Source organism: Rana temporaria, chromosome 3 (assembly GCF_905171775.1).
Source record: "Rana temporaria chromosome 3, aRanTem1.1, whole genome shotgun sequence".
Taxonomy (NCBI): domain Eukaryota; kingdom Metazoa; phylum Chordata; class Amphibia; order Anura; family Ranidae; genus Rana; species Rana temporaria.
The window spans coordinates 469870588-469942676 of record NC_053491.1 but is presented as its reverse complement, the minus strand read 5'-3'; the positions used below and the strand labels follow the sequence as shown (position 1 = coordinate 469942676).

The window sequence follows — 72089 nt, the reverse complement described above, 5'->3', positions numbered from 1 at the left end:
GGAAAGGGACAGTGCTCAGTGGCTATTGGTCAATGTCCAGAAATATTTCAGTACTAACAAAAGCTAATTTACATTATTTTGTATTTTCGTTGTTTTCATTTCCGTTTTCCGAAGATTCGTAATTTATTTTTCGTTAGTTTTGATTTTCGTTTTTTATTTTTTGTTCGGCATTTCCGTTGTTTTCTTTTCGGTCATTCGAATATTAGTAAGTTTGCATTTTCGTTCATGTTGTTTTTAGTAATTTTTTTTTTTTTTGGGTTCGGTATTTTCGTTGTTTCTATGTTTTCGTTTCTTTCATCTTTCGTATCTTCCTTGTTTTTCATATTCGTTATTTTGAAAATATCGTTATTCGTTATTAATTGTGCTAAATTGTTCGTTCATTCGTATGTTAACGAATCAACTAAAATAACGAAAATTGACGGAAAACGTATTCGTAACTTAAAAAATTGCACATGCCTATTCTCCACTAAAGACCCCCTATGAAGGTACCATCTCCATGTTAAGAGCATGTGGACTTGTTAACAGCATGTGACCCTGCTTACAGGTGCTCATTTACCACTGCCACCATTTAAGGAACACCTTATACTGTATATTTTTCAGTGAATACAAGGCTTTCTCATGTTGAAGTAAAATGGAGGGTTAGTGACATCCGAAGCTCTCAAAACAGAGAACGGCTTGTGTTCACTCAAAATAAATGACAGTCAGAATAAGTGACCCCTGTGGTCAGTGTGCAGTGGGACAGCTGCCTACATAGAACCTGAGCAGGGCCTGAAACAATTTGACTACCACTGTAATAGCCCTGGCTACTTCCACAGTGGTCCATCAAGAATGAAATATGCATACTTACATTGTGCCAATATGGACCAAAATACATTGCCTTGAAAAAGTATTCATACCCCTTGACATTTTATACATATTGTCATGTTAGAACCAAAAACGTGTGGCGGAAAACTAGCATTGCACATAACCCTGAACACAACATCCATGACACATAGTGGTGGCCGCATCATGTTGTGGGGATGCTTTTCTTCAGCAGGGACAGGGAAGCTGGTCAGAGTTGATGGGAAGATGGATGGAGCCAAATACAGGACAATCTTAGAAGAAAACCTTTTAGAGTCTGCAAAAGACTTGAGATCAGGGAAGAGGTTCACCTTTCAGCAGGAAAACAACCATAAACATACAGCCAGAGCTACAATGGAATGGTTTAGATCAAAGCATATTCATGTGTTAGAATGGCCCAGTTAAAGTCCAGACCTAAATCCAATTGAAGGATGCTTGTGAGACCATGGTCCCTTTTATAGCGGACATTGTAAGCACATCTTTTTCATCTGGAGTGGTGCCAAGTATTCTAAAGCAGGCGGTGGTTATATCACTGCTGAAGAAATCTAACTTGCTACGCTCCGTGCACAGTAACAATTTGTAACAATAAACCGTTCCTTGCTAAGATCATGGAAAGAGCAGCGGTATGGCAGTATCAGCCTCACCTGGAATCTAACAACATCTTCGATGACCTCCAGTCAGGATTCCGACCTGGCAGAGGCCCTGAAATGGCCTTGGTTAAAGTCCAGGATGATCTCCTCTGGTCTTTGGATAGGAATGACACCTCGGCCTTAGTATTTCTGGATCTGTCTGCAGCTGTCGACATCATCGATCATACCAGACTGTTGGAAAGACTAGGGACTGTGGCTGGCACTGATGGTACTGCTTTGGCATGGATGGCCTCTTTTCAGCAGGAGAGAGTTCAGCGGGTAAGATTGAGACCGTATTACTCTGTTGATAGTTCTCTCTCCTGTGGGGTCCCTCAGGGTTCGGCATTATCGCCCATCCTGTTTAATATCTACATGAGACCATTGTTGTACATCATACGTCGCCATAACCTTCACTTCCATGTCTACACAGACGATACCCAGATATACTTTCGCCTCCCCAGGACCAACGAGAGGCAAGGGGATCTTGCCTCTTGTTTGGAGGAGATTAGAACCTGGATGGGAGCCAATTACCTCAAGCTTAATGGCTCCAAAACTGAAACTATGATCTTCAGTAACCATGATTGCCCTAGTAAGATGCCCGACTGGCCTGATTCCTTTAAACCGAGTCTCTAAGGTCAGGGACCTGGGGGTTATCCTTGATTCTAAGTTGGCATTGTGTAGCCAGGTGAATCAAGTGGTAAGTGTATGCCAATTCCACTTGAGACTCCTGAGATCTACATTTCGCTTTATCGAGGACTCTGACAAAATCTCTATGGTCAATGCAATGGTTGGTAGTCGACTTGATTACTACAATGCCCTGTATATGGGTGTGTCTAAGAACATCTTGCACAAGCTTCAGCTTGTGCAGAATGCCGCTGCCAGGCTACTTACGGGTGTGGGCCAGTATGATCACATCACTCCATCCCTACAGGCCTTGCACTGGCACAACAGGCTCAGTTCAAGACGGGGTGTCTTGTGCATAAGGCCATCCATGGTTTTGGACCGGGCTATCTCAGAGAAGAAAAATTTGTCAGACATGTGCCTACCAGATCGCTGCGGTCTGAGAATTTGGCTTTGTTGAACATCCCCAAATTTGCCAAAAACAAATGCGGTGGGAGGACCCTGGAAGTTCAAGGAGCTCAGTTCTGGAACTCCTTGCCCTTTCACATAAGACTTGATAATGATCTCCTAAAGTTTAGGAGGTTGTTAAAAACATGGCTATATATCCAGGCTTTCGGGGTGACTTAAATATTAAACATTCTAATAGCTCTAAATTTTATATTTTTAACTGTATTATAAATGTATTATATTTTCTTGTTTGCTGATTGTTATTGTTTTATTGTTACTTGTTTGGTCAATGTAGTTTTTTCCCTTTTTCTGTTCTGTTTTTATCCCGCCAGCGCATCGAGGCACATGTGTAAGACTGCGCTGTTGTTTTATAAGCATTTTAATAAAAAATTGAGAATCTGTGGCAAGACTTGAACATTTCTGTTCACAGACACTCTCCATCCAATCTGACAGAGCTTGAGCTATTTTGCAAAGAAGAATGGGCAAATATGTCTCTATCTAGAGGTTCAAAGCTGGTAGAGACATCCCCAAAAAGACTTGCAGCTGTAATTGCAGTGAAAGGCGGTTCTGCAAAGCATTAACTTTGTACACCACACTTTTTACATATTTATTTATTAAAACATTGGAAAACCATTTATCATTTTTCTTCTACTTCACAATTATGTGCCACTTTGTGTTGGTCTATCACATAAAATCCCAATAAAATTCAAAGATTTTTGTTGTAACATGACAAAATGTGGAAAATTTGAAGGGGTTTGAATACTTTTTCAAGGCACTGTACATGTCCCTCACTTGGAAGAGCCTGGTTGATATCATCAGGAGGCAATCAATGATCCCATGTGAGTAACTGACACCAGTACTGCAGAGTTAGTGACTGTGTGTAGCTTTTGAACTCCGATCCTGTCTGTCTTGCACCAGTCTATCCACATGCTGATCCAACTGATAAGGTTTGGGGGGGGGGGCATTTCAGTGGTACTATTTTTATTGTTCTAGTTAACACACATATGCTGAGGACTGAAGCTCAGATAGATTGATGCCCACATGCAGGGGACATTAAGGCCACGTACACACGATCAGTCCATCCGATGAGAACGGTCAGAAGGACCGTTGACATCGGTTAACTGATGAAGCTGACTGATGGTCTGATGTGCCTACACACAATCGGTTAAATAACCGATCGTGTCAGAACACGGTGACATAAAACACGACGACGTGCTGAAAAAAACAAAGTTCAATGCTTCCAAGCATGCGTCAACTTGATTCTGAGCATACGCGGGTTTTTAACCGATGCTTTTGCATACTAACGATCGGTTTTGACCTATCGGTTAGACGTCCATCGGTTCAATTTTAAAGCAAGTTCTAATTTTTTTGACCGAAGGTTAACTGACCGATGGGGCCCACACACGATCGGTTTGAAAAGATTAAAACGGTCCTTCAGTCCGTTTTCATCTGTTTTGACCGATCGTGTGTACGCGGCCTAAAAATGTGTATATGCTTCAGGCTGGGAGCTGAAGGAATAATGCACATGTGCTTGAGACTGGGGCTAACTGAAGTCACATGTGAACCAAAGTGACATTATCTGTTTTTTGACTGTGCCCCTGATGAGGGGACACACCCTCTCTATTTGTCCTAGTGACCACTCTCCAAAGTGATGTGAAATCCAAAATTTCGAGGTTGTCACCAGCAGGGCCATTTGAAGGAATTTGAGGGCCCCAAGCAAAATGGGGGCCCCCCAGCACCCCCCCCCCCCCCGCATGCAAAGCCTACGTTAATGCTACACTATTTTTTTTTCTATTCTTACCTCCCATTCTTCCCTGTAGGCTGCCACTGTAGCGTGGCCAAGCTCCTCTTTCCTCTGCCTCTTCCCCAGTCCCCTATCAGATAGTGCCGGGTACCGCACGTGGTACAGGAGATTCAGTTTCCTGTCTTCCCGACCGGACTGAAAGGAAGTGAGCACTCATAGGTAGATTCACGTAGGGGCGCCTAAAATTAAGGTCGGCGTAGCCTAGCCTGTTTAGGCTACACCGCGGTAAATTAGCTAGGCTAGTAATGATTCTAAATCAACTTACCTGCTAATCTACGGCGGCGTAGCCTCAAACGAGCGGGCGTAAGGGCGCCTGATTCAAATTGGTTGGAGGGGGGCGTGTTGTATGGAAATGAGGCTTGACCTCACGTTTTTTGACATTTTTTGACACTGCGCATGCGCCGGGCGACTACATTTCCCAGTGCGCATTGCGGCTAAGTATGCCATACAGGCCTATTGATTTTGACGTGGAAGTAAACGACGTAAATCCCGATTCGCGGACGACTTACTCAAACAACGTTACAATTTCGAATTTCACGGCGGGAAAGGCGGCCATACTTAACATTGGCTAGGCCACTAGAGCATAGCTCTAACTTTAGGCGGCCTATCCCTTACGGAAACTACGTAATTCGACGGCGTAGGCCTGGCGTACGTTCGTGAATCGGCGTATCCCCTCATTTACATAATCTACGCCGGCCGCAATGGAAGCGCCATCTAGCGGCCATCAGAAACATTGCAAGCTAAGATAGAACGGCGCAAGCCGGCCTATCTTAGCTTTATTTAAGCGTATCTCTGTTTGAGCATACGCTTAAACAAACGCCGGCGTAGATTCAGAGTTAGCCGGCCTAATTCTTTTTGAATCTACCTAACAGAGTGTATTTCCTGTCAGTCCGGCCGGGAACAGGAAACTGAATCTCCTGTACCACGCGCAGTACCCGGTCACACTGACAGGACTCCAGGTGGAAGGAATAGGAGCTCGGCCACGCTACAGCCTGGGAAGGGGAAGTTGGGGGCCCCAGGCCAGCTCAGGGCCCCAAGCAATTGTTTGTTTTGCCTGTCCTGTAGCGACGGGCCTGGTCACCAGAACAAGAATAGAGGGTCACTCTTTCAATGGCCACACATGATCTCATGACTGCAGCAGTTTTCCAGCAATAGTTTTTTTTTTTTTTTTCTAAACATCTGTTTTTTTTCCATAACAACCCTATTTAGTTCAAATATTAGTAATCTGTTTGACTAATTGATAATTGAGTAAAAACATAAATAACTATTGAGTCAGGAGTTAGACGTTAAAGCTGTTTTATTATTAATAAAAAAAAACACAATTAACTGGCATATTTCTCTCATTACTGGTTTACTTTAAATACAGCATATTGCAATTAGTACTGATGGGAGTCAATCACAAAACAAGAGAGGGTGTTAATAAACTCAATGAGTGTTGATGAGACCAAAAGTTGTTGTTGTTGTTGCTGTAATTGCCCCTGGGAAAACATGGATATGACATTCCTATTCTGAATCCATATGGACTTCTCCTCTCTATAAAAGCAGACAGGCTGTGATGTTGGAGACTACTGTATGAAAACTTACCATAGACATAACTTTGAAGACAAGCCCTATGGGATCTCCTGAAGTCTGGTGTAAGTATAATTCATTTCCATAATGAAGCATGGGACATTGTTATTTGTTATGTAAAATGGAACTATGAGCAAAAGAAAAATGATTCACATAAATCCACATTTGTCATCCTATGAACAGGATAGTGTTACAGGGATATGAAGGTTTAAACGCGCTTTAACTAAATGAAAACAAATATGTAAACACTTTTTAAGACCTTACCCAAAAAAGTTCCTTCCCATATGAAACATGGACCTGACAGATCCCCCGCACAGCCTACTTGACAGACTTCCAACCCCTGTGTCTCCACATACACGTTAATTTCTCACTGGTGCCTCTCTATACCCTTCCAGAGACCCACATACACACAACCTTCCAGACACCCACATAGTTACAACTTTCCAGACACCCAAAGACATCCAACCTTCCAGACACCCACATATATACAACTTTCCAGACACCCAAAGACATACAACCTTCCAGACACCCACATATGTACAACTTTCCAGACACCCACCAACATACAACCTTACAGACACCCACAGACACCAACTGCCAACACCCAAAGACATAAGATCTTACAGACAGCCACAGGCATACCACCTTCCAACACCCAAAGACATAAGACCTTTCAGACACTCACAGACACACAATCTTCCAACACCAACATACATACAACCTTCCAGAGACCCACAGACACACAACCTTCCAGACACCCACATATATACAACTTTCCAGACACCCACAGAAACACAACTTCCAACACCAACATACATACAACCTTCCAGACACCCAAAGACATACAACCTTCCAGACACCCATATATGTACAACTTTCTAGACACCCACAGACACTCAACCTTCTAGCACCCAACAACATACAACCTTACATACACCCACAGACACCACCTTCCAACACCCAAAGACATAAGACCTTCCAGACACCCACAGACACACCACCTACCAACACCCAAATACATAAGACCTTTCAGACACTCAGGCCCCGTACACACCATAGAATCCATCCGCAGATAAATCCCAGCAAATGGGTTTCAGCGGATAGATCCTATGGTGTGTACACGCCAGCGGATCAACTTTCCAGACACCCAAAGACATCCAACCTTCCAGACACCCACATATATACAACTTTCCAGACACCCAAAGACATACAACCTTCCAGACACCCACATATGTACAACTTTCCAGACACCCACCAACATACAACCTTACAGACACCCACAGACACCAACTGCCAACACCCAAAGACATAAGATCTTACAGACAGCCACAGGCATACCACCTTCCAACACCCAAAGACATAAGACCTTTCAGACACTCACAGACACACAATCTTCCAACACCAACATACATACAACCTTCCAGAGACCCACAGACACACAACCTTCCAGACACCCACATATATACAACTTTCCAGACACCCACATAAACACAACTTCCAACACCAACATACATACAACCTTCCAGACACCCAAAGACATACAACCTTCCAGACACCCATATATGTACAACTTTCTAGACACCCACAGACACTCAACCTTCTAGCACCCAACAACATACAACCTTACATACACCCACAGACACCACCTTCCAACACCCAAAGACATAAGACCTTCCAGACACCCACAGACACACCACCTACCAACACCCAAATACATAAGACCTTTCAGACACTCAGGCCCCGTACACACCATAGAATCCATCCGCAGATAAATCCCAGCAAATGGGTTTCAGCGGATAGATCCTATGGTGTGTACACGCCAGCGGATCTTTTTCCGCGGATATTTATCCCCTGGGATGGATTCCAGCAGATAGGATATTTGCTGACATGCAGAACATATCCATCTGCTGGAGTCCATCCCAACAGATGGATCCGCTGGTCTGTACAGACTCACCGGATCCATCCGTCCGAAGGGATCCCCCGCATGCGTCGTAATGATTCGACGCATGCGTGGAATTCCTTATATGACAGCGTCGCACGACACGTCATCGCCAGAGGATTTCGGCGCGGATTTCAATGCGATAGTGAGTACACTCCATCGCATTAAAATCTGCTGAAATCCTCGAGAGGATTTATCTGCGGAAACGGTCCGCTGGACCGTATCCGCGGATAAATTCTATCGTGTGTATGGGGCCTTACAGTTACACAATCTTCCAACACCAACAGACATACAACCTTCTAGACACCTACAAACATACAACCTTGCAGACACCCACAGACACACCACCTGCCAACACCCAAAGACATAAGACCTTTCAGACAACCACAATCTCCCAACATTAACATACATACAACCTTTCAGACACCCAAAGACATACAACCTCCCAGCCAATCACATATATACAACTTACCAGATGCCCAAAAACACACAACCTTTCTACACCAAAATACATGCAACCTTCCAGACACCCAGACATACAACCTTCCAACAACCTCAAACATACAACCTTCCAGACACCCACAGACATACAACCATCCAACACCCAAAGACATATAACGTCCCAGCCACCAACACATACAACCTTCCAACACCCAAATACATACAACCGTCCAGCCACCCACAGACATACAACCTTCCAGACACCCATAGACATTCCACTTTCCAACATCCAAAAGCATACAATTTTCCAGACACCTACAGACATTCAACCTAGTGGACACCCACAGACATACAACCTTTCAAACACCCACAGTCACGCAACCTTCCAACACCAACATACATGCAACCTTCCAGACACCCACACATACAATGTTTTAACACCCACAAACATACAACCTTCCAGACACCCACAGGCACACAACTTTCCAACAATTAAATACATACAACCTTACAGCCACCCACACATACAATCTTCCAACACCCAAAAAGACATACAACCTTCCAGCCACCCACAGACATACAACCTTCCAGACACCCATAGACATTCCACTTTCCAACATCCAAAAGCATACAACCTTCCAGACACCCACAGATATTCAACCTATTGGACACCCACAGACATACAACCTTTCAAACACCCACAATCACACAACCTTCCAACACCAACATACATGCAACCTTTCCAGACACCCAGACATACAACGTTCCAACACCCACAGACATACAACCTTCCAATACGAAAATAAATAACAATTTCCAGCATCCAAAGGCATACAACCTTCCAACACCCAAAGACATACAACCTTCCAGACACACACAGACATTCTACCTATTGGACACTCACAGACATTCAACCTATTGGACATCCACAAACATACAACCTTCCAGACACCAACAGTCACACTAGCTTCCAACATCTAAACATTAACAACCTCCCAGACACCAACAGTTACACAGCCTTTCAGACACCCACACCATAGCACACTGGAGAATTGTAATGTGAACACACTCCAAAATTTCCATGATGAAGACCCATAATACAACATGGGATAAGAAAAGGTTATACCCCAATGAGCTTATTTCTTCAATGACTTAGTAATAGGACCTGTTTTCCTTTTGAAAACTATTTGTTTATGACTGAACTGTGACCAAGGTAAAGTTTCCTTCTCCTAGGTGATATACCAACTACAAAATCCCCGCTTTGCCCCTCGACCACTATACTGAAACATTAGGGGCCAGGTTCTGATAGAGGAGTGCTACTTTACCACCCCCTATTGGCATCCCTGGTTGTTAGCACCCCAAGCAGTGTATTATGTTTTGTCCAAACTCCTGTAACTGCGACTTTTGTTAGACAGCTTGGTCTGGTACAGGAGTTGGAAAATTAATGAATCTACTTGCAGGGTCAACAATTCTGTTACGGGGGAACCCAGAAAGACAAAAGCTGCTGACATACTTTTATTTTTTGTTCCACTTTACAAGCTTACAGTTTAATCTTTATATACCATTTATGGGTGGTAAGATAATTTTCTGCATTATACCACTGATCATAATGAAATTTAAAATGTAAGGTCGCGCACACACGATCGGAAATTCCAACAAGAAAACCGTGGATTTTTTTCCGACGGACGTTTGTCTCAAACTTGTCTTGCATACACACGGTCACACAAAATTCTGACTGTCAAGAACGGGGTGATGTACAACACTATGATGAGCCTAGAAAAATTAAGTTCAATGTTTCCGAGCATGCGTTGACTTGATTCCGAGAATGCGTAGGATTTTTCTCCGTCAGAATTGCATACAGACAATTGGAATTTCCGACAAGAACTTTTCTCGTCGGAACATTTGAGAACCAGCTCTCAAATTTTTCTTGACAGAAATTCTGCTTCCATTGGAGCCTACACACGGTCGGAATTTCTGACCAAAAGCTCACATCAGACTTTTTTGTCAGAATTTCCGATCGTGTGTACACAGCATTAGTCCAAAGTTATTACAATTTCCTGATTTAATATTCAATATTCTTATAGATTATATAGTTCAAGCAATTTCCCACTTGGGACTCTGTCCATAGATAAATGTTCTTCCTGTATTTGTGTGGGTTTCCATGAGTAAACTGGCATTGGTGTCTTTATGTGTGATGGGGAACATTAGAACCTGAGCTGCTTTGAGGAAAAGGATTAACTTCAGTGGCTCTGTACATCGTGAACAGTGTACATTATGAATGTTCTAAGCCCATGCACTTAAAGTCCTAGAAACATTCATACGGGGCATGGTTCTTTCCTCGGGATGTATAAAATAATAGGCACCAGTCACTTTAGCAGATTGTGAAAGAGAACAAACGTTTATTGTCTATGCAATACAGGAAGGAGGATGAGGTTCAAATCAGGCTAACCCTGATTACATTGGACCTTAAAAACAAAGCTAAGCTTTAATATCTTGAGTAGTATGCACGCCTATGTACAGTTCCACTCATAATGCTTCAGCCTCGTCACACTCTCAGTCAACTACAGTAGGTCCTTTTTCACACTCATTTTGAGAGCACCTCTCACATAGAGACAGACACCACCACCACCCTTCAGTTTTACCCTGTCAGTCCAAAAGAGAGCATAGCGCCAGGAAAGTTAATAGCCCAGTCATGTGAAGAATGAAGCCAAGATTCAGCAATACCAATGAAATCATAGTTCTCCCTTATGTCCCAAAGCTTTCAACTCATCTATTTTGCTTGGCAGACTTCTGGCATTGATTAACAAACACTTTCATTCATTGTCACAGTTTACAGACTTATTTTGCATATCTTATTTTAGTACAAAAGGTACCATTTCCAATGGTTGTTTGTAACACGGAAACCTTCATACCACCTGCCATAACCCTCCTCCTATCTTTCCCCATTCCACCCACACAAAGGGACTGACCCTTGTCTCACCTATTATAATAGAATTAACCCTCCCCACAAACCTAGTTAAAATACTCCTCCAGCCTTCCCATAAACCTCTCCCCCAGCACAGCAGACCCCCTTCCATTTATGTGCAAACCATCTTTAGCATATACGTTGTACCCCAATGAAAAGTAAGCCCAGTGCTTCTCAAGGTTTTTTTTCTGATTCTCTTTCCACTCACAGGCTGTGCTGCCTGGGCCTCCTTAGAACTCTTTACCCACGTAAGGACCGCCTAGCGCCTATATACGTCAGCAGAATGGCACGGCTGGGCACAGGCACATACAGGTACGGTGCCCTTAAAGTGCCCAGCCGTGGGTCGCGTGCGCGCCATCGGCGGGGTGCTTGCGACCCGATCTGAAGCTCCATGACCGTGCCTGAGGGACCCGATTGCCGCCGGTGTCCCGCGATCAAGTCACAGGAGCTGAAGAATGGGGAGAGGTGAGTGTAAACAAACCTTCCCCGTTCTTCTCTGTGGCTTGTCACTGATCGTCTGTTCCCTGTTATAGGGAACGACAATCAGTGACGTCACACGTCCAGCCACACCCCCCTACAGTAAGAATCACTCCCTTAGGGCACACTTAACCCCTTAGTGCCCCCTAGTGGTTAACCCCATCTTTGCCATTTTCACAGTAAACAGTGCATTTTTATAGAACTTTTCGCTATGAAAATGACAATGGTCCCAAAAATGTGTCAAAAGTGTCCGATGTGTCCGCCATAATGTCGCAGTCACGAAAAAAAACGCTGATCGCCGCCATTACTAGTAAAAAAAAAATGATAAAAATGCCATAAAACTATCCCCTATAAGTTTTGCACAAACCAATCAATATACGCTTATTGCGATTTTTTTTACCAGCAATATGTAGAAGAATACGTATCGGCCTAAACTGAGGGAACAATTTTATATATTTTTTTCGGGATATTTATTATAGCAAAAAGTAGCTCTATTTTTGTTTATAGTGCAACAAATAAAAACCGCAGAGGTGATCAAATACCACCAAAAGAAAGCTCTATTTGTGGGAAAAAAAGGATGCCAATCTATGTTTGGGAGCCACGTCGCACAACCGCGCAATTGTCAGTTAAAGGGACACAGTGCTGTTATGCAAAAAGTGGCCAGGTCCTTTACTTGCATAATAGTCTGGGTCTTAAGTGGTTAAGAGGTAAGCTCACCTTTTCACAAAAAATGAAAAGGTGACCTAACTCCAAATATTCTGACCACCCCCCTGAGCTAAGTCACTGTAACTAGAGAAGAACTAGAGAAGAAAGAGCTCAGTGTCCATGCACTCTGTTTGAATGGCCCAGAGTGGCCTCTTAGGCCCTGTACACACGATGGAACATGTCTGCTGAACATGTCCGCAGACCAGTTTCAGCGGACAGATCAGACCGTGTGTACAGCCTAGCAGACAGGTTTCCAGCAGACAAAAGTTTTAAAGCATGCTTCAAAACGTATCTGCTGGAAACCCGTTCGTCCGACATGTCCGCTGGTTAGTACGCTTAACCAGCGGACCGAAATCTCCCGCATGCGCCAAATGGATTCGACGCATGCGTGGAAGCATTTTACTTCCTGGTTTGCAGACGTGGTGGCGTCAATGTCACTGCCACGTCACCGCGCTTTCTGTCCGCGGGGATTTTGATTTGATGGTGTGTACAACCATCAGACCAAAATCTCCTAGCAGACATGTCCAATGAAAACGGTCCGCGGACCATTTTTATCGGACATGTTCGAGCGTGTGTACAGGGCCTTAGGGACACACAATTGTAGCATCCTACAAATGGCAGGATGCTTAGGCATTGGGGGGGTAGCATTATTTACAAAGAGGCATGCCCACAGCTGTATGTGGTGTGGGAGTAGGTACAGCATTTGAAGAAGTTGGAGCACTGGTATGTTGTATTGTGTAAATATGGAATTGTATAGTTTTTGTTTGGGGAAAATGGGCACCAATGTTTATCATTTATTTTATCTATTTTAACCACTTCCTGTCTGTTGCCCATTTATAAGGGGTATTGGGTATACCAGGATCATGGCTGCAGCTACAGTCATGATCCTGGTATCCTTTTTCAGCTGGCAATTCTCTTTTATGTAAAAGTGGTCCTAGTGGCTATACAGTCACTGGGCCACTTTTAAAGGAGGTGGAAGGGGTTTGCCCAACTCCTGGTGCAGCCATTACCTGGCTCTCCCATCCCATCTGGGAACCTGGTAAGGATAAGACCAGAAACGTTGGATTCCCTAGACACAGTGAGAATAATTGATGTCATGCCTCCCACTGTGTGATGCAGAGACTGGAGGAAATTAGGATTTTATCATTTTTTGGTTTCAGTCAGATGTAAACAAGCCAATACTGGATTGTGAAAGCATCTGATCAAACCGATCTTGGTTTGATCAGATTCTTTGGAGACCAGACAATAGTTATTGGTCTAATAGATCCCAGATATCTCCATAAAGAAGATCTGTCATGGCCCATGCAATCATAAGTATGTATGGTAAAATATTTGATTAATTATGTCCATCTTTGTGTTTAGCTACTTTTAAAAATGTTTCTAATTAAAAATATTAAAATAATCCATATATTTATTTATTTGTCATTTTCAACAAACCTAGCTTGCATTGCTTTGCTTTTCATAATTGGTATCATAATGTTAATTAGCACAATAATAATTAATTGACAAAATAGTTCATATGTACCACAAACCATTTTTTTCATAAAGTTTATGGAAGTTTATTGCTATCCTTTGATCTTCTTCAGAGAATGTGTAAGGAGAATCAAACTGAAGTCACAGAATTCCTACTTCTTGGATTCCAAGGTTTATATGAAGTGAAAATTCTGTTCTTCATAGTGTTCTTCTTAGTCTATATTGTCATACTAAATGGAAATATCCTCATTATTATCTTGGTGGGCACTTTTGATCATCTCAAGATTCCGATGTTTGTCTTTCTTCAACATTTAGCTGCTGCAGATGTTCTATTGACCACCACTGTTATACCACTGATGTTAAATATCATCATACTGGATGAAAAGATCATGTCTGTCCGAGGCTGCATTGCGCAAATGTATTTTATTTTTATTTTTGGGTTTGTGCAGTGTTTCTTCATTGCTATAATGTCATACGACCGTTGTCTAGCTATTTGTAATCCAATGCATTATACTTCGATAATGAGACCTCATATTTGCCTTCGTATGATTGAAGGATCCTGGATTTTGGTCGTTTTTATATCAACTGAGATTATTTTAGTAGGTCAGTTGCGTTTCTGTGGACTAAATAACATTGACCATTTCTTCTGTGATTTTGGGCCCACTGTAGAATTAGCCACTTCAGACACCTCCCTTTTGTTGCAGATTGACTTTGGTATTTCCATTTTAATGGTCTTCTTTCCTTTTGCTTTTACTGTCATAACGTACTTTACTATTTTGCTTACCATTCTGAACATGTCCTCCAAAAGTGGAAAGAAGAAAGCATTTTCCACTTGTAGCTCTCACCTGGCCACTGTATGTGCATACTATGGGACGTTGATGACAGTGTCTTTGAATTCAGCCATCGAGACCTCGTCAACCTTGAACAAATTTAGTTCGCTTTTGTATATTGTCGTGACCCCGCTAATAAATCCCATAATTTACAGCCTGAGGAACCATGAGATCAAAAGAACCATAAGAAAATTATTTGGACATTTTAGGGCAAATATTTAAAGGAGGAAATAAAAGTAAAACATGAGCAAATAGAAACCTTTTTCTTAAAGAGAAGCTGCCATATTACCCAATCAGTGCACACTGATAATACAGATACCCCCCCCCCCCCACCAAACCTCATCCCAAGCTTTTTTTACTTACTGAGCCATGATCCTTCACCGCCTCCCTGCTGAAGCAGTCCTGCCAAAGCTTCGATGTTGGCTTAAGCTGGAGCTTAGGGACTAGGGAATGGTGTTTGGGTCTGGTGACTGGACACTCAGGCCTGAACACTGTGACATGGGGAAAGCCACAATATCTTTCATACATAGAAGCCTTGATCCATTAGCAAGGGCTCTGGTGCTGTAGAAAAGCAGCATGTGAAGGTGGTTATGGGTGGGCTATGTTCAGACGCTAGTTACAGAAAGAATATATACAAAGTCAAGGACTTTAAAGGCACATTATAAAACATATTTTATCTTACAACCCGGCCCAATTCCTACTACACCACACAAATCTGCCCAAACATACATACCAGAAATCCTTAGCCATGCACATGGTCAATGCGGCCAGACTTTGTATTCCCGCGCACTGGCGATCAACAGAAATCCCAACCATTAGAGAGTGGCTGAATAGAGTTTCCAAAATAGAGGAGATGGAGGAACTAATCCATGTCTCTCAAGACCGAATACAGAAATTCACAACAACTTGGGCATGTTGGACACATTTCAAGACTTCGGACTATTACAAGTCCTTTTTTCCTTGAGAGCAAACCCTCCGTCTGTTAAGAGAACCTCGCAAACTGGACCCCAATCACCCCCCCTATCCCCACCCCCCCTTTTTTTTCTTTCCTTACCTCCCTCCCCTCTCCCCCCATCCCCCTTCCTCCTGTCCCTTACCCCTATAGCGATATGACCAGCCAAGATTACTTTTACTCTACTTGCTAACTACCCCTTACCCCCCCGACGTACTGGGGACTCAAGGTCTGGGTGTCAGTTACAAATGTTACTAGGCTTATTGGTTGTGACTCCCGAGGTACTGAGAGCACTCACAATTCTCCCTGGTTTTAAATGGTTACTGCTATTCAGTTACTTGAGTGTCGGTCATTCATAAGGTGTCTTGAAGCCTAATGTATTCTATCTGGTATTGCATATAGCCCAGTGCTGTTCTAACACCCATGTTTACTATTGTCTAAACAAAACTTGTTTTCTTTGTATGTTTCTTTTTTTTTTAATACATTAGCGGATGACATGTTATGTTATGTTATGCAACTTATTCATATTTGTTGGTATGTATTTGTATTGTATAATAATAAAATGATTTTGTGAAAAAAAAAAAACATATTTTATCTTAATAAATATATGCTTTATTAATTAGTGCAGAACGTAGACAAGAATGAAAAAAAACGTATTTTAAAATAGTGACAGCACTAAAATATTAAAGCACATATGTAACCCCTTTATATTTTTCATCATGTGCATAAATACACTTATTGCAATACATATTGTTCTTGGCTTTTACAGTTGTGGGTAAAGTGGAATTTGGTATAGCTCAACGCATTTCTCGAACAGATGACTCCGATTCATCAGGAGCATAGGGAAATGGGGGAACAGAGGGTCAATACATTATTCTCCAATCAGGAGTCCAGAACCCCAAACTTCCCTCCATGCTGGGGACAGCCACCCCCAAGGACAGCACCACACCCCAGGCAGCAGCAACATATACAAGTCTTTATAGCAGTGGTTCTGAACCTGGTGGTCAAATGATGATTTGCCAAGGGTCACCATATCCTGGGCTGTAAAGCCCACATCGCTCTCTCAGCCTTTTTGAGGCCACCCAGCAGGGCTGTCCCTGGAGCCTGTGGCCACCCAGCTGGGCTGTTCCTGGAGCCTCTTTGCAGCCACCCATTCAGTTCACAGAATGGCTGGGGGGCAAAGACCACAGGTCAGCTGACTGGTGAGGAATGTGAAGTGGGAGGGGCTGGAGGAGACCCTATCTCCTGATTCAGCATAGGTGTCACTGCTACGAGACACCACAAAGTCGGAGACACAGTGAGTAACACTACCTGTGATTATAGTTGCCATTAAAAGTCTCAGATCAGCAGATGACCTTGATCAAGAGCACCTAAGTTGGCTGATCAGAACTCCCCCCAACATTGCCACTCATCCCAACTCCCTGTCAGCACTGCCACTCATCCCATTCCCCCCCCCCCCCCCCCCCCCCATCAAGGAGTAGGAGAAGGAATAAAAATAGAGAATACATGAAGGGAGAGGAAAAGAGGGGAAGGAACAAAGAAAAATGGAGAGAGAGAAAAAGAGAAAGAATAAGAAATACGGCTAGAGAGAGGGATGGGGAAAAATAAACAAGAAATTAGGATAGAGAGAGATAAAAGGGAAAGAAAGGAGAATAAAGAGAAAGAGTGGCACATCCTAAAATGTACCAGAAGGGATGGAAGGGTGGAAGGGACTCAGGGTGTGTTAAATGTCTTCGGGTTAGGGGCACAAAATTACTTGCCTTGGGTGCTGACAACCCACGCTACAAAAATTATTTTACTGTTAAGCCTTGTACACTCGATCGGATATCTGATGGAATCTAATCCGATGGATTTCGGATATCCGATGAAGCTGACTTTCATTAGTCTTGCCCACACACCATCAGTCAAAAATCCGACCATTCCAAAACGCAGTGACGTAAAACACTACGACGTGCAGAGAAAAATGAAGTTCAATGCTTCCGAACATGCGTCGACTTGATTCTGAGAATGCATGGATTTTTGACCGATGGACTTCCACACAGACGATCGTTTTTTTTCTATCGGTTTTTTATCCATGGGAAAAATTTAAAACATGTTCTATTTTTTTCACCGATGGAAAACAAACCGATGGGGCCCACACACGATCGGTTTGTCCGATGAAAAGGGTCCATCGGTCTGTTTTTATCGGACAAACCGATCATGTGTGCAGGGCTTTATGGGGTCCCCACAACTTGGGAAATTTTATCAAGGGGTCACCTAGTAAGGTTAAGAACCACTGCTTTATAGCGATTGACAATTTATATGGAGTCTAAAACTCTTAGCAGAGGGTTAATAAATCACGATAGTTAGAGGAACCTTCCCTTTTGGACCTCATATATGGACAATGATAACAATAAAAAATTATAAAAACCCACGCTCAGTTGTGAAACAAGAATTTTGGCAGCAGCTTAGTAAACTGTGATACCAGCCAATGTTATACATTGATACTACGCACATCTAACCACTATCCACCAGGAATAACACGAGCGGACAGCCTGCTGCATCATACATCGGCACCATATATGCTGTTATTCTTCCATGTTAAGGTAATTATTGCTACAACTTTCGAATAAACACCTTGAATTTTTTGATGGGCTTCACTGTTTCAATTTTTATTTTATTTCGAGTCACCCTTTGGGATCCTTGATTCATTGACAGCTGCTCTACCCCTTGGGCGCATAGTTGTTTTTGCTTGAATCTATGGTCCTGGTAAGAGGCTTGCCTGTGAGGGAGCTGCTAGTGATGGATGATGCTTTCTTATGCACAGTGAACTTTTTGGATGAATTGATTTACTTCACTATGGTCTTTTTCACCCATAATAGACTGACTTTTGCTGCTTTTTATTGATTGTCACTATTAGCATTATGTTGCATATTTTTTATTTTCACAAGGTCAAGTTTATTGCACATTTGCTTGTCCTTAATACAGCATATATTGTTTATTTTACACTTTTTATGATTAGATAAAAAAAAAAAATATGTGTATGGCCATTTATTATTGTGCTATGGTGCCAGCATAGATAATAGTTTAGGAGTCTGGACTTCTGATTGGAGGAGATTGTATTGACCCTCTGCTCACTCCTTTCCCCCAGCTCCTGATGAAGTGAAGTCATCTATCCCAGGAAAACATTAAGTTATACCAAATTCAATTGTTCCCAAAACTATTAAGGCAATATACTGTATATGTTTTAATATTATTGTACTGTTGTTATTTTAAATACAATTTTTTTCCTTTCTTGTTTTTATTTCTGTCTGCACTGATTCATAAAATATGTATAATTTTAAGATAAAATGTGTTTTATAAAGTGTGTTACAAGGCGGTCTGATGGACCGTTTTCATCGGTCAAAACCGATCGTGTGTGGGCCCCATAGGTTATTTATCCATAGGTTAAAAACAAGCCAACTTGCTTTAAATTTAACCGATGGTTTCCTAACCGATAGGTCAAAACCGATCGTTAGTAGGCACAACCATTGGTTAAACACCCACGCATGCTCAGAATCAAGTCGACGCATGCTTGGAAGCATTGAACTTCGTTTTTTCCAGCACGTCGTTGTGTTTTACGTCACCGCGTTCTGACACGATCGTTTTTTTAACCGATGGTGTGTAGGCGTGACGGACCATCAATCAGCTTCATCGGTTAACCTATGACAACGGTCCTTCAGACCGTTGTCCTCTGGTTAACCTATTGTGTGTACGAGGCTTAAAGTGGAGGTTCACCCGAAAACTTAATTTTTAACATTAGATTGATGCTCATTTTGTCTAGGGGAATCAGCTAGTTTTTTTAAAATTGAAGCAGTACTTACCGTTTTAGAGAGCGATCTTCTCCGCCGCTTATGGGCTGCGGGACTGGGCGTTCCTATTTGATTGACAGGCTTCCGACAGGCTTCCGACGGTCGCATACATCGCGTCACAATTTTCCGAAAGTAGCCGAACGTCGGTGCGCAAGCGCCGTATAGAGCCACACCGGCGTTCGGCTTCTTTCGGCTACTTGTGACACGATGTATGCGACCATCGGAAGCCTGTCAATCAAATAGGAACGCCCAGTCCCAAAGACCATACCCGGAAACGGCGGAGAAGATCTATCTCTAAAACGGTAAGTACGGCTTTGATTTTAAAAAAAAATACCTGATTCCCCTTGACAAAATGAGCATCAATCTAATGTTAAAAAAAAATTTCGGGTGAACTCCCGCTTTAAGTCCTCCACTTTATATTCCTTCTGTAACTAGATTTATGTGGATGCGGCACTTCTTTTTGGGCCAGCCTACTAATTAATATGTTCAGACACTGTCACTTAAACCTGAATGGGCAAAGTAACAGTATCTCTTTAAATTAAATATTGTGGGTAAAAAATGTTTTTACTATAAATAATAAATATACTTTTAAATTTTCATTGGATCATTTTAGAATATGGTTTATTACATTTTTATGGTTAGAGAAATCATGATGAATTATTTTATCACTTGATGGTGAACCATCTTCGGATGTGCTGAAAAACAAGCAGCCTTGTATGATGTCTGCTTACCAACATTTAATAATTTAGGCACACCTTCTAGAAATATTTATTCTCAGGGAAGGAGTTTACTAGAAGGAACCTTGGGACAATGAGGTCTTGGGTCTAGTTTCTCCAGCACTTTATCCGTATGGATATAGTATCTTCTCCCTGTGTTTGGGTATATTGGTTTCCTTTCTGCCTTTCAATTCATAAATTGTTTGGCTCCTCTTTCCCTGACCACACCTGAAACTGTTGAATGGGCTTTATCAACTGTAAAAAAAGCTGAAAAGAAATTTGGGTTTATCGGTTTCCTTTCTGCCTTTCATAATCGAAATCAATAAGGCTGGCAAATTACTTCCATGCATGACTTGTTAACAAAGGCATTGAAGTAACCTGATTTTCCTGAAAAGGAGTAAGGGGGGAGCAATTGGAAGGTCTTTGTTAAAGTAAGAATGGAAAAAATTGAAAAAATATTGCGCATTGCGATAATTAATGAACACAGAGCAAGAGAGAATATGTGTGAACGAAGCTGCTACATATGAATGTGACAAATATTCAAAATTCAATAGTAGAAAGAATGTAGCACTATAAAGCTATGTGAAAATAAAAGTACACATATATAAAAAACATTAAGGTGACCAGTCGAGTGAATAACCAAATCTAAAGTGCAATGTAACAATAATTAATAATCCAGTGGAAGAGTATTGAAGACAGTCTGACCTGATGTGAAGGAAAGTGAATCTAATCCAATAACCAGGTCTTAAAACATATGGATGGTGAGTCCACAGCAATAAAGTGGTATTCCTCAAGTAAACAAGTGTAGAAAGACTGGTGTGAGGGCATCCAGAAATGAATCTTCTCTAAACAAATAGAAATGGGTACCCTTATCCAGAGGCGTATATAGTAAAAATGGCGCCTATGGCAAGCACTGAATTCACTTCCCTGTCAAAACATTTGAAACCTGTCTCTTAGATAACCTAAAGCGGGTCTCGTTAGAGTCTGAGATGAAAGAGGGAAAGAAGAATGGAAGGACAGAGTGCCCAGATCATACACCACAATAGCAATATGTGTATTCCAGAAAGTTTAAAGAGGAAGTAAACCCGGATGGCAGCCATATCTCTTGTCATGTGACTGCAGTCAGCTGACACCTTTGAGGGCGGTGCCTTCGGTACCACAGACACTGATTGGCTAGGACACGGTGCAGCCCCTGCTATCTCTGTAGCTGGCTGTTACATCCCTCTCAGCATTCTGTGTGGGCGGCACCGGACAAGCCGGAGCGGTTCAACTTTTTTTAAGGGGGGGGGATATCACAACTCAGTCCAGTCCATCCCTGCCTAGGACAAAAACTTTTTTTCGGGAAACTACCCAGGACGGTCATAGCCTGGGAATGTCCCAGCAAAATTGTGACTGTTGGCAAGTATGCCCTGGTAGGTGCCTTGCTGCCCAGCCACTCACGAGCGCCCCTTCAGATGGCGCCCATGGCACTTTCCATATCTGCCATACCCTAGATGTGCCACTGCCCTTACCGCAACTGGTGGACCCGTGTGCCAGCAACAACGGATCGTATGAGCTTAGATATCCAAATCTTTATGTAGCCCAGATGGTAACCAGGACCTGTGCTCTCCGATGCAAACCTCCAATCGACCTTGTAGTACTCGGACCACTCTGTAGCCACCACAACAGAGGAAGGGACCCAGAATCTCCAGTGGAAACCTCCAAATGAGCATTGTGGCACCCCAACCGGACTGGAAGGGGGAAACAACTGGATGGAGTTCTCACATTGGCTATGACCCCAACGTGGTGTGGAGAAAAAAGGAGAAAGGGGCTCCAATGGTGTAGCTCAAAAAAAAAACTGTGGGCTAGATTCACATAGATTAGCTGATCTTTAGATCCACGTAATCTATGTGATTTACGATCCGCCTGTGCAATTTTGCGAGGCTAGTGCAGTATTCACAAAGCACTTACCTCCAAACTTGCGCCGGCGGATCGTAACTCCCCCAGGGGAATTCAAATTCCGCGGCTAGGGGGAGTGTACAATTTAAATCAGGCGCATCCCCGCGCCTATTTAACTGCGCATGCGCCGCCGGCGAAATTTCCCAGTGCGCATGCTCCAAATGACGTCGCTAGGACGTCATTGTTTTTGGCGTTAACGTAAATTACGGCCATCCGTATTCGCGACCGACTTACGTAAACGACTTAAAAATTCAAAACTCGGCGCGGGAACGACGGCCATACTTAACATTAGCTACCCCTCATATAGCAGGGGTAACTATCTGCCGGAAAAAGCCGAACGCAAATGACGTAAAAAAAAGCGACGGGCGGGCGTTCGTTTCTGATTCGGCGTATCTCCTTATTTGCATATTCGTCGCGAGTAAAACACGAAACACCACCTAGCGGACAGCGGAAGATTGCAGCCTAAGATCCGACGGTGTAAGTCACTTACACCTGTCGGATCTAAGGGAGATCTATGCGTAACTGATTCTTATGAATCAGTCGCATAGATCCGACCGTCGGATCTCAGAGATACGACGGCGTATCAGGAGATACGCCATTGTATCTCTTTGTGAATCTGGCCCAGTAGGTTTATTAAAACCAACATACAAATAAAAGTGATCACTTAAAAATTAGGCAATGCGGGGAGCAATGAACCTTGCCCTAATTTTTACACTCGTTTACATTAACCACTTCCCGACCGCCGCATGAATATGTACGTCCACAGAATGGCACGTATAGGCAAATGGGCGTACAGGTACGTCCTTGCCTTCTAGCGGGTGGGGGGTCCGATCGAGACCCCCCCCCGCTACATGCGGCGGTCGGATTCCCGCGGGGAGCGATCCGGGACTACGGCGTGACAATTCGTTTATAGCCGCTCCATCGCGATCGCTCCCCGGAGCTGGAAAACGGGGAGAGCCGTATGTAAACATGGCTTCCCCCGTGCTTCACTGTGGCACTGCATCGATCGAGTGATCCCTTATATAGGGAGACTCGATCGATGACGTCAGTCCTACAGCCACACCCCCCTACAGTTGTAAACACACATTAAGTGAACACTAACTCCTACAGCGCCCCCTGTGGTTAACTCCCAAACTGCAACTGTCATTTTCACAATAAACAATGCAATTTAAATGCATTTTTTGCTGTGAAAATGACAATGGTCCCAAAAATGTGTCAAAATTGTCCGATGTGTCCGCCTAAACTGAGGGAAAAAAAATGTATATATGTTTTTGGGGGATATTTATTATAGCAAAAAGTAAAAAATATTGTATTTTTTTAAAATTGTCGCTCTATTTTTGTTTATAGCGCAAAAAATAAAAACCGCAGAGGTGATCAAATACCACCAAAAGAAAGCTCTATTTGTGGGGAAAAAAGGACGCCAATTTTGTTTGGGAGCCACGTCGCACGACCGCGAAATTGTCTGTTAAAGCGACGCAGTGCCGAATCGCAAAACCTGGCCTGGGCATTTAGCTGCCTAAAGGTCCGGGGCTTAAGTGGTTAAATACAATTGTGAATTATGGCTGTCACGCCGCCATTTGCAATGATACCTCACATGTATGATGCAGTTGATTTACACATATACATGCTCACCTTACACTGCAAAGGAGTTATATGGGGCTAATGAACTACAGTATGGTGAACTAAGGGCTAATAAACAAACAAAATCGCCCAAAAAAAAAATAGACAAAAGTTTTTTGTTTGTTTTTTAAACCCCTCGTTAATACCTAAAGTACACAGGTTACCAGTTTAGAATTAAAGAGGAGGTCTCTAATATTTGCGTGTGGTGTGATTGCTTTTACGTATGCATACAGGACCAACGTATGCGTTCACCTTTGCCAGCGAACATAGGCACACAGGGAATTTAAAAAATGTATTAATTATATATATATATATTTTACACTGTTTCTTTTTTTTAGCCCTTTTATTCCTGTGACAAGGAATGTGAACATCACTTGTGACAGCAATAGGCAGAGACAGATATTCTTTATGGAGAGATCTGGGGTCTATTAGACTCTAGATGTTTCTTCTCCCCTAAAAGCATCTGATGACATCAAGATCAGTGTGTTCAGATGCTTTTTCTGTTTAAATTGGGACTGTTTACATCCGGGGGAAACTGAAGTGTCAACAGCACTCGTCGCTTCCGGTTTCACACACCATAGGACCATAGGTCATCGGAGACGTTCCAGTCTTCCAAGGCCTCTATGTAAAGCTAGTGGAATAGCCAGATTCAGGTTCCGGGATCTCCAGTGGGACGGAGATCCTGGAAAGGTGGTGGTGAGCAGCAGGGGGGGGGGGGGTTGTGTGTGCACGCCCACAAAATCTGGCCACCGGCTGAAAAGAACAATAACTTGATGAGCTGCCATCATATATTATGTATTCCTCTCTTGTACATACTAACTGCCACCATACCTTCCACACCATACCTTCCACAATCCACTCCTGCACATACTAGCCACCATTGCACCCTAATCACTCCTCTTCTTTACATACTACCCACTGTCATACAATCCGTACCCCTTTTCCTACATCTACCATCATACCCTCTGTAGTGAACTAAATGGCCCACGTACAAAGTACATTACAAACTCCTGAACTATATACACTATATTGTACATAACAAACTCCTGAACTATATACACTATATTGTACATCACACACTCCTGTACTATATACACAACATTTTTCATAACAAACTCCTGAACTATATACACTATAATGTACATTACACACGCCTGTGCTATATACACTATATTGTACATCACACATTCCTGCACTATATACACTATATTGTACATTACACACTCCTGCACTATATACACATATTGTACATTACACACTCCTGCCCTATATACACTATATTGTACATTACACACTCCTGCACTATATACACTATATTGTACATTACACACTCCTGTACTAGATACACGACATTGTACATAGGAATGGTCCAAGGTTATCAGTGGTGTACCCCAAGGTTCAGTGCTGGGACCCTTACTTTTCAATATATTTATAAATGATATTGGGTCTGAGATCAAAAGTAACATTTCTGTCTTTGCAGATGACACCAAGGTATGCAGTGGAATAACGTCCTTGCATGATGTCTCCAATTTACAAGCCGACCTCAATGCTCTGTCTAATTGGGCGACTAAGTGGCAGATGAGGTTTAATGTTGATAAATGTAAAGTTATGCACTTGGGGGCTAAGAATATGCATGCATCATACATACTAGGGGGAGTACAACTGGGGGGATCTGTAGTGGAGAAGGATCTGGGGGTTTTAGTTGATCATAAGCTCAATAATAACATGCAATGCCAAGCTGCGGTTTCCAGAGCGAGCAAAGTACTTTCTTGTATTAAGAGAGGTATGGACTCCAGAGACAGAGATATCATTTTGCCCCTGTACAAATCATTAGTAAGACCTCATCTGGAATATGCAGTTCAGTTTTGGGCACCAGTTCTCAAAAAGGACATCGGAGAACTGGATAAAGTGCAGAGAAGGGCAACCAAACTGATAAGAGGCATGGAGGAGCTCAGCTATGAGGAAAGATTAGAGGAACTGAATTTATTCACTCTTGAGAAGAGGAGAATAAGGGGGGATATGATCAACATGTACAAATATATAAGAGGTCCATACAGTGAACTTGGTGTTGAGTTATTCACTTTACGGTCAATACTGAGGACAAGGGGGCACGCTTTACGTCTAGAGGAAAAGAGATTTCACCTCCAAATACGGAAAGGTTTCTTCACAGTTAGAGCTGTGAAAATGTGGAACAGACTCCCTCCAGAGGTAGTTCTGGCCAGCTCAGTAGATTGCTTTAACCACTTGCCGTCGCTGCACCGCCGAAATACGTCCACAAGGTGGCTCTCCTAGGCGAGACCACGTAAATGGACGTCCTGCCTATTAGCCGCCACTAGGGGCGCACGGGCGCCGCCGGAGGCGCGCGCGCGCCCCCCGCTCGCCCCCGACTCCCGTGCGTGTGCCCGGCGGGCGCGATCGCCGCCGGGCACACGCGATCGCTCGGTACAGAGCGGGGAACGGGAGCGGTGTGTGTAAACACACAGCTCTCGTTCCTGTCAGCCGGGGAAATGCTGATTTTCTGTTCATACAATGTATGAACAGAAAATCAGTGTTTCCCCTAGTGAGGCCACCCCCCCCCCCCACAGTAAGAACACACCCAGGCATACTTAACCCCTTCCCCGCCCCTAGTGTTAACCCCTTCACTGCCAGTGGCATTTTTATAGTAATCTAATGCATTTTTATAGCACTGATCGCTATAAAAATGCCAATGGTCCCAAAAATGTGTCAAAATGTCCGAAGTGTCCGCCATAATGTCGCAATACCGAAAAAAAAATCGCTGATCGCCGCCATTGCTAGTAAAAAAAATATTAATAAAAATGCCATAAAAATACCCCCTATTTTGTAAACGCTATAACTTTTGCGCAAACCAATCAATAAACGCTTATTGCGATTTTTTTTTACGAAAAATATGTAGAAGAATACGTATCGGCCTAAACTGAGGAAAAAAAATGTTTTTCTATATATTTTTGGGGGATATTTATTACAGCAAAAAGTAAAAAATATTCATTTTTTTCAAAATTGTCGTTCTATTTTTGTTTATAGCGCAAAAAATAAAAAACGCAGAGGTGATCAAATACCACCAAAAGAAAGCTCTATTTGTGGGAAAAAAAGGACGCCAATTTTGTTTGGGAGCCACGTCGCACGACCGCGCAATTGTCTGTTAAAGCGACGCAGTCCCGAATCGCAAAAAGTACTCTGGTCTTTGGGCAGCAATATGGTCCGGGGGGTAAGTGGTTAAGAAAGGCCTGGATTCTTTCCTAAATGTACAGAATATAACTGAGTACTAAGATTTGTAGGTAAAGTTGATCCAGGGTAAATCCGATTACCTGTCGGGGGATCAGGAAGGAATTTTTTCCCCTGCTGTAGCAAATTGGATCATGCTCTGCTGGGGTTTTTTGCCTTCCTCTGGATCAACTGTGGGTATGGAGTTGGGTGTATAGGATTTTACTGTGTTTTTTATTTTGTTTTTTTATTTTTTGTGGTTGAACTGGATGGACTTGTGTCTTTTTTCAACCTGACTAACTATGTAACTATGTAACTATGTAACATAACAAACTCCTGTGCTATATACACTATATTGTACATTATACACTCCTGTGCTATATACACAACATTGTACATAACACACACCCAAACTATATACACTATATTGTGCACTACACACACCCAAACACACACCCAAACTATATACACGATCTTGTACATCACATATGCCTGCACTATATACACTATATTGTACATTACACACTGCTGTACTGTATACACTATATTATACATCACACACTCCTGTACTATATACACATATTGTACATTACACATTCCACACGTAAAAAGATACGCTTGTTTCCGACGTCCATACCTTGCATGGGCTGCGCCACCTAGAGTGCAGCTTTATCTTTACGCCGGCGTATGTCTACGTAAACGGCTTAACTAATTGTGACGGGCGTATGTATGTTCATGAATCAGCGTATCTTGCTCATTTACATATTCAACGCGGAAATCAACGGAAGTGCCACCTATCGGCCAGCGTAAATATGCACCCAAGATACGACGGCGTAGGAGACTTATGCCGCTCGTATCTTGGCCGAATTTATGCGTAACTGATTCTATGAATCAGGCGCATAGATACGACGGCGCTCATTCGGACTTACGACGGCGTATCTGGAGATACGCCGTCCTAAGTCTTTGAGAATCTGGGCCAATATGTGCACAAATTCCAAAAAATATATAAAAATGTGTTTAAATATTAATTAAATATAAGTCTATAAAACACATCAAGTAGGTTTGTGAAAAAAATAATGGGCCAGATCCACAAAGAGCCGCCGTAAATTAAATATTCTGATTTAAGTTACACTGCCGCAAAATTTCTACCTAAGTGCCCGATCCACAAAGCACTTACCTAGAAATTTTCGGGTGTGTAACTTAAATTCCGCCGGCGCAAGGCGTTCCTATTCAAATGGGGGCGAGTCCCATTTAAATTAGGCGCGCTCCCGCGCCGGACGTACTGCGCATGCTCGTGACGTCATTTTCCCGATGTGCATAGCGCAAAATTACGTTACGCCGAGCTTCGTGAATCGCACCGGGTCAAAAAAATTGCGTCGGAAAAAAAAAAAGATACGGCGGGAAAAAAAATAAATAAATAACAGCGTCGCGGGTAAGAAGGGTCTGCTTTTACAAGGTGTAAACAGTTTACACTTTGTAAAAGCAGCCCTAATTTTACACATGCAACTTAATACTTACGGAGAAAAAACGAAGCTGAAAAGCTTTGTGGTTCTCCGTAAGTGCTAATTTGCATACCCGAAGCGGCATTTCGACGCAAAATGCCCCCAGCGGCGGATGCGGTACTGCATCCTAAGATCCGGCAGTGTAAGTCCCTTACACTTGTCGGATCTTTTGTCTATCTCTTGGAAACTGATTCTGTGGATCAGTTCCAAAGATAGAAACAGGGATACGCAGGCGGAACAGCAGATCCGCCTGCGTATCTCTTTTGAGGATCTGGCCCAATGATAATAGCTTCCAATCTTCCACCACACCTGGTGTCAGTGAATCCTCTCCCGTCAGATGCAAAACTCACCAACTCAAATTGCCTAAAGCCCTGTACACACGATCGGTCCATCCAATGAGAACGGTCTGATGGACCGTTTTCATCGGTTAACTGATGAAGCTGACTGATGGTCAGTCATGCCTACACACCATTGGTTAAAAAAACGATCGTGTGAGAACGCGGTAACGTAGAACACAACAACGTTCTGAAATAAACGAAGTTCAATGCTTCCAAGCATGCGTCGACTTATTTCTGAGCATGCGTGGATTTTTAACCGATGGTTGTGCCTACTAACGTTTTTTTCCCATCGGTTAGGAATCCATCGGTTAAATTTAAAACAAGTTGGCTTTTTTTTAACCGATGGGCCCACACACGGTCCATCAGACCATTCTCATCGGTTTAACCGATCGTGTGTATGCGGCCTTACACTCTCGTGTTCGGCGTGTAAACGTGTACAAAAATACCTTACTATATTTTTTGAAATTTGTGCACATATTCACTTTTGTCACATGGTGATGTTTATGGACATTAGCATTATTTTTGAATACCTGTGAAAACGGATATTTCATCTTACATTGTTTACAGCGCTGCTTATATTTTATTACACTAATTTTAGGGTTTTAGAATATGTTTTTCACAGTTTGATTTTTTAAAAGTAGCTGCTTCACTCTTTTGCCAATTTGATTATGACTAGTTGTTCATAAGCACAGTGGTGGGAACACAGAAAGGGCGGATTTATCTTTGTTACCATTATTTACAGTTTATAAACGTAGCTTGGTAGACAAGTGGGTATACTAAGGCCTCGTACACAAGATAGGTTAACCAGAGGACAACGGTCTGAAGGACCGTTTTCATCGGTCAAAAGCGATTGTGTGTGGGCGCCATCGGTTATTTAACCATCGGTTAAAAAAAAGCCAACTTGTTTTAAATTTAACTGATGGATTCCTAACCGATAGGACAAAACCGATCGTTAGTAGGCACGACCATCGGTTAAAAATCCACGCATGCTCAGAATCAAGTCGACGCATGCTTGGAAGCATTGAACTTCATTTTTTTCAGCACGTCGTTGTGTTTTACATCACCGCGTTCTGACACGATCGTTTTTTTAACCGATGGTGTGTAGGCGCGACGGATCTGTCAGCTTCATCGGTTAACCGATGAAAACGGTCCATCGGTCCGTTCTCATCGGATTGACCGTTCGTGTGTACGCGGCATAATAGTAATAGTAAACTAATAGTAAAAAGCAAGTTAAGAATTTTATTTCCGCCAGTGTATGTAACTGAACATGACAGCATTCATTTCCTGACTTCTCAGGCAGTATATGATGGGGTTGAACAAAGGTGTTACCAATATAAATATAACTGATAATATTTTGTTGATGACCACCGTGTCGCCTCTCACTGGAATAAGATAGTTAATTAACAGGGTTCCATAAAAGACACTCACCACCGTCAGGTGGGTGCTACAAGTAGAGAAGGCTTTCTTCCTGCTTAGGATAGACGTCACTCTTATGATAGCTATGGAAATATACACATAACTGACAACAACTAATATAAATGGTAAGGCGATGTGGGGGAAGGACATAACATACGTATCGATCTGCAGAGCAGAGGTGTCTGAGCATGCAAGATCTACAAAAGGAGAGAGATCACAAAAATAATGATCAATGAGACGTTTGTTACAGAATTTGAGAACAAGCAAAAAGCTAAAGGTGATCAATGTAATGAGGACACCAAAAATCCAGCAAGAGATAACTAAGAAATACTGAAAGTTGTGGTCCATTATTATGTTATAGTGTAAAGGTTTGCATATGGCCAAGTATCGGTCATAGGACATCACCGCCAGGAGGTAGCATTCCGAAGTACCGGTTGCACAATAGAAGTAGATTTGAGTTAGGCATCCAGAGATAGTTATGATGGCTCCTTCCAGCCATATCACTCTAATCATGTTGGGGACAACCAAAGTCACTAAAATCAGTTCAGCCAATATGAAATTCTTTAGAAAGAAGTACATGGGGGAATGTAGACTTTTTTGGGTTGACACTAATATGATGATCATAATATCGAGCAACACTGTCACCGTATATATTAAAAGTGTTAAAAGGAAGAAAAGGGTTTTAAACCCACCAAGTCCGGGAAAGCCCAGAAAAAAGAATTCAGTTACCGTAATGTTTTCATCATTCATCATCCTCTTCTTGTGGCTGCAAAGACAGAAACGATGGTAATATCTACACTGCTTGTTCTCAATGCATGGTGATAACACTTCAGCTCTCATATCTATATACCCCCTATGGTCCAGAACAATTTCTATTTTCACTATGGATCTGTTTATTTGAGAGTCACTTTGTCATTACTCAAAGTGGTTGTAAAGGCGGAATGTTTTTTATCTTTCTTTTCTATTATTCTATGCATAAGTAAAAAAAAACTTCTGTGTGCAGCCCCCCTAATACACGTGAAACTCGAAAAATTAGAATATCGTGCAAAAGTTCATTTATTTCACGTATTAAAAAGTGAAACTAAAATATGAGATAAACTCATTACATGCAAAGCAAGATAGTTCAAGCCGTGATTTGTCATAATTGTGATGAATATGGCTTACAGCTCATAAAAACCCCAAATCCACAATCTCAGAAAATTTGAATATTGTGAAAAGGTGCAATATTCTAGGATCAAAGTGTCCCACTCTAATCAGCTAATTAAGTCATAACACCCGCAAAGGGTCCCTGAGCCTTTAAATGGTCTCTCAGTCTGGTTCAGTAGGAATCACAATCATGGGAAAGACTGCTGACCTGACAGTTGTGCAGAAAACCATAATTGACACCCTCCATAAGGAGGGAAAGCCTCAAAAGATAATTGCAAAATAAGTTGGATGTTCCCAAAGTGCTGTATCAAAGCACATTAATAGTTAGTTATGTGGAAGGGAAAAGTGTGGAAGAAAAAGATGCACAAGCAAAAGGGATGAGCGCAGCCTGGAGAGGATTGTCAGGAAAAGGCCATTCAAAAGTGTTGGACTTTCACAAGGAGTGGACTGAGGCTGGAGTCAGTGCATCAAGAGCCACCACTCACAGACTAATCCTGGACATGGGCTTCAAATGTCATGTTCCTCTTGTCAAGCCTCCTGAACAACAAACAACGTCAGAAGCTTCCTACCTGGGCTAAAGAAAAACACACCTGGTCTGGTGCTCAGGGGTCCAAAGTCCTCTTTTCTGATGAGAGCAAATTTTGTATCTCATTAGGAAACCAAGAACCCGGAGTATGGAGGAAGAATGGAGAGGCACACACTGCAAGATGCTTGAAGTCCAGTGTGAAGTTTCCACAGTCTGTGTTGATTTGGGGAGCCGTGTCATCTGCTGGTGTTGGTCCTCTGTGCTTCATTAAGTCCAGGTCACCGCAGCCGTCTACCAGGAGATTTTGGAGCACTTCATGCTTCCTTCTGCAGACGAGCTCTATAGAGATGCTTACTTAATTTTCTAGCAGGACTTGGCACCTGCCCACACTGCCAAAAGCACCAAAACCTGGTTCAATGACCGTGGGATTACTGTGCTTGATTGGCCAGCAAACTCGCCTGACCTGAACCACATAGAGAATATGTGGGGCATTGCCAAGAGAAAGATGAGAGACATGAGACCGAACAATGCAGAAGAGCTAAAGGCCACTATTGAAGCATCCTGGTCTTCCATAACAACTCAGCAGTGCCACAGGCTGATAGCTTCCATGCCACGACACATTGAGTCAGTAATTGCTGCAAAAGGGGCCCAAACCAAGTACTGAGTACATATGCATGCTTCTACTTTTCAGAGGTCCAATATTGTTCTATGTACAATCCTTGTTTTATTGATTGCATGTAATATTCAAATTTTCTGAGATTGTGGATTTGGGGTTTTCATGAGCTGTAAGCCATAATCATCACAATTATGACAAATCACGGCTTGAACTATCTTGCTTTGCATGTAATGAGTCTCTCTCATATATTTGTTTCACCTTTTAAGTTGCATTAGTGAAATAAATACATTTTTGCATGATATTCACATTTTTGGAGTTTCACCTGTACATACCTGAGCCTCATCTAGATCCAGCGATGTTGCACAAGTGCTTCGGCTCTCCGGGGACTCTCTTCATTGGCTGAGACAGCAGTTTTTGCCATTGGCTCCCACTGCTGTCAATCAAAGTCAGTGAGCCAATGAAGAGAGAAAAGGGAAGGGCTGAGCCATGGCTCCATGTCTGAATGGACAAACAAAGCAGCATCTCGGCATTAGTCCATCCAACAATGTTGGTGTGTGTGTGTTTTCGTATCGATAATTATTTTTTATATCCCTGTATATTGTGTTCGATAAGATGTACGTCCAAGAGGTATTTGAAACTATCAATACTTCCTGTTGACACCACCGATTGTGGAATTAACTGCCCTGACAGTGAAAAACCCCCTATGCAGCTTAAGGTTAAACCACTTCGCCTCCAATCTCATCGTGTGGCCCCATGTCTCTAATGCCTCGTACTCACAACCGTTTTTTTTGTCGGAATAATTCCACTCAAGCTGTCTTGCATACACACGGACACACACAATTCCGACCATCAAAAATGCGGTGACATACAACACTACGACGGGCCTAGAAAAATTAAGTTCAATGCCTCCGAGCATGCATCAAATTGTTTTTCGAGCATGCGTGTTTTTTTTCTCCGAACGGAATTTCCGAAAAAATATTTTTCGTCGGCATGTTCTCTTTCTAAGTCCGTTGGAATTTCCGATGGAAAAAGTTTGATGGGGCATACACCCGGTCGGACTATCCAATGAAAAAATTCTGTCTGACTTTTTCCATAGGAAATTCCGACCCTGTACAATCCCTGGGATTGAAAAGTTTCCTGCCTACACTGGGGTCACCATTGAGTTTTTGTATATCACAATAATATCTTCTCTGAAGCGCCTCTTTATCCGGGAGAATAAGTTTAGCGCTTGTAGTCGTTCCTTTGAAGTCCTCCAGCCCCCATATTAATTTTGTTGCCCTTCTCTGGACTTTCTCCAGTTCCCGCACATCCCTTCTGAGGACTGATGACCAGAACTGGACTGAATACTTCAGATGTGGCCCAACCAGAGTTTTATATAGTGACAGGATTGTCGTTTTATCTCTGGAGTAAGTACCCTTTTTAAAGAATGCTAATAGTCTATATATCTCATTAAATCTCATTTGGTGGGTAAGTGGGTGGAGAGAGATACACGTGGCATAAGGAGGACAGAGAATTCCTGATAAGAGAAAACAGACTGTTCCGCTTTGCTGCACGCACTTATCCATTGATTGCACATCACTGTGAGTGTTCAAGGTGCCACCTCCAGAGAGGATTCTTTTGCAAGGCTCGTTGTATTTGGAGTCCGGTGAGTAGATTACCAACATGGGATCACCAGTGAAGGAGCTTATATGTTCACCAGGGGCATTTGGGCAGCTATTATTTTGCCGGTTTTTAATGCTATGAACTGATTGGATTTTCATCACCTGTCACAAAGGAGCAAACTACTTGGAGTGTGCTTGTTTCTTTGGGACTCATAGACACTTGTTTTCATATTTTAAGGGACATTACGTAGACCTTTGATCCCTTCTATGAAATGTATTATTATTTGCAGATCATGAATATCATGTTGAAGAAGAATTGTAGATTTTTCTACCGCTGTTAATGTCTGATTATTAGGTTTAATGAGATATTTACACTTTTCTGTTTACTATTATATAATAGCTGCTTCACTGCATAAACTGTTTTTTCCATAGAGCGCTAGGATCAAAGATAATTTTAGGATTTTCTATTGGTACATTTTATAATGCTAATAGTCTGCTGGCTTTGCTTGCCACAGCTTGACATTGCATGCTATTGCTAAGTCTATCATCTACTAGGACTCCCAGTTCCTTCTCTATCCTGCCTGGAATCCCCCAGAGCTTCTCCCCCTAGTAAGTAACCTGCATTTATATTTTTAACCCCCAAGTGCATTACTTTACATTTGCCAATGTTAAACCTCATTTGCCATCTAGTTGCCCACTCCATTAATTTATTGCGGTCTTCTTGAGGTCTTAAAAATTCATCTTCTTTCAGCTGTCAGTATGTAAAATAATTGTAGTGCATCCTACGTACATGTAATGTAACATAGGGACATGGATGGATGAGTGGATTTTATTTGACTAAGGCCTTGTACACACGACCGAACATGTCCGCTGAAACTGGTCCGCGGACCAGTTTCAGCGGACATGTTCGGTCGTGTGTACGGCCTATCGGACAGTTTTCCAGTGGACATTTGTCCAGCCGACCGTTTTCCAGCGGACAAAAATTTCTTAGCATGCTAGAAACATGTGCGCTGGAAACCTGTCCGTCGGACATGTTCGGTCGTCTGTACGACTCACCGGACATGTCCGCTCGGCCGAAAGCCCTCGCATGCGTCAAAGTGATTAGACTCATGCGTGGAAGCATTTACCTTCCAGGGTCGCGCACGTCGCCGCGTCATCGTCGCGGCGACGGCGCGGCCATGTCACCGCGTATCCTGTCCGCGCGGATTTCTGTTTGATGGTGTGTACAACCATCAGACAGAAATCTCCAAGCGGACATGTCTGATGAAAACGGTCTGGTGGACCGTTTTCATCGGACTGTCCGCTCGTCTGTACGGGGCCTAAGAAAAACAAATGAAATAGCGTTTTCAGTTTGTGGTGGCCAGATACAGTTTAGTTCTGCTTTAGGAAAACATTTTAAACTCTCCTAAACTCGTCTAAACTTTGTACAAAAAATGCTCTATATGAGCATTTTTAACTACCAATCTCAGTGTGCATGGAGCCTTATGCCGCGTACACACGATCGGACATTCCGACAACAAAACCGTGGATTTTTTTCCGACGGAATGTTGGCTCAAACTTGTGTTGCATACACACGGTCACACAAATCTTGTTGTCAAGAACGCGGTGACGTAAAACAATAGGCAGTTTGGCTCTTCTGTTTGATTTCAAGCATGCATGGATTTTTGTTTGTTGGAATTGCATACAGAAGATCAGAATTTCCGACAAGAACTTTTGTTGTCGGAAAAATTGAGAACCAGCTCTCAAACATTTGTTGTTGGAAATTCCGACAGCAAATTTCCGATGGAACCTACACACGGTCAGAATATCCGACCAAAAGCTCACATCGAACATTTGTTGTCGGAAATTCCGATCGTGTGTACGCGGCATTAAGGTAGACAAAGATGAATGCAAAAAGATTTTCCATGACACTCATACTATGGTAATATAATTTAGTTTCTAGAGACTTGTAGAGTTTCTAAAGAGACTTGTTCAGAAAGCATGCATTACACTTTCATTCTCCACAAGGCCTGGGGACAGACAGGTGCCGAAATCTGTTCCCCAATGATTTACCTACTTGGCTGCTGCTTTGAAAATAATGTACAGCTAATCAGATTGTCAATTAATAAGTCTAACTCTCATTATAAAAATTATTTCACTGTCTGTGTGGTCCTAGACTACCATAAAAAAATAAATCTCTCTTTTTTTGTTTTGTTAGAATGGGGAAGGATTAGAACTCTTGCTATCTGGGGCTTTCTTAGGGAAATTTCCTCCCATTTTCTATCATTTTAAAAAAAATGTTTGGCCAGGGTTCTAGTCTTCTCCCAACCTAGTAAATAAGGTTAAACATTTTTTTTTTATTTCTGCTTGTGTTCTCTAACATCCTGGGAGGTGAAACTATTTTACACTGTGACAGTGGTAGGATGTGTATCTGACATCTATACAAGAAAATACATGAATAAATAAATCAACTAAAGATAAAATGCTAAATTATCTATCTATAGATAGATAGATAGATAGACACACAGTATATATATATATATATATATATATATATATATATATATATATATATATATATATATATAGAGAGAGAGAGAGAGAGAGAGAGAGAGAGAGAGAGAGAGAGAGAGAGAGATCTATATAGATATACATGGTGGGCCATTTATATGGATACACCTTAATAAAATTGGAATGGTTGGTGATATTAACTTCCTGTTTTTATGGCACATTACTATATGTGAGGGGGAAACTTTTCAAGATGGGTGGTGACCATGGCGGTCATTTTGAAGTCGGCCATTTTGAATCCAACTGTGAAAAGGGGTCTAATGAAGAAACATCAGTGGCTGTCCTAGCTTCATTCAGCAAGAGCCCACAGCGTAGCACTCGCCGCATGTCAATGGAGAGCACATTGAACACATTTTATAAGTGGTCAGAAACTTGTAAATAACTCATGAAAGAATACAGTTACGTTAAAACCAAGCACACCATTGTTTTTCTTGTGAAATCCCCAATAAGTTTGATGTGTCACATGACCCTCTTCCTATTGAAAAAACACAAGTTGGATTCAAAATGGCCGACTTCAAAATGGCCACCATGGTCACCACCCATCTTGAAAAGTTTCCCCCCTCACATATATTAATGTGCCATAAACAGGAAGTTAATATCACCAACCATTCCCATTTTATTAAGGTGTATCCATATAAATAGCCCACCCTGTATATCTATATATACAGTCAGGTCCATAAATATTGGGACATCGACACAATTCTAATCTTTTTGGCTCTATACACCACCACAATGGATTTGAAATGAAACAAACAAGATGTCCTATAACTGCAGGCTTCCAGCTTTAATTTGAGGGCATGTACGTCCAAATCAGGTGAACGGTGTAGGAATTACAACAGTTTGTATATGTGCCTCCCACTTTTTAGGCGACCAAAAGTAATGGGACAGAGTAACAATCATAAATCAAACTTTCACTTTTTAATACTTGGTTGCAAATCCTTTGCAGTAAATTATAGCCTGAAGTCTGGAACGCATAGGTTTCATCCCTAGTGATGCTCTGCCAGGCCTTTACTGCAATTGTCTTCAGTTCCTGCTTGTTCTTGGGGCATTTTCCCTTCAGTTTTGTCTTCAGCAAGTGAAATGCATTCTCAATCGGATTCAGGTGAGGTGATTGACTTGGCCATTGCATAACATTCCACATCTTTCCCTTAAAAAACTCTTTGGTTGCTTTCGCAGTATGCTTCGGATCATTGTTCATCTGCACTGTGAGGCGCCGTCCAATGAGTTTTGAAGCATTTGGCCTGAATATGAGCCGATAATAATATTGGCCGAAACACTTCAGAATTCATCCTGCTGTTTTGTCAGCAGTCTCATCATCAATAAATACAAGAGAACCAGTTCCATGGGCAGCCATACATACCCACGCCGTGACACTACCACCACCATGCTTCACTGATGAGGTGGTATGCTTTGGATCATGAGCAGTTTCTTTCCTTCTCCATACTCTTCTCTTCCCATCACTCTGGTACAAGTTGATCTTGGTCTTGTCTGTCCATAGGATGTTGTTCCAGAACTGTGAAGGCTTTTTTTAGATGTTGTTTGGCAAACTCTAATCAGGCCTTCCTGTTTTTGAGGCTCACCAGTGGTTTACATCTTGTGGTGAACCTTCTGTATTCACTCTGGTGAAGTCTTCTCTTGATTGTTGACTTTGACACACATACACCTACCTCCTGGAGAGTGTTCTTTATCTGGTCAACTGTTGTGAAGGGTGTTTTCTTCAACAGGGAAAGAATTCTTCGATCATCCGCCGCAGTTGTTTTCCTTGGTCTTCCGGGTCTTTTGGTGTTGCTGAGCTCACCGGTGCGTTCTTTCTTTTTAAGGATGTTTCAAACAGTTGATTTGGCCACACCTAATCTTTTTGCTATCTCTCTGATGGGTTTGTTTTGTTTTTTTCAGCCTAATGATGGCTTGCTTCACTCATAGTGACAACCCTTTGGATCTCATATTGAGAGTTGACAGCAACAGATTCCAAATGTAAATAGCACACTTGAAATGAACTCTGGACCTTTTATCTGCTCCTTGTAAATGGGGTAATGAGGGAATAATGCACACACCTGGCCATGGAACAGCTGAGAAGCCAATTGTCCCATTACTTTTGGTTCCTTAAAAAGTGTGAGGCACATATACAAACTGTTGTAATTCCTACACTGTTCACCTGATGTGGATGTAAATACCCTCAAAATAAAGCTGCCAGTCTGCAGTTAAAGCACATCTTGTTCATTTCATTTCAAATCCATTGTGGTGGTGTATAGAGCCAAAAAGATTAGAATTGTTTTGATGTCCCAATGTTTATGGACCTGACTGTAAATAAAACATTACCATTTCAGTTTTTAGTAACTGTGATTTTCAAATTATTTAAATGCCCTCAGCAGACCGGGTAGAGTTGGTTGGGATAGTATTGCCTGGGTCAGGGGTCAGGTCATTACATAAGTCAATATGCAGTCCCCTTCTGAGGGCAAAGTTATGGAGTATGCAACATGCCCCAATTATTTGACACACAAAGTCAGGGGAATACAGCAGGGTACCCCCAGACTTATCCAGGCATCTGAAGCGGGACTTCAGAAGCCCAAAGGTCCGTTCAACCACTCCCCGGGTGCGTATGTGCGCCTGGTTGTAGCGTTGCTCTCCTGGGGTTTGGGGGTTCCTGAATGGGGTCATTAGATGAGGTCCCAAGGCATATCCAGAGTCACCTGTAAGGGAAAAGACAGGAGGATATTAGTCATGCATGTGCCCCTTGTGATGTCAGCATCATGGGGGGGACATACCTGACACACATGTCACTCACCAATCAGCCAGCTGTCTCCATACATGTTCTGGTCAAAATCTCTTGAGATCTGTGTCTGCCGGTAAATGTAACTATCATGGCAGGATCCAGGAAATTAGCACAGACATGCCAGATGAGGCCATGGGCATCAACGATGACTTGCACATTAATGGAATGCCAGCCTTTACGATTCCGGAACATGTGCTCAGTATCATGGGGTGGTTGTAGTGCCACATGGGTACAATCAATGGCCCCGATGGTGCGTGGAAATCTGGCAAGGTTGTAAAAGTCGGTCATTGACTTTAAACGCTGATCCTCCTGGGTGGGTTTCTGAAACTGATTTCCCATGAGCAGCAGGATTGCAGGGACCACTTGGTGCACACACCTGCTGATGGAGGATTGTGCCATCCCAGCCACGCCTCCACTTGTGCGTTGGAATGAGCCAGTGGCCAGAAAATGCAAAGTGGCCAGTACTTTGGTGAGTGGCTGCAGGGCATGGGAGCGTTGGGTTGGGCTGGTAATATCATCCTGAAGTATTGATGTTAATTCCAGGATGGCCTCACGGGTAAATCTGTAGGTGCGGTAAACTTCACAAGCAGGCATGCCAAACAAATCTTGCCGTGGGCGGTAGACCCTCTCCTGTGCCCTCATCCTCCTCCTCTGTGCCCTCCTCCTTCTTTGTGTCTCTATATCAACTAATGCAGCTAGTATCATTGCTGGTCCTGGCATTTTGGCAGAGAGATTTCAGTCCTGAACGTTTGTGTGCTGAGCTCTTCCTGAATGGTGTTGCTTCAGCAGACATTCAGACGGCATGTGTAAAATTAGGGCTGCTTTTATAATGTGTAAAATCCCACCAAAAAACTAACAGGTGCGCACAGGGCGTAATCTACGGCGCACACACTTAATTCTGTGGATCGCCCTATCTCCCTCATTTGCATCTTTGCCTATCAAATAAAGCGGCGTGCCTAGCGTAATTTGCGCACGAGAATGCGCCGGCGTAATATTTTTAGGTAGGACGGAAAAGCCCGAATTTCAGGCGCTTCTCGTTTTGAGGATCGGGCGCAAAGATACACGCCGTGTAAATTTAGAAAAATCGAGTTAAGTCGGCGTATCTCTTTTGTGGATCTGGCCCCAAGTCTTTGCCGTAAAGAGAAAGCAAAGATGAATTTATTTCAGGAAATCAGGAATCCTTGATAAAGGAACATCTACCCAATCAGTGACATTCTGCTCAATTATTTGTACAATTGCATTCGCCGGAATCATTTTCTTGAAAATTCCACTTTCAAGAAAATTGTGCAATAGTTAACAAAAATTAAATTCAGTGCTGCTGACATGAGCGAAAAGTTGTACACAGCTACAGACGGAAGCTAATGTACAAATTGTGTGTAAATTGTCGGCACTATATAAATACCTGTAATAAATAATAATAATATATATTCAGACTTGAACAACAAAGCATTGACTCAACGAAGATACTGAACAGATGAGATGCATTAAAAAAATGAAGCACACTCACCAGGGTTGTTGCAAGAAATAAATAAAATAAAATAAAAATATAATAATCTTATAAATATATAAAAGTAAACAAAAAGAAAAAAAAGTAAAAAAAAATTGAAATAAGAGTTGTGTTACTGCTTTTGGGGCATCATGAACTTAATTAGTAAGCCTGATTGCTGAGCTTTTTATACACTTCATAGCATTAGCATTGATTTATTCAGATACCCCTTGGGAACAATTATCTTACTACTGTAAGGTTATGGAATGTTAATTTATCTGGGCTTTTTTTAACTCATGTTTAGCACCCTGTCAGTTCCCTTGGCTAGAGTTTGTTATGTTTATCTAGAACGAAATATACAGTATGGTTGCATAAGAGTATAAAAGTTATATATTTTTTTTAAATGACCAATGCTGGGGCATTATTGCCATAGTTTCTTTTGGATGTGAATGGGGTTCAGTCACAGCCTCTGGTTAGCTGGCTATATACTGTATTGTAATGGTCAGGGGTTAACACCGTTTACGATATTCCATTCCACCAACCCAAGACATGCTTATCCGACACTCCACAATGCAGCAGACACGATCCATATGGGTTTTCCCCAGAAACGAGACACACACAGCTATGTCTCTGGTTTCAAAACGAATGACACCTTTAATGGTAAACTTAGCTTTCTTATATACAGTTACAAAGCATGCTGTAGTAAGAAAAGGGACAATGGCACACTCCACCCACAACAACACACAATGGGTGCTTAATGAATCCCCCTCAATCCACATCTTAGACAGACTTTCTGGCACCGAATCTACATGAATCAATTACTATAGCTGACATGGCAGACATCATGACTTTTAGAGTGTGTTAACTCACAACACATATTAGCATCAATAGAACTTTCACACAATACAGGGTTAGTTAGCATAGCACCATGAAATATCTTAGGAGCCAGACTTAATTAACACAATAGACAATAGAATGAAATCACAGCAAGCTTTTATCATTACAGCCAGGTAGACTTAATTAGCACCTCAACAGTCTATGTGTCCCCACATGAATGAGTCACTCTGCCATTGACCTGTTGGGGTCAGAATTAACTACCTGTAATATTTCAAGATATCCTGCAATACATGAATTATCATTGTTGTCCCATCTCATGTAATCCATGATATCAGTTCTCAGTCATCCTATGCCCCTAATGGACATAGGATGACCCTAGACCCAAGAGTCATTAGTGAAGCTGGCACAGGAGTACCCTGCATCCTTCAAAAGTCTCTGGGTATCACGGGCCATTCCGTTACATGTATGAACACCTTTTTTCCAAACTTTGTTGGCAAAGGCAATGGCATTGGTCATGCATCCAACGACACACCAATAGTGGATCATTCAATGGTGGACTGCCCTAAGGCTGGTACAGTTCAGCTTTAAATACATCATTTAATTAAAAATATGGGAGATGCTGTATTTGTCAAATAATCAAACTTTGGCTTTTTTGGCATTCGTCCAAACTAACTAAACGTACCCATTTGGCAGGAGCCGAACCTTATGTATGACATCATTCCACGATCAATGGTTGTTAGGGTTGCTAGTGGGTTCAGGCACTGCCAAGTCCTTAAAAGAGAAGTATATATTTTTTTGATTTATACTTACCTAGGTGGATGCAGCATCAGCCCAATGCTGCATCTGTCCCCCTGGCACCTCTACACTGAGAACCGAGCGATCAAACACTGTAGATCGCTCGGTTCTCACAGCTCCTCGAGCAGTGAGCTGCAGACTGTCAGTCACCGCTCTCTGCTTTGCCCCCTTCTAGCTCACTGGAGTGCTGGGATGTGGAGGGAGTGGGAGAGGCCGGCTCAGGCTCTCAGCAGCTACTGAGAGGCTGATCCGGATGTTGGACCAGGAATCTAGGTGGATACCGACTCCATAGTTGTGATGACACCGAGCCTGGACCAACTCTGTGATGTCAGCAGAGAGCAGACTTCAGGCCGCTCTCTGCTGAAAACGGGTCACAGGAGTGCAAAATGCCATTCAGGGACACCCCCCTTCCCAAAAATCAGCTTGTGCTGTAATGAATCACAGCACAGTGATTGGCACAAGAGGCGGGATTTATGATTTCTCCAATCACAAGCAGGGGGCGGGGACTGTGCGCCACCAGGCATTCCCGGCCATTAATGTACTGTCAGTGAATAAAGCAGAGATGTGGTGGCCTTTTTTGGGGGCATTAGTTTGGCTTGGGGGGGGGGGCTGTGTCAGTTTCATTCTGGGACACTGTATTGTCCTGGAATGAAGGTGCCCAGAACAGACCTGCAAAATGCAGGACTGTCCCGGGCAATCCGGGACACATGGTCACCCTAGCTTGCATTGGTGTTTTCTTTGCATTTGCCTGGAGTTCAGCTATGAGGCTAAGGGTCATCAGTATTTATTGCACTTAGAGGTGGACTGACCCTCAGGGGACAGGGACATTTCTCTTTGGGCCTCAAAAATGTAGGGTGAAAATCCAAATTGGGCCTCATGTTAGAGGGCAGTCCTGCCAATCTCCCCCAAAAGTCTCAAACCACAGCATTTAAAAGAAGAGATGTATCTGTTCCACCAAACAAACATTCTCCGGCACTCGCAGTGGTTAGCCCAGGGGGTACACAGTGCAAAGTCCCTTCTTAGCACCAATGGTCTTGCTGCCCTTTCAGGACAATGGGTATCCTCAGACTGAAAAACAACAATAAAAAGAAAAGGTCACACCGACCTAGTGCATTACCTCAGTAAAATGTATTCAAAGATAAAAACAGCAATAAATATACTCATAAACATAATTCAAGTAAACGCATGTCATAGCAAGTGGAATTGACTGCCTGAAGGTCTAATTAAGTCCATCGGTATTACCGGAAGGCCAGGAGACGTCCAAATGTTACTGACGCTTTTCAAGGGTGAACCATCTTCCTCAGAGCCAGAGTAGTGACTTGACTTACGTTTGTGGGTATATTTATTGCTGTACTTATCTTCTAATACATTTTATTGATGAAATGCGCTAGGTTGGTGCGCCCTTTTTTTAATTGTTGCATCTGTTCCACCTCCTGTCCTCTGTTATGCTAGTCTTTGAATAATTTTTTCACCAATCGGCCCCAAATGGTCACCACATAACTTGTCACAATGGTAGCCAGAGACCAGTGAACTTTGGAGAACAGAACATCTAGTGTGAAGCCTCACAATGTTAGCTACCCAGTTTAGGACTCTTGCCACCAAGTTCAGGTAATTTCCAACTTCTGCTGTTAAAGAGACCACAATGTTGCTTGTAAAAGATGCCTGGGTTCTAAAAGAATAACATGTATATTTACTTCCTATTTGGTTGACACTTCAAAAGACACTGAGCTGCTGCTTCATAATCCCTGCAGGTATTTTCCCTCCCCACCACACAAGGTGACTGCCCTTATAACTTGCAGTTTTGTGTAGTGCTACTTAGGGATGAGTTTCGAGTTCGAGTCAAACTCATGTTCGACTCGAACATTGCCTGTTCGCCGAACAGCGAACAATTTGGGGTGTTCGCGGCAAATTCGAAAAGCTGCAGAACACCCTGGAAAAGTCTATGGGAGAAATCTAAAGTGCTAATTGTAAAGGCTTATATGCAAGTTATTGTCATAAAAAGTGTTTGGGGACCTGGGTCCTGCCCCAGGGGACATGTATCAATGCAAAAAAAAGTAAAAAAAAAAACGGCCATTTTTTCGGGAGCAGTGATTTTAATAATGCTTAAAGGGAAACAATAATAGTGAAAAATGTCTTTAAATTTCGTACCTGGGGGGGTGTATAGTATGCCTGTAAAGCAGCACATGTTTCCCATGCTTAGAACTGTCCTTGCACAAAGTGTCATTTCTGAAGGATAAAAAGTCATTTAAAATCACTGCTCCCGAAAAAAATGCAGTTTTTAAAACTTTTTTTATGCATTTATATGTGTCCCTTGGGGCAGGACCCAGGTCCCCAAACACTTTTTAGGACAATAACTTGCATATTAGCCTTTAAAATTAGCACTTTACATTTCAAACGTTCGAGTCCCATAGACTTTAATGGGGTTCTAAAGTTCACACAAATTTTTGGTCTGTTCGCAGGTTCTGGTGCGAACTGAATGGGGGGTGGGTGTTCGGCTCATCCCTAGTGCTACTCAAGAGCCACTTGGTAATTTGGGTTCTCTGTTCTCCAAGAATACCCTCTGCCCCTCCTGGTTGATTTAAAGTTACTGCAAGCAAAATACCAGTATAGATACTTTTACTTCAGTTGTGAATAACCACCAGGAAATAGACACAAGACTAGTGGTAAATTAACTCAATATATTGGTATGGGTTAGACTAAATGTTCATACGAGTGTAACTAAACATACAGAAAGTATGCTAAGGTAACGTATAATATTGTTCTCTACCACTAGACTGTGAATAATGTATGGACACATGAGGATAATCCCAATCAAGCCTGCAGACAGTAATAAGGCTACTAGATGGCTGTATGGCCATTGCAAAAAGACTGACTGTCAGCACAACTGGACTTCGAATTCCCACTCAGGCCATTGTTGTGCAGCAGTGGTGGTGCACACTGGACACATAGTTACATAGTTAGTCAGGTTGAAAAAATACACAAGTCCATCCAGTTCAACCATAAAAATAAATAAAAATAAAATATATAATATCATACAATCCCATATACCCAATCCTATACCCACAGTTGATCCAGAGGAGGGTGAAAAACCCCAGCAGAGCATGATCCAATTTGCTACAGCAGGGGAAAAAATTCTTTCCTGATCCCCCGAGAGACAATCGGATTTCCCTGGATCAATATATTATGTACATTTAGGAAATAATCCAGGCCTTTCTTAAAGCAATCTACTGAGCTGGCCAGAACCACCTCTGGAGGGAGTCTATTCCACATTTCCACAGCTCTTACTGTGAAGAAACCTTTCTATATTTGGAGGTGAAATCTCTTTTCTTCTAGACGTAAAGAGTGCCCCCCTTGTCCTTTGTGTTGACCGTAAAGTGAATAACTCAACACTATATGGACCCCTTATATATTTGTACATGTTGATCCCTTATTCTTCTCTTCTCAACAGTGAATAAATTCAGTTCCTCTAATCTTTCCTCATAGCTAAGTTCCTCTATTGCCAGCAAAGTTTGGTCTATCCAGGTGTCAAATTCATCCTCCCCTGTGATAAGTGGAGTCTTTCTGGAGAAGAACCAAATATTTTGGTACCCATAGTTGGCTGGTGTGTGTGCATTTTTCATTAAGTTTTCTACCAGCTCACCACACTGGTAAAGAAAGAAGCAGGAGCAAACTCTGCTGGAACTCTCTAGGTTGGTATCCAGCACCTTCTGCCATATCAATTACATCGTTAGTATGGTTGACAGAAGACATAAGTCCATCTAGTTCAACCAATAAGGCCTCGTACACACGACCAGACATGTCCGATGAAAACGGTCCGCGGACCGTTTTCATCGGACATGTCTGCTGGGATCTTTTGGTTTGATGTGTGTACACACCATCAGACCAAATTCCCCGCGGACAGAATACGCGGTGACGTGGCGGCGACGATGACGCGGCGATGTGCGCGAACCAGGAAGTTCAATGCTTCCACGCATGCGTCGAATCACTTTGACGCATGCGTGGGATTTCGGGCCAGCGGAAATGTCCGATGAGTCATACTAACCAGCGGACATGTCTGACGGACAGGCTTCCAGCGGACAAGTTTCTTAGCATGCTAAGAAACTTTTGTCCGCTAGAAACCTGTCCGCTAGGCCGGAAAACTGTCCGGTAGGCCCTACACACGGTCGGACATGTCCGCTGAAACTGGTCCGACGGACCAGTTTCAGCGGACATGTTCGGTCGTGTGTACAAGGCCTTAAAGTGAGGAAAAAAAACATACAATCCTATCTATACATTTCTATACCCACAGTTGATCCAAAGGAAGGCAAAAAACCTTAGAGGCAATTGGATGTTCCCTGTATCAACTTTACCTATAAATGTTAGTGTCTAGTTATATTATGTCCCTTTAGGAAAGAATTTAAAACAATCTACTGAGCTGGACAGAACCAGCTCTTGAGGGAATATGTTCTACATTTTCACAGCTCTTGCTGTTGCATGTTAGTCTGGCAGAAATAAAACACAAGTCCATCTAGTTCAACCAAGGGTAAAACAAAAAACAATTTTTTTTTTTTTACAATCCTATATACACAATCTCATACCCACAGTGAATCCAGAGGAAAGCAAAAAAAAACCAGCAAAACATGATCCAATTTGCTCCATCAGTCTGGATTTGGCTTCATTTGTTATTGGGAGACTGGCCCTTTGGAAACATGCAGGAATCCCTCGTCCCTTCGTCTTCCCACGTATGCACTACTAGAGTAGAGAAAAGGGATTCCTGGTCTGTTTTTGAGTCCATTATGAACACTTTCTGGTCAGGAATGAGTGCTGTCAGCACTTGATGGATCTGATCTTCTGTCCAGAATTTCTCCAGGGATATGGGTCACCACACTTGACTCCCATGGACATTTTGCTCTTCACACCACTGGATTGGAGCAGAGGGGTCCATATTAGCTTTTCCTGGCCTGTTGTCTTGTTAACTTTCTTGTGGAACATAAATATCCTGGATGAGCCCCAACGTGTAGCGCTACCCCCACAGAAGCCAAATACTAATTTGGGTTCCCTGTTCTGCACCTCACCTCCAAGAACACCCTTTGACACACCTAGTCGAATGAAAGTTACTGCAAGTACTTATATTACCACAAGTATAGATACCTTTAACTCAGCTGTGAATTAGAACCAGGAAATAGACACAGGATTGTTGGTAAGTTAACTAAATATATTAGGACAGGTTATAATAAATGGTGGTTTGAGCATAAATGAACAGACAGACTCCCACACTGGCTTTTAATGGGGGGCCAACATATATTTACAGGGCCCTGCGGAGATAGATTGTTTTTTGTAGGTTTTATCCAACAGCTATTTGTTTATGACCAATTTGGGCCGCCCCCCCCCCCCGCTGTTTTAGGGAGACGGGCACCCTGTTCTGTTTCATGGCCCCCTTTGGGTCGGCAGCGGAATAGGGGCAAGTGCAAAGCGGAGGACACACATAATCTACATATGAGTCCTGATCCTATGTACACGACTGATTTCATGTACCACTGAATAATTGTTTTAAACGTACAAGTTGGAACAAATGCTATACTGAATTGTATGCTTATGTTGTACGGATATTTCTGTGTCCTCAATGATATGCTGCCTTTGTTTTTTGTTTTTTTTTGTAGCGCATTGGAAAATGTATTTGTGTTTTTTGTGTCTGTTTTTAATAAAAATGATCTGATTGAAAAAAAAAAATAACAGACAGAAGGTAGGCTAAAACAAAGTCTGCTAGACAGTATAATCATTATGCCAAGGTAACTTAGAACATAGTTCTGTACTACTAGACTGGGATTAACTTATGAATCAGCAAAGCCAGCATTAAACATTGCACATAAGCATATAAGCAAACAGAAACACAAATAATAATAATAATAATATAATGGCCTGTACACACCATTGGTTTGTCTGATGGACCGTTTTCATCGGACGAACCGATCGTGTGGGCTCCATCGTTTTTTTTCGCATCAGTGAAAAAAATAGAACCTGTTTTAAAATTTTCTGATGGTTTAAAAACTGATAGAAAAAAAACATTGTCTGTGGAGAAATCCATTGGTCAAAAATCCATGCATGCTCAGAATCAAGTCGACGCATGCCCCAAAGCTTTGAACTTCATTTTTCTCAGCACTTCGTTGTGTTTTACGTCACCGCGTTGGACACGATCGGATTTTTAACCAATGTTGTGTAGGCAAGACTGATGAAAGTCAGCTTCATCGGATATCTGACGAAAAAATCCATCGGCCCGTTTTCACCGGATGAACCGATCGTGTGTACGTGGCATAACTAGTCCAGATTTCACTCTATAAGAATGGCTAGCATAGGGTGCAATATCCTTTGATAGGTACCTCTCAGCATAAGCAATAAGTGAAGATCTCTGTGTAGAAGTTGTAATGGGATAGTGTTTAGTCCAAGCTCTTCAGCTGGCTATCGTCAGGGCCTGTTGTATCATTGGTGCACATGAGAATAGTCTCAGTCAAGCCTGCTGGCAGTAATAAGGCTACTAGATTGCTGTATGGTTAGTTCAAAAAGGGTTAAGCTTTAATTAAATCACTCAGGTATCCAAAAGTGTTCTTCTCACTTGGTTCATTTAAAGTTGTTATTGTCTGACACTCCCCCAACAGAAGGTGAGACTGTCTCTAAGGGTAATCCCTTTATCCATGTCTCTAGGAAATGTAAAGTGTTTTTTTAACTACAGGGAGTGCAGAATTATTAGGCAAGTTGTATTTTTGAGGATTAATTTTATTATTGAACAACAACCATGTTCTCAATGAACCCAAAAAACTCATTAATATCAAAGCTGAATATTTTTGGAAGTAGTTTTTAGTTTGTTTTTAGTTTTAGCTATTTTAGGGGGATATCTGTGTGTGCAGGTGACTATTACTGTGCATAATTATTAGGCAACTTAACAAAAAAAAAATATATACCCATTTCAATTATTTATTTTTACCAGTGAAACCAATATAACATCTCAACATTCACAAATATACATTTCTGACATTCAAAAACAAAACAAAAACAAATCAGTGACCAATATAGCCACCTTTCTTTGCATGGACACTCAAAAGCCTGCCATCCATGGATTCTGTCAGTGTTTTGATCTGTTCACCATCAACATTGCGTTCAGCAGCAACCGCAGCCTCCCAGACACTGTTCAGAGAGGTGTACTGTTTTCCCTCCTTGTAAATCTCACATTTGATGATGGACCACAGGTTCTCAATGGGGTTCAGATCAGGTGAACAAGGAGGCCATGTCATTAGTTTTTCTTCTTTTATACCCTTTCTTGCCAGCCACTTGTGGAGTACTTGGACGCGTGTGATGGAGCATTGTCCTGCATGAAAATCATGTTTTTCTTGAAGGATGCAGACTTCTTCCTGTACCACTGCTTGAAGAAGGTGTCTTCCAGAAACTGGCAGTAGGACTGGGAGTTGAGTTTGACTCCATCCTCAACCCGAAAAGGCCCCACAAGCTCATCTTTGATGATACCAGCCCAAACCAGTACTCCACCTCCACCTTGCTGGCGTCTGAGTCGGACTGGAGCTCTCTGCCCTTTACCAATCCAGCCACGGGCCCATCCATCTGGCCCATCAAGACTCACTCTCATTTCATCAGTCCATAAAACCTTAGAAAAATCAGTCTTGAGATATTTCTTGGCCCAGTCTTGACGTTTCAGCTTGTGTGTCTTGTTCAGTGGTGGTCGTCTTTCAGCCTTTCTTACCTTGGCCATGTCTCTGAGTATTGCACACCTTGTGCTTTTGGGCACTCCAGTGATGTTGCAGCTCTGAAATATGGCCAAACTGGTGGCAAGTGGCATCTTGGCAGCTGCACGCTTGACTTTTCTCAGTTCATGGGCAGTTATTTTGCGCCTTGGTTTTTCCACACGCTTCTTGCGACCCTGTTGACTATTTTGAATGAAACGCTTGATTGTTCAATGATCACGCTTCAGAAGCTTTGCAAATGTAAGAGTGCTGCATCCCTCTGCAAGATATCTCACTATTTTTGACTTTTCTGAGCCTGTCAAGTCCCTCTTTTGACCCATTTTGCCAAAGGAAAGGAAGTTGACTAATAATTATGCACCCCTGATATAGGGTGTTGATGTCATTAGACCACACCCCTTCTCATTACAGAGATGCACATCACCTAATATGCTTAATTGGTAGTAGGCTTTCGAGCCTATACAGCTTGGAGTAGGACAACATGCATAAAGAGGATGATGTGGTCAAAATACTCATTTGCCTAATAATTCTGCACTCCCTGTATATTTCCTAGGACTTATACTTTACTGAATGAATTATTTTATGAATTATATTTACTTCCATTGTGGAGCTCCCTGTTGTAGCTGTCAGAACCTTACATAAGGTATACATATCTAAATTCATAACTTTTGATATGTACTTGGAGACTCTGAGTATTGTCTGTTGCTATTTTTCTAAATAGAATAAAATATATATATATATAAAAAAAAAAATACAATAGGAATCAGAGGGCTGTGCTTGTTAGCCCCACTTTGTCTAAGCTCTTTACACTGCAAGGACTGTACTATAGAAATCCTAGAGGGAAATTCCTGGCTTTGATTTTGCCAAAATAGCAAATTCCCAAATGCATTTTTTTCACTTTTTATATTATTTTCCTAAGCTTTCAGATTGTTTTGATTTTTTGGGAAGTGATGCGGTAGTTGGAATGGACACATCAGGGGCCGGTCACATCTACAATTCCACTAGCTTTGCCAGCATAATCTTTCTCTTCTCAAGTATTTTTTTATAGTAAAGGTACTGAAAACCTAAGGCCATAGGCTGCCTACCCTACACAACTCAGAGGAAGGGCAGCACAGTGGTGTACTGGTTAGCACTTTCACCTAGCAGCAAAAGGGTCGCTTGTTCCAATGCTGACCACGACACCATCTGCCTGTTCTCCCTGTGTCTGCGTGGGTTTCCTCTGGGTACTCCGGTTTCCTCCGACACTCCAAAGACATGCTGGTAGGTAAATTGGATCTTGTCCAAATTTGCCCAGTATATATATGTATATATGTGTGTCCCAAGTGTGTCGAGATCCTACGGTGTAAAATGACTGCACCAGCCAAGCAGACACTGGCTGCAAAAAGCGCCTAGAGGCGATTCAGTTTGCATGTGTAGCGCTATACAAGTCATTCATTCAAGGGCAGGCAGCAGCTTCATCCCAGTGTGATAATAATGCAATCATGCATACCCCAAGAAATGATTACTGATCACTTGGATGCAATTGCCTATTCAAAAAGAAAAATATTCTTCTAAAATGTCTTTATTTAAAAACGATAAAATCATATAGAAAAGTAAAAAAAAAATATATATATATATATATATATATATATATATATATATATATATATATATATATATATATGCTGTAAATTTATATATATAGAGAGAGAGAGCGAGAGCGAGAGAGCGAGAGAGAGAGTATACAATCAAGAACTCTAAAAAATGTGATCTCTCATATATTTTGTATAATGTATTTTGGAAAGCAGGTACAGGATACTAATTTAGACAAAGATTGGTTGGTTGAACTATATGGAGGGAGATTTGAGGCTCTGGGGAGCTGTTTTTTTTTACCCTGCCCGTGGGTCATTGTGCAAGAGGTCTTACTCGTTTCAGGCAGAGAGTAGCCACTCGCCTGCAAGTGCTGCTAATACACCCTTTTTCCTTAGCCTCGTCTTTTTCTTCTAATCCCACATAGCCCAGCAAACTGCCCAGGCTATCCCTAGTGCCTGTCCACGTGGCTCTACAGTGTGGTCCCTCTGTTTGTATCATCTGCTAGAGCAGAACAAATAAATCACCCCCATACCCAGCATCCTAATATAAAACTTACCTTAATATATCGCCTGTGCTACACCACAGTGACAGGTACTAAGCCACCATTATGTTTCCCAGAACGCCATCCCCAAGCAGCCATTATTTTTCCCAGAAGGCCATCCCTGCCCTCCACTGAGAGTTTAAGGAATATGAGGGGGTGAAATGGGATGCTGGTGGTAGAAAGGAGGAGGAAATTGGGCAGGCTTCATAAATATGTATTATTTAATTATTATTAGGGCACTGGAGGCATAGCCACAGGTGGAAAAGCCTATGGTCATAGGCTAGCTGAAGGGGGGGGGTGGGATTCTTCAGACAGGTAGAATGCCAGGCAGCAGCAAAACATTAAGCATAGAAACCTATGGCCTTGGTTGCTTGCCGTTCCGTAACTTCTGTAACTTCCTTCAATTGTTAAATGTAATTTGTAATGCCGCGCCCCACAGTAACATATTCCCAGCCCCTATACAATTTTTTTAAAGAGTTTATTATTTACATACAGTATTTACAATTGTATTATACTTTTTATTTACACTTTCCTATTAATGAAAAGTCCATAACAAAAAAAATAAAAATCCTGTGAACAATTGCAGCCAGCAACAATTAGGCCCCTTTCACATTGAGGAGTTACAAAAACGCGGTAAAAACGATGTGCGTTATTAACGCGTTTTTACCGCGATTTTACAGCGTTTGCGGTAAAATTAGCGCTAACGCCCATGCATTATTACAGCGTTTTGAAAAAGTTTTTCAAGCGTCAGCTTTATAAAAGAAACACCACCCCCTGACATCATATCCTGTCTACTTCCTGTATTTCCGTAAAGGAAAGAGTACAAGGATAAGATGGAGTATTATGAGCTGCTTTTGTTGTTTGTGTTGCATGTTTGGCAACGTATTCTCCAACAGAGACCGCAATGTAGTTTTTGGGTTCATCCCATCCACCAAATGCATTCTGAGAGAGGACAATTTGTACTACTTTATCGTGAACTGAGAGAGCACCCTGATAAATTCCGAAATTATACTCGGATGAGCATCTCAACGTAAGTAAAAATATCCTACTTGTCAAAGCCAGACCCTGTAGTCCATCATCCCAGTTCTTGCCTTAAAAAACCCTAATCCCACCCCTCCTACTCCAAAACACAACTCATGAAACATAATCCTACTGCCACTTGTTTCAAATCATTATGCCTAAACCTTAAACTATAATTAGCGGGATTTGGGTTAGGGTTATTGATTTGTCTATTTAATTAGCGGGATTAGGGTTAGGGTTATTGATTTGTCTATTTAATTAGCGGGATTAGGGTTAGGGTTATTGATTTGTCTATTTAATTAGCGGGATTAGGGTTAGGGTTATTGATTTGTCTATTTAATTAGCGGGATTAGGGTTAGGGTTATTGATTAATATCATTAATTAGCGGGATTAGGGTTATTGATTTGTCTATTTAATTAGCGGGATTAGGGTTAGGGTTATTGATTTGTCTATTTAATTAGCGGGATTAGGGTTAGGGTTATTGATTAATATCATTAATTAGCGGGATTAGGGTTAGGGTTATTGATTTGTCTATTTAATTAGCGGGATTAGGGTTAGGGTTATTGATTAATATCATTAATTAGCGGGATTAGGGTTAGGGTTATTGATTAATATCATTAATTAGCGGGATTAGGGTTAGGGTTATTGATTTGTCTATTTAATTAGCGGGATTAGGGTTAGGGTTATTGATTAATATCATTAATTAGCGGGATTAGGGTTAGGGTTATTGATTTGTCTATTTAATTAGCGGGATTAGGGTTAGGGTTATTGATTTGTCTATTTAATTAGCGGGATTAGGGTTAGGGTTATTGATTTGTCTATTTAATTAGCGGGATTAGGGTTAGGGTTATTGATTTGGCTATTTAATTAGCGGGATTAGGGTTAGGGTTATTGATTAATATCATTAATTAGCGGGATTAGGGTTAGGGTTATTGATTTGTCTATTTAATTAGCGGGATTAGGGTTAGAGTTATTGATTTGTCTATTTAATTAGCGGGATTAGGGTTAGGGTTATTGATTTGTCTATTTAATTAGCGGGATTAGGGTTAGGGTTATTGATTTGTCTATTTAATTAGCGGGATTAGGGTTAGGTTATTGATTAATATCATTAATTAGCGGGATTAGGGTTAGGGTTATTGATTTGTCTATTTAATTAGCGGGATTAGGGTTAGGGTTATTGATTTGTCTATTTAATTAGCGGGATTAGGGTTAGGGTTATTGATTTGTCTATTTAATTAGCGGGATTAGGGTTAGGGTTATTGATTAATATCATTAATTAGCGGGATTAGGGTTAGGGTTATTGATTAGGATCGATAGAAAACATAATTCCGTTTCTAATAATCCTAATCTCATTTTTGTTAACAAAACACACTTTGAATACTCGTAAATCCCCTTCCTATAGTCCCAAACTCCGAAGCTTACCCTAATCACACTCTACAATTTTAACCACACTTTTTTTTTTTAAGATTTGACTTTCTTCTTGATCTTCTGACACCATTCTTGTCAAGACAGGATACTAATTGCAGGGATGCAATCTCACCATGCGAACGCTTACTTATAACGTTACGGTAATTGGATATTTGCTTTTTTTTTTTTAGTAACATTGCAGAATACTATAACAAAATCAGTTTTTTGGAACACAAAGATTTATTTACGGTAATTGAACATTTGTCAATATTTTTATTCTTCAAAATACTAAATGTCAACATTTAGAAAAGAAATGCATCTATATCAAGACATTTTCGGGTTTAAATTCACCCAAATTAAAAACCTTGTTGGCTATTTGTAACAACTTACAAATGTACCCAGATTTTTGGTACATAGTTATTCTCTTTTTTTGTCAAAAAGAAACATATCAAAAACACATCAATATATATGTTTTTTTAAAAAGAAAATATTGAAGGTAATCATTACATTACACCTAATTTTTACGAAAATTGACAAATGTCTAGAATGTAGACAAAAAAACATAAAAAATATCACTTTACGACAATTATCAACCCAATTTACGGCTCTTGGTAATATAGTTGCTGCAGGAGGGATTCCTCTTGCGAAATAGATGGACGAGGAGGAGGAGGAGGAGGAGGAGGAGGAGGATGGTGCATCTGAGAATATTGTTGGGGGAAATCATAGTGTCCGGTTTGTGGCCTTAAATTATATTGTGGGGTGTTTTGCATAAAGTTTGGATTAAAGTGTGGCTGATATGATATTGGAATACTATACGAAGTTTCTGGATTCTGGTGCCCATATCCTCCATGGTATGCTGGTTGACTTCCAAGGGTCGGGGGGCGAGCAGCTGTGGACAGGTCCGCGGTTTTATGTTGATAATTTTGCACAAGTCTAATTATGTCCACTCGTAGATCACACAGTAGGGAGGGATCCACTTTGTCCACCTGTGGCATGAGGCTTTTGAAAAAGGTGAGCATTTCACTGCTTTCGCTTTTTTGTGCCGAAATGAGATGTTTTACTACTTCTATGAATTCGACATTTTGTTCTTTATTAGTTTTTTTCTGTACGTTCCCCTCTTTTTGGGTGGCTGTACAGTGTCCTGTAGATCTTCATTTTCAAAATCCTGCGGTTCATTGGTCTCACTAGTCCCGGGTTCATGCTCTTGCTCCTCGTCCTCAGTGTTGTCTGAGCTGAAATTGCTTTCAGTTCTGCCCAAATGGAAATTAAAGAAGGTTATACTATGCTACACGGTAATTTTATTACTTTAGTTAATAATAACATTTTTGAGAAAGTTTTAAGTATACTTACGGTCTCTGCTGCATGACTGGCTTCAAGAATTGTAGCTCAGCATAATGGCAGTATGTCCGGGAAACTTTTGCTCCCGATCCACTACGCACATTTTCTTGACGGAGATGTTCACGTCTATAATTATCCCTTAATGTTTTCCATCGCGATTTGATGGTTTTCACTGTAAATAAATAATATAATTTTATTTTTACAGATATCTTGCCACAGGGAATAGTTATTCATCACTGCAATATGAATTTCGAATTGGAATCTCAACTATAAGTGAAATTGTGAAGCAAACATGTGATGCAATATGGACCCTGAAATGTAGATTCATGCCAATTCCAAGCAAAGAAAAATGGGAAGATATTGCCCAGCGTTTTTGCATGAAAACGAACTTTCCAAACTGTTTAGGAGCTATTGACGGAAAACATATTAGGTTAATAAAACCATGCCATAGTGGAAGTCAATTTTTTAATTATAAAAAGTTTTTTTCCATAGTTCTATTGGCTGTGGTCGATGCAGACTATACATTTATTTATGTTGATATTGGAGCTTTCGGAAGCAGTGCAGACTCTGGTGTTTTCAAGCATAGTAAATTTGGAAAAAAACTGGCATCTAATGAACTAGATTTGCCTGACAACCAACCCCTGCCCGGAACAGAAGGACCAGATATGCCATTTGTTTTTGTAGCCGATGATGCATTTGCTATTCACGAACATCTAATGAAGCCCTTTTCATTGAGAAATCTTGATACACGAAAAAGGATATTTAATTATAGGCTGTGTCGGGCACGTAGACTGGTAGAATGTGCTTTTGGTATACTATCAAACAAATGGCAAATCTTTCTCAAACCAATGAATCTCAAAATAGAGAATGCAGCAAAGGTAGTAAAGGCTGCATGTGTGCTACATAATTTAGTACGAGAGAGAGATGGAGTAAATTTTGAGGATACATTGGCAAACAATATGGAACCTGCAGATTTTATTCATGTTCGTGGTCCAATAGTGGGTTTCTCAATTAGGGATGAATTTGCGGACTACTTTATGAGTCCTGCTGGGGCAGTGAGTTGGCAGGAAGATATGATTTAAAGTTTAAATTGACCAGCTTCACTATAGTTGACATTAATACTTTCATTAAAAGCTTAAGATATATGTGATATTCTAGTGTGTTATTAAATTTATCAATGCAATACTGGCGTCTTTATAAATTCACTCTCGATCATTTTGGTATATTATTTTTTAGAATTAGTCCATTATATATGTATAAACATTAAGCACTAGGTTTAGAAGTATGGGACTAATAGGGATGTGACTTGGACTATTATAAGTGGGATTAGGACTTCTAGAACTTCGTTTAATAATACTATTAGTAAATATGACTATTCTTCATATAATTAGGAGTATTAGATAGAGGACTTTGACTATTATAGTAGTCATAATCCCACTTGAAATAGTCATAATCCCACTTGAAATAGTCATAATCCCACCCCCATAGTCATAATCCCACTTGAAATAGTCATAATCCCACTTGAAATAGTCATAATCCCACTTGAAATAGTCATAATCCCACTTGAAATAGTCATAATCCCACCCCCATAGTCATAATCCCACTTGAAATAGTCATAATCCCACCCCCATAGTCATAATCCCACTTGAAATAGTCATAATCCCACTTGAAATAGTCATAATCCCACTTGAAATAGTCATAATCCCACCCCCATAGTCATAATCCCACTTGAAATAGTCATAATCCCACTTGAAATAGTCATAATCCCACCCCCATAGTCATAATCCCACTTGAAATAGTCATAATCCCACTTCAAATAGTCATAATCTCACTTAGAATCGTCAGAGATCCACTTCTACAAGTAGTAAAAGGACTAGAAAAAGTGGGATTAGGAAGAGAAAAAGTGGGATTATGACTAAAAAAAGTGGGATTAGGAAGAGAAAAAGTGGGATTAGGACTACAAAAAGTGGGATTAGGACTACAAAAAGTGGGATTAGGAAGAGAAAAAGTGGGATTAGGAAGAGAAAAAGTGGGATTAGGAAGAGAAAAAGTGGGATTAGGACTACAACAAGTGGGATTAGGACTACAAAAAGTGGAATTAGGACTACAAAAAGTGGGATTAGGACTAGAAAAAGTGGGATTATTATTACACTAGAGATTACATGAGGGTGTGTACTTACTTTTTGCCTGTTTATCTTTTTTGCCCAAGTTAGCCCAATTATGAATGTGGACTAGGGCCACAGCATTCCAAGCTGCCTTTTTTTTTAAACGGTTGGAATACCATTCATGCTTCTTGTCCCATAGTTCAGGGTGATTTCTCATGGATTCTATAAATTCCTCTGGTTCAGAGCCTCTTTCTTCTCTCACTTCTGCAGATGTTGGCTGCATTTGTCTACTGCTGCTTTCCTGCATGATGACACTTTCTGTTTCTCCTCTTCTCAATCGGATTTCCTGGTATCCCAGCATACTTCACTCTAGTGCGATCATGTGACCTCCACACAGGTTATGAGCGGTATTACAGCGCTATTACTGCGGTTTTAAAGCGGTACCCATTCATTTCTATGGGGATAGGCGTTTTTACAGTGCTATTTTCTGCGCCCAAAAGAAGCTTCAAAAATGCTGTTTGTCAGACTTTATTCAACGCCCAGCCAGCAAAACTCCTCAGTGTGAAAGGTTACATTGAGATACATGGGAGGTGTTTTTTTAACGTTTTTATAGCGGGAAAATTAGCGCAAAAACGCCTCTAAAACTCCTCAATGTGAAAGGGGCCTTAGGAAATATATCCTGTGGAAAAACACATGTGGCCTGTTATCACTGTAGTGCTTGTTGACAAACTTTTCCTTCCTTGCACTACACCTCCAAATTCTCCAAGATGCACAGCATTGTGTTATCTTTAGGTCATCCTGTAAGGGTTTACACCTTCTTTAAGTGAAATGCCTGCACTAATCTGTTCCTTTGCACTTTATTGCTTTCTACATGTAAAGCATATCATCAATATGGCTGTTGGCAACCCAGTATTGAGAGGACTGTCTTACTCAAAAGTCCCCTTCTGAACCAGTTGACCAAAGTTAAAATTTCAGGCAGTGTATTATGGTTGCTTTGGTGAATTCCCACATCAGTTTACTGTTAACATGCAGGATTTACCTTGAACCCATGGTAGTGGTGAACCTAAACTTTATTCCTAGTTACAATACATGTTTACACTATATCACTCAATGACACTTGTAGACTGCCTGCAAGTGAAACTTTACAGGAGTTGCTGCATTTTGACAGCCACCCCTGCAATAAATAATTCCCCTGTAATACATAGCAATTCCCAGCTGTCATTCTCACAGTTTGTCAGGATGCTTTCCAGAACAAATGTGCACGTGCCGCAATACACATGCCTGGAACTTCTGACAGTATCCTACATGGGCATGCTCATTTGTATTCTCACATTGGTGTGCACTAGCGTGCATGCATGTGCATCCAGTTCCAGTACCGGTGCCAAATGTCCTATTTAAAGGAAGAAGCAGTGACCGAGGATTGATGGATGATCTTCAGCTTGTCCATGATCAGTGGCAGCTGGTTCTCAAATTCGCAAACAAATGGAAAAAAAAATGCAGCCACTGTGCCCATCAAACGCAGCCACTGTGCCATCAGATGCAGCTACTATGCCATCAATTGTTGCCACTGTGCCATACCATCAATTGTCGCTACTGTGTCATCAATTGTCACCTCTGTGCCATGCCATAAATTTTTGCCACTGTGCCATCAATTGTTGCCACTGTGCCATGCCATTAAATGCAGCCACTGTGCCATGCCATCAACAGCAGCCACTGTGCCATCTTGTATCACCGCTGTGCCCATCAATTGTCACCACTGTGCCATGCCATCAAACACAGCCACTGTGCCATCAATTGTCGACGCTGTGCCCATCAATTGTCACCACTGTGCCATGCCATCAAACGCAGCCACTGTGCCATCAATTGTCACCACTGTGCCATCAATTGTCACCACTGTGCCATCAATTGTCGTCATTGTGCCCATCAATTGACAACACTGTGCCATTCCAAATGCAGCCACTGTGCCATCAAACGCAGCCACTGTGCCATCCAATGCAGCCACTGTGCCATCAATTGTCGCCACTGTGCCCATCAATTGTCACCACTGTGCCCATCAATTGTCACCACTGTGCCCATCAATTGTCGCCACTGTGCCCTGTAAAATGCTGCCAGATTGCTCCCTCCCCCGCCACCGCCACTGATGCCACTGTGCCATAAAACACAGCCACTGTGCCATGCCATCAAACGCAGCCACTGTGCCATCAATTGTCGCCACTGTGCCCATCAATTGTCGCCACTGTGCCCTGTAAAATACTGCCAGATTGCCCCCTCCCCCCCGCCTGGCACTTACCTTTCTGGGGTCAGCCATCCTCCTTCCACCGTCCCTTGATGTCTTCTCCTGCCCTCGATGAAGCTTCAGCCAATCAGGTTACCGGTGAACCAGAACCGGTGAACTTGATTGAAAAAAAACAATTGCAGCCTCACTGTACCCATCAAACGCAGCTACTGTGCCCATCAAACGCAGCCACTGTGCCCATCAAGTGCAGCCACTGTGCCCATCAAAAGCAGCCACTGTGCCATCAAATACAGCCACTGTGCCATCAATTGTCACCACTGTGCCATGCCATCAATTGTCGCCACTGTGCCATCAATTGTCGCCACTGTGCCATGCCATCAATTGTCGCCACTGTGCCATTAATTGTCGCCACTGTGCCATGCCATCAAATGCAGCCACTGTGCCATGCCACTGTGCCATCATTTATAGCCACTGTGCCCATCAATTGTCACCACTGTGCCATGCCATCAAACGCAGCCACTGTGCCATCAATTGTCGCCACTGTGCCATGCCATCAAGCGCAGCCACTGTGCCATCATTGTCACCACTGTGCCATCAATTGTCACCACTGTGCCATCAATTGTTGCCACTGTGCCCATCAATTGTCACCACTGTGCCATGCCAAACGCAGCCACTGTGCCATCAAATGCAGCCACTGTGCCCTGCCATCAAACGCAGCCACTGTGCCATCAATTGTCACCACTGTGCCCAGATTGCCCCCTTACCCCGCCTGGCACTTAACTTTCTGGGGTCAGCCATCCTTCTTCCACCATCCCTCGATGTCTTCGCCTGCCCTCGATGACACTTCTGCCAATCAGGTTACCGGTAACCAGAACCGGTGAACTTGATTGGCTGAGACACCTGTCAGTGTTAACCAGGAAACGCACACCCCCTGCGTCCCCTGGTTAACTATTTGGAAGCCCATTACAGCCCTCAGGCTGTAATCAGAAAGCCTATCAGAGCCGCTGGCTCTGATAGGCACTTCCAAAGCCAACCAGCTGCCGTTATTCAGATGGCCGGCGCTCACCAGGAGGCCGGCCATCTGAATAGTGGGTGGCAGTGACAATACATAGATTCATGCAATGCATGAATCTGTCTATTATATTCAGTGGCGGTGCAGGAACGAGAGGGGGCGGCGCTCCTGCACCCTCTATGAATGCACCGCCACTGTCCATGATCCTTGCTTCCATGTATGCTTGTGTATATCCTGATTTCCATTTACTGACTTGGCTTGCCCCTGGATTTCTCCTCTACATGATCTCTGTTTGTGACCTTTGCTTAAGGACTCTGCTTCTCCTGATAAACTGTGCATGACCCTGGTTTAGCTTCTGACTACTCTGCTGTAGGTCACATCATCCAGGGGCTCCCAAGGGTCACATCGTCCATTGGGTCCCGCTGCTGTCAATCAAATCCAATGACATGACCACAAAAGGGGAGGGGCCAAGTCCTGCATTCGGCAGATATAGATGCCCATACAGTAGCTCCCAACTGTGCCTGATTTCATGGGACTGTCGTCCCTTATTCCTCCTCATTTGTCCCTCATGGTCTGATCTATATAGTTGTGTATAAAATGCACTATTTATCTTGAAAAAGTGCTAAATCTTTCATTCAATTTCTAAATTGCTGCATTTGTAAATTGTAGAAGCCAATATAAAGAAATAGGAGTGGTAATAAAAAAAGCCCTTGTGGATTAATTTCACGTTTTGTCTTTGGTTCTTTCTCCTTTAAGAGGGTGTGGCAGGAGGCCTGTCCTATGCCTACATACTTTTGCTAGTAGGTGTCCTTCATTCCCATCTTAAAATGTTGGGAGGTATGGATGCTGAATGATGGACTCAGGAACGCGCTCGCAAGGTAACCCCCCCTCGGGAGAGCGCTTCTCTTAGGGGGTTATCTAATGAAGGGAGGAGCCGCGAGAGCTGCTGAGGGACCCCAGAAGAGGACAATCGGGGCCACACTGTGCAAATCGACATGTTTGTTATTTTAAAAAAAAATTGAACCTTTAGTATCAATTTAAAAATCTGAAGTGCTAAAATGTGTATGTTCTTCTGGGAATACGATCAAAGATATTAATGCAATAGCAGATTAGACTGATATCAAAAATGAGTTTGATGATAGTTAAAAGTTATGCAAATGCTATTTTTGCCATTGTATGTAACTATATATAACAGCACGAATTTCCTGACTTCGCAGGCAGTATATAATAGGATTAAACAATGGAGTTACTAAAATAAATATAACTGAGATTATTTTATTCATGACTGTGGAGTTTCCTCTCACTGGAGTGAGATAATTAATTAAAAGGGTTCCATAAAACACACCCACCAGCATGAGGTGGGTGCTGCAGGTGGAGAAAGCTTTCTTCCTGCTGAGGATGGACGTCATTCAAAGGATTATTGCAAAAATGTACACATAGCTTACAATGACTAAAACAAATGGTAAAATGATGTGAGGGAAAGCCAGGATAAATGTTGCAATTCGCAAAGCAGATGTGTCCGAGCAAGAAAGACTTACATAAGGTGGAGCATCACAGAAGTAATGGTCAATGATATTCTGGCTACAGAACTTGAGTTCAAGATAAAAAACAAGTGAGACCAATGTTAAGAGAAACCCAAAAATCCAGCAAAAGATAACCAAGAAATACTGGAGAGTGTGATCCATTATTGTGTTATAGTGTAAAGGTTTACATATGGCCAAATACCGGTCATAGGACATTGCTGCTAGAAGATAACATTCAGAAGTCCCCGAAGACCCATACAAGTAGATTTGAGTGATGCAGCCAGGAATAGATATGGTGGCTCCATCCAGCCATATAACACGTAACATGTTGGGGACAATCAGATGTAATAAAAACATTTCTGAGCATAAGAAATTCTTGAGGAAGAAATACATGGGGGACTGAAGACTTTTTTTGATTGACACCAATATAATTATCACAGTATCTAGCAGGAGAGTCACAGAATAAACCAAAAGTACAAAAATGAAGAACAGAGTTTTAAACCTACCAAGTCCAGGGAACCCTAGAAAGAAGAATTCAGTTACTCTTGTTACATTTTCATCATTCATGGTCTTTTTTTTGTTCCTTCAAACACAGAAGATCCTAAGGATTGGTATTAGCCTCTTGTGGTCCCAGTACAGTCTTGATCAGATCAGGAGAGGAAAAATAAGCATACAGAGTGAATCAGTTGTGATGTAGAACATGCTGATAGGAGGTGAGAAAGGAGTGACAGAGAGATGAGCTCATCAGCCTACCGCGTCTTCTTTTAATGCATAGTTGAAGGTTGGGGGAATCAAGATGTAAGTGTTACTTATCTGCAGAAAAGCTGTGTAAATTGTGGAACTGGGTGGGCAGAACTAAAGTCCTTTGGTAGAAAAACATCTCACATATATGTATATTATATGTGGATAAAAAATGTGTAGCGCTGAAAAAGTCACATGTTGCCAAAATGATTCAAAAATAATTATAACAAAAATAGTGTCCAATAAAGGTGAATGAAGTTCATATGGGAAATATTCCCGAGAGAAAGATGTAATCCTGTGTTACTCCAATGTTTTTCCAAAATATGTGAAGACCCACTACCAGTGAATGTAAGGGGAGGCTTACCAGCTAGCCTGTGACCGCACTTCTCAAGGGGATCAATACAGGCTCTGCAGAGATACAGATGATCATGAATGGTGTCCTGTGGAGACCTCCAGGAATGATCCTTTATCTATCCCCTCAGTAGCGATGGTCTGTGCAATCACTCAGGTGCTCCAGTGACAGGTGTTCCAGCACAAGAGAAGCAATGGTGATCCAGATTTTGAAAATTTAGTGAAAAATAGAAGGCTTCCAATAGTGCAGACGTTAAAAAAATGTATTGTAAAGTGCACAATAGCGGCTAAAAAATTCTCTATATAGAGTTTTGCAGACAATTTCCTCGCAAGGATGTATAAAAAAGAAGCTCCGTTCGTGTCAGTAAACGGGTTGTCGTTTTGCGCACGTGCAGTGCAAGGAAAACGTGACGCCCTACGGCTGTTTCGTCATAAACTAACATCATCATCATCATATGTATATCATATGCATATTTATATAAAATGAACAAAATGCAGCGCTAATGAAATGATAGTGCACACACCACTATACAAAGTAAGGGGGATATGTGTCCGGTAAGTGATGTAGATATGTGCAAAGAAATAGTACAAGTGAATATATATAAATAATGATTAAAAAAATATATATATATTGCATTAAAAAAATTGCATGAATAAAAAGAAAAAAAATTGCATCAAAAAAATTGCATCACACTAAGGTGCCTAAGTGCATAAACATGCATAATAAATAATAGTGGTAAACAGTCCAATCCTTAAAAATTACACACAAGTCCATATAAAAGTATTCTAAGGTGCTTCAGTGTGGATAAAACATGAATGAAAAATTCCACAGTGCTTTAGTGCATGTAATTACTAGCAGCAATCCAAGGGTGATGTATAATACAGTTCATACAACAACACACGGCCCAGTGAGTGATCCAAAAGTCATGCCAAGGTGTAGTCACACAGGTGCTCTCCTATGGTAATGGACGCTCACCTTAGAGCGTGCGATCTTGCAACTAAGCTTGGTCTGTGCACGCTTATGAACCACACCTGGGTTCTAATGGATAATGCTGGGTTCCTGGTTCCTTGGCAGGCAGCTCTAGATCATAGAATATATAAGAAAAAAAAACGGATGGTGCAAGTAACGTTTTAACAATATTTATTTAGATAAAAAGAGATCCCTTGCCGGGGTACTCACATACTGCAGGTGCGACAGTGCACCACTCTATAACAGGCTCGTAGCGAGATGTACAGATCGGGATATGGTAAACAGTCCTCACAGCCTCACACAGACTCTCCTGCCGTCCGGTCCCCTCCCCTATGCGTGACGATACAGGGGGTGTTGTATCTTCTTCAGGGGTAAAATATGCATATTTATCTGTTTGCCAGGAGTTCAGCTTCAAAACATTTTAATAGCTACTAACTAGTGGCAGTTATATTCTGATGAATTAACAAGCTTCATGCTTTAACGGCCAATTCATTCTTAAATGGAAGTCAAGGCAAAATATTTTTCACTTTTAAATTTTGCATGGAATCTTGTACCATCAGGTTAATAGGAAAACTTGTTGATGTGTGGCTAGAGATCAAATTAATTTCTAATGTAGAAACTTCATTGGAGAAAATAAACAATATGGGTCAAGTTTTCCCGGGTGACAAACATCTACCTAATCAGTGCCATTCCGCACAATGAATTCATGGGCTACAAATTTTTTCTCTCATTTTCTTTTGTACGTCTTTGTACAGTCGAGAAGGTAAAATCGCTTCAGTACTGCTGAAATTGGCCAAATGTTGTACTATACCCCTTTAAACATTTCTACAACACCTAACAATGGGTCAAATTCCAAACGAACGAGAACAAATGGATAAATAAAGATAAGGATTGTTACCATGCAGTACAAGATCATAAAACTCATGATTTAAAAAAAAAAAGAATAAGGTGTGTTACTAAACTCTAGGCAATCATTTATGTTTTTAGTAAAACTCTGATCACTGAGATTTTTATACACTTTGTGGCATTATTATTTATTGGCGTATATAATTAATTTACTATATTAAGATTCTAGAATGTTAACTTAGTTATGTTTATTATAGCTCTTTTGTGTAACTACAATTCCCCTGGCTGAAATGTCTAGTTATGTTTATCTCCAGGAAATTAGAAGCCTGTGTAAGAGAGTAAAATACTTGAAAGTTTTGCTTATTCCAGTATCTTGTATGAATAAAAATATTGGGAATACCTATAATTATAACAGAATATAATATACCACTAGTAACAAGTTACTCTGTTAATATAGGTAAGTTTACCAAAAATTGGCTTATATCTCAAACAAGTTTGGAGAACTGTAAAGAGTGTCCATGTTTTAGCCCTGGTTCACACTGGGCTGCGGGAGTGAAGCTGTGCGAGTTCAGCTGAACTCGCACGATTTCACTCCCGCCGGCAGTCCCGATTTCGGCCGCGATTTAAGAGACATCTGTGCAGGTTTCTGCACAGATGTCTATGTAAATCGCGGCCTGAAATCGCAAAAAGTAGTACAAGAACTACTTTTTGAAATCGGTGCAGCGCCGCAGATGCGGCGTCGCACCGATTAGGACGGCGCCATTGCCGACAATTGGAGGCATTTGAGATGCGATTTCACATGTGAAATCGCATCTCAAATTGAATGAAATCGCACCCAGTGTGAACCTGGGCTTAAACAAACAAAAAGTGTCCAAAAGAAGAAAAAATGAGTGACCAAAGTGAAAAGACAAAGGGCCGGATTCAGATACAATTGTGTATAATCTCAGATACGTTACGCCGCAGTAACTTAGGGCGCAAGTTCCGTATTCATAAAGAACTTGCGCCCTAAGTTACGGCGGCGTAGCGTATGTGGTCCGGCGTAAGCCCGCCTATTTCAAATGTGGATGATGTGGGCGTGTTTTACCTAAATTAATTGTGACCCCACGTATTTGACAATATTTACGAACGGCGCATGCCACGTCCGTGAACGTTTCCAAGTGCGCATGCTCCAAATTACGCCACAAACTGTCAATGTTTTTGACGTGAACGTAACTTACGTACAGCCCTTTTTGCGAACGACTTACGCAAACAACGTAAAATACAACGCTGTTCGGTCGTTTCCGACGTCCATACTTAACATGACTTACCCCTGCTTTATGAGGGGTAACTTTACGCCGGAAAAAGCCTTACGTAAACAACGTAAACTACATAAAAGATGCGCCGGGCGGATGTACGTTTCTGAATCGGCGTATCTACCTAATTTGCATATTAGACGCGGAAATCTACGGAAGCGCCACCTAGCGGCCAGCGTAAATATGCAGCCTAAGATACGACGGTGTAAGAGACTTACGCCGGCCGTATCTTAGTAAAATTCTGGCGTATCTTGCTTTCTGAATACAGAAAGAAGATACGCCGGCGCAGCTTAGAATTTACGCGGTGTATCTTAAGATACGCTCACGTAAATTCTTTCTGAATCCGGGCCAAAATCTTCTATGTTCAAAGAGAAATAGTCCAATTCCACACAAATGGCAAATTAGGAGTGTAAGAATAGGAAGTGAGACTGCTGTACACCACCACCACACTGAATTCTTCCTCAGGTGTCACACAAGATAATAAGGGGGGACCCTTACCAGATATATTGGACCTCAGATGGCAAGGTCATATGCGCTTGTGCAGATATTAACCTCTGCAAGGGTTAAATAGTGAACCGGAATGTCCAAACCACCGAGCTCCTCAGGGTCCCCTCCTCTGAAGTTAGCAATGGGGGCCCCGTAGTGTCGCTCTCTTCGTAATGGACAAATGATATATGGCGGCTAGATGATATATGTGCATCACCATAGGAGCCTGAGTGAGTGAGTGAGAAACTTACCGTATTTATCGGCGTAAACCGCGCACTTTTTTGCCCTGAAAATCAGGGCAAAATCGTGGGTGCGCGATATATATGCCGATACCCGCTTTCCCGCGCCGAGTTTGAATACTGCGCCAGCATATACCGAGCGCAGTACACTCGTATATAGTCGGGCAGGCTCGGCTGCTCTTGCGCTCACGTCCTGGACGTACAGGACGTGAGCGCGTGAGCAGCCGAGCCTGCCCGACTATACACGAGTGTACTGCGCTCGGTATATGCCGGCGCAGTATTCAAACTCGGCGCGGGAAAGCGGGGATCGAGCGGGGAGGACGCCGCAGAAGGACGCCGGACCCGACGAAGAGGACAGCCGAAGCCGCAGACGGACGCCGGACCCGACGAGGCCGCCAATGGACGCCGCGCAAGACACCAAAACTGTAAGTTTCCCGAACCCAAACTTTTTTTTAAAGTTCGGGTTCGAACCCGAACCCGAACATCCAGGTGTCCGCTCAACTCTAGTTCTAATTCCTTATGAGTGGAGTCAAGCAGCGGGATAATGTTGGCCTTGAATAGGTTGGAAAAGGGTGATGTGATATTTATGCCCAGGTACAACAGAGAGCCCTGGGCCCATGGGAAGGGACTTTGTAGATGTAAGATTGGATTTTTTTTTTTTTGGGGATGTGAATGACTAATAGATGGGATTTGTTGTCATTCATTTTATGATAGGAAATTGTATTAAATTCCTGAAGTACTTCTTGCACTTTGGGTAGTGATTTAGCCGGGTTAGAGAGTGTCACAATAACATTGTCTGCAAATAATGTGACGGTATGTTCGTGTTTCACTACTTTGATGCCTGAAATTAGTGGGTATGTTTGAAATTTCTCTGCCAATGGTTCCATTAAGTGCATGAAAATTAAGGTGGGTAGGGGTCACCCCTGTCTAGTTCCATTTGTTATGTTGAGACTCCTACAGAATAAACTCTCTATGAATACAAAGACCGAAGGGGTGGAGTACAGCGCAGAGATTGCCCTATTAATCTCCCCATAAAAGTCAAACTTGTGGAGGACCTGTGACAGATATTCTCAATGGACCCTGCCAAAGGCCTTCACCACATCCAGTGTGAGGAACAGAGAAGGCCGTCTGGCATCCGATGACCCGACACAAAGCCAACCTGATCTTGTTTAACTAATGAGGGAAGTAATTGTGAGATTCTAGTGGCTATAATTTTGGCATATATTTTTCGATCTACGTTTAGAAGAGATATTGGCCTAAAGTTTTGAGTGGTGACCGGGTCCTTCCCAGGCTTAGCGAGGTGTTAATATTGTGGTAAATAACATTTCAGGTGGGAACGATGCAGGCGACATGGCTGCATTGTATACTTTAAAATATTTGATAGTATTCAGAGGAAAACCCATCTGGGCCTGGGCAATAATTATGGGCCATTTGTTTGATTATTTTAGTAAATTTCAGGAATTGTGAAAGGCTGATTCAATATATTTAGATCATGAGGCAGGCAGTGATATAGGCCCAGATTCACAAAGCACTTACGCCGACGTATAGCACGTTGCGCCGACGTAAGTGCAAATGTGCGCCGGCGTACGTGTGCGCCAGACCCACAAACCAACAAAACAGGCTACATCCCGCCGAAGTAGCTTGCACACGCCGGCGTAGGGTGGGTGCACATATGGACTGGGCGCATGGTGCTGCTCCCATTGATTAGCCATTCAAACATGCAAATGAGGGAAATACGCCGATTTACGAACGTGCGTGTGCCCGGCGCATGCTACGCGAGATGCGCGTAAGTTGTATGTCCGGCGTAAAGTTATTCCCCATAAATGAGGTGCAACCCGGCAACAGACATGCAAAGTCTGTACCAGGGAACACAAGCCGGCGTATTGTGCGTTGGACGTGTGTTTGGCTGGGCGTACGTTATGATCACGGCGTACGCAGTGATCCGGTGTAGCTTAGGCAGTTGTGCGGGCGTGGTTGTGAGCAGGCGCAGGGGGGTGCTGTGCATGCGTCCACGTCACGGCGCATGCGCAGTTCGTAATACGTACCTGTCTGGCGCTTGGCCCATCATTTGCATGGAGTCACGCCTCATTTGCATGGGTTCACGCCCACTTCCACCTACGCCGGCGTGCACCTTCGAAACCCACGCCACGCTGGCACAGCTTTGGGAGCACTGGCTTGCTGAATGCAATGCTTGCCTCTCTGCGCTACGTTGGCGTAGCGTACAGTGTTTGCTCTACGGCAGCGTTATGTGCGCCTTGCTCTCTGTGAATCTGGGCCATAGAGTCTAGGAATTTAGTGATATCTTCTAGGGTTGGTTGAGGCGTAGAAGTTTCCTCACTTAGATTATAAAGGTTGCTGTAATATGTTCTAAAGGCATCCGTAATCTCTTGTGGATTCCGAATTTTAGAACCTGTAGTTGGATGCTTTAGAAAGGGAATTTTTTTGTCCAGAAATCTTTTTTTTAACTTGATTTGCTAAAAGCTTACCCGCTCTGTTGCCTTGATAATAGTTGTTAAGCTTTAAAATTTGCATATGACAATCCTATTGGGACAGCAGTAGTTGTCTCAGTTCATGTCTAGCTTGGGTTAATGTATAATAGGTAGAAATTGATAATTGTAGTTTGTTCATGCGTTCAAGCTCAAGAAGATTATGCCTCTTAGCCACAGTACTCATCTTTAACAGAACACCTCTGAGGCACGCCTTGTGTGCATTCCGCAATGTGAAGGGATCTGAAACGGAGTGTTCATGTATCGTGTGTACAAGGCCTTAGTCACTTGATATAAAAAAGAAAAATTATTCCAGACGGAATCTGGGCAGAGATTAATCTGCTAAATCTTGGGGGTATAGAGAACTGCTTAACAACATTTTTTTTTCCCCCCATAGTTTTACTTAAAGATTTTGGAAAGAATTTAATGACCATCATCTGGGTGATGGTGCACTTTAACCAATTCCCACCCGCCATATAGCAGAAGACAACATAAAGTTACTGGGTGCCATACGACATCCAGCAGGATAAGCCACGGGGGCATGCAGTGCAGTGAACGGTGGTGTGGTGTATCAGTCTGACACACCACATTTCTGATCCCAGTAAAGAGCCTATGATATGAGCTCTTTATCATGTGATCACCTGTGTCCAATCACAGCTGATCACATGGTAACCAGAAAGTGCAGTTTATCGGCTTTTCCTCTTAGTGTTGCTTTCCTGATGGGGGGTCTGCGCTGATAATCAGTGCATTAATTATCCGTACAGACTCATCGAGGGTGCCCACTAGAGGCCACCAAGTATGCCCTCTAGAGATGACCAGCGATGCCCACTAGAGACCACCAGGAATGCCCACTAGAGACCACCAGGGATGCCAATCAGTGCCCATTAGAAATGCAAATCCATGGCCATCAGTTCTGCCTGTCAGTGCCTCCTAATCAGTGCTGCCTATCAGTGCCATCTATCAGTGACCATCAGTTATGCCTATCAGTGCCACCTATGAGTGCTTATCAGTGCCGCCTATCAGTGCCAAACAGTGATGCATATACATGCCCAATCATCAGTGCCACCTCATCAGTGCCACTTCATCAGTGCTGCCTTATCAGTGACTGTCAGTGCAGCCTCATCCGTGCTCATCAGTGAATAAGAAAAACGTACTTATTTACAAAGTTTATAGCAGAAACAAAGACTTGTTTTTATTTTTTATTTTACATTTTTGGTCTCTTTTTATTTGTGGCACAAAAAATAAAAAAAAGTGCCCCGTATTGAAGTGGTTAAGCTATTGGATTGTTCCTATTGCAAATGAAAATGTAAAAACTGAACACAAATATTTTAACTGCTTGCCGACCTGCCACCGTCGTTTTACGGCGGCAGGTTGGCTCCCCTGCGCAAGAGCCCGTAGCTCTACGTCGGCTCTCTTGCAGTCCCGTGAGTGTGCCCGGTGGGAGTGATCGCCGCCGGGCACCCGCGATTGCTCGTTACAGAGCGGGGACCGGGAGCTGTGTGTGTAAACACACAGCTCCCGGTCCTGTCAGGGGGAGAAATGCTGATCCTCTGTTCATACAACGTATAAACAGAAGATCAGTGATTTCCCCTAGTGAGG

General features: G+C 42.2%; 2 protein-coding genes across 2 annotated transcripts; both read left to right on the top strand.

Annotated features, from left to right (window-relative positions):
- Positions 1 to 14024: 14024 nt before the first annotated feature.
- Positions 14025 to 15023, top strand: LOC120930963 (olfactory receptor 10A7-like). Its single transcript, XM_040342096.1, has one exon. It carries the CDS (start codon positions 14027 to 14029, stop codon positions 14960 to 14962), a length of 936 nt encoding a protein of 311 aa, XP_040198030.1. The 5' UTR covers positions 14025 to 14026; the 3' UTR covers positions 14963 to 15023.
- A 38315-nt stretch (positions 15024 to 53338) lies between these two features.
- Positions 53339 to 57285, top strand: LOC120930636 (protein ANTAGONIST OF LIKE HETEROCHROMATIN PROTEIN 1-like). The gene is made up of 3 exons (XM_040341812.1): positions 53339 to 53468; positions 54925 to 55026; positions 56409 to 57285. The coding sequence occupies exons 1-3, from the start codon at positions 53374 to 53376 to the stop codon at positions 57283 to 57285; spliced, it is 1074 nt and encodes a 357-aa protein (XP_040197746.1). The 5' UTR covers positions 53339 to 53373.
- Positions 57286 to 72089: the final 14804 nt, after the last annotated feature.

Excerpts from the sequence above, each read along its gene's own strand:
- LOC120930963 (XM_040342096.1), top strand. The coding sequence starts at position 14,027 with ATGTGTAAGGAGAATCAAACTGAAGTCACAGAATTCCTACTTCTTGGA.
- LOC120930636 (XM_040341812.1), top strand. The coding sequence starts at position 53,374 with ATGCATTCTGAGAGAGGACAATTTGTACTACTTTATCGTGAACTGAGA. Across the intron at positions 53,469-54,924 it reads ACTCGGATGAGCATCTCAAC|ATTTGACTTTCTTCTTGATC; the intron begins GTAAGTAAAAAT and ends TTTTTTTTTAAG. Across the intron at positions 55,027-56,408 it reads CGCTTACTTATAACGTTACG|ATATCTTGCCACAGGGAATA; the intron begins GTAATTGGATAT and ends TTATTTTTACAG.